At 40.2% G+C, this 72089-nt stretch overlaps 1 protein-coding gene across 2 annotated transcripts; it reads right to left on the reverse strand.

Annotated features, from left to right (window-relative positions):
• Window positions 1–1342: 1342 nt before the first annotated feature.
• LOC309878785 (uncharacterized protein C14orf132) lies at window positions 1343–45172 on the reverse strand. 2 transcript variants are annotated; one of them, XM_082761723.1, is made up of 3 exons: window positions 45100–45172; window positions 8541–8822; window positions 1343–4905 (listed from the first exon to the last, which is right to left on the reverse strand). In XM_082761723.1, exons 1-2 carry the CDS (start codon window positions 45124–45126, stop codon window positions 8598–8600), a joined length of 252 nt encoding a protein of 83 aa, XP_082617849.1. In that variant the 5' UTR covers window positions 45127–45172; the 3' UTR covers window positions 1343–4905; window positions 8541–8597. The 2 variants fall into 2 exon arrangements, with proteins under 2 accessions (XP_082617849.1, XP_082617848.1); XM_082761722.1 differs by having other exon boundaries at window positions 8537–8822.
• Between the last annotated feature and the right edge of the window lie 26917 nt (window positions 45173–72089).

Below are 72089 nucleotides of genomic sequence, written 5' to 3' on the forward strand. Positions count from 1 at the left end.
TAGATGTCACTGTAGCGTAGTAACTGCACTTCTTTGCATTCTGATGGGTAAAGTCTGGAATATGTTATGTGGCTAGATTGATAGACTGGGACTCAGGGAAAAAAAAAGTCTGATTGTTTATGAGTTTTTGTCAGGCTCGCTCTAAGGACTGGCATAGGTAGCTTTGTGATGTTTTAGGTTTGATTCATTTAAAGGTAAGTCAAATTATTTTTCAAAACTGTGCACGAGAGGTCACTTGTTGTCACGTTATTTTGTCATTTCCTCAGTCAATCTGAGTGTACTTGCCTCACTGGTTCCCTTTCAATAATCGTAAGGAAGGTAAGTGTTAATCTACATGTAGTATTGCATTAGCACAACCATGTTTTCCTCTCTTCCTCTTTTCCCTGTTTGTTTTTATGGAACTTGCTGAACAACCTGCAGTGAGGTCTGAGCCCTCCTCCCCCCAGTTCTAATCCCCAAAAGTCTTCTGAATGGCTGCCCTAGGACAGGAGTTTGCAGGAGTATAGGGCCACAATCAGAAAAATGTCCATGCTGCATATTGTGACAATATGGTCGTGCTAAATGGAGTGAGCTGGGACAGTAATGACTTTCACAAGTGTTCATGGTATGAGGGCTTCTGAGGTGAAGTTTGAGGAAGATGAGACTTTTTTTTTTTCTTGTCTTTTCTTTGTGCCATATGTGTAATAGAGATAGTTACCAAAAGCTGACAAATCGTGCAGATTTGTAAATTGCAACAAGTTATTAGTGTCAGTGTATCACTGGAGGTAACAGTAATTAATCTGATGCATTTACAGATTTTTAAATGCTGTCAGCTAAAGAGAATAAAATGAAAAATCACACATTGCCATCAATTTGAAGAACTTTATCCCAAAACACAATTTCCATCTGCTGTTAACAAAAGGTGTCATTTTCATCATAGTAAAAGAACAAACCAGTACCAAGTACATACATAGTGAAAGCAGTCAATAACTGTGTAAGAATATAACAGGAGCAGAAAAGAATACATTTCTGTTAAATAAACTTGCTAATTAGAGAAAACATATTTTTTAAGAAGTTTTTATCTGTAAAGAGAAAGATTCACATTTCAAGAACAACTGTTACTAGAGCAATTTTTTTTTTTCTGTAAACCAACCCATATACTACAAAAACAATACAAAGAAGCCCTGCAAATCTGTTAGTGTACAAAACAGGGTAGCAGAGACAAAGAACAAGAGAGTTAAATTTTCCAGAATTATTATGAAAAAAAATAACAGTGCATTCTAAAGGGCTCCAGTAAACTTGTTTTACATGAGCTGAAGGATGACATTTCCAAATGACTGCAATTTTGTGAGAAGTACAGATGCTTTCAAAGTGTTTCTATTTAGTTTATCATGGGGAAAAACACAAAACACAAACAATTAGGCAATATTTGAGATGAGGTAACAGAAAAGTAAATGTTATAAGCTACCTCACAAAGCTAGCTACCGGATTATTTACATTAGTTTAAAACTTCATTGAGACTTTGCACTCTATTCCTTCCCAACTTTACAACTTCTTAACTGAAAAGGTCTTTATTGGAGAAAGAACATATATTTCTTCAGTTAGGTGTTCATACAATAGAAAAAATAGTGCAACTGTTTGCTACATTAAATATCCTTCTAGCATATCTATCAAAATACTCAGTCTTGTTTTCTTTACCTTCTCTTTTAAAAAAATACAGTGTTCTGCTTTTTTTTTTTTTTTTTGATTAGGGAAGTATGGACATCTTTAGATGTGTTTAAAATAAAAAACCAGCAACCTGGAGCTAGTCCTACAAGATGTTCCACTGAAGCAGATGTTATATACATGTGTTATTAATCCAGTTGTCTCCAGGTGGAGGCAAAGGTCCCTCTGGACAAAGCAGCTTGCAGGCTCCGGAACTTCAACCATCCTTGTGAAGGCAGTAACTGAAAGAGTTCTAGGCCTAAATCTTGTCATAGTTTAATCTTTTTCACTCATTAATAGGACTGAACTCCACAGGAAATGCAACGTAACCTTAATGACTGCTGTTCAGAAGGCTTTTCAAGCAATACCAGAACAAGCATGGACTGATGAGGAGGTTGCTCAACACTTTGAAGTACTTAAGGTACACCTAATTTTGCTCACAAAAAGATCTAGAAATGCTCCATCTGACTATAGCAGCTTTACCATGCATCTGAGAACTATAAGTGTGACTAGATTTGAAATACCCATGGGTCAGCACATTGTGTTTTCTCTTCACTGGATAGAATAGTGGTTCATGGCCATGATGCTACATGGGGTTTTTCTACCTTTTGTGGTGCTTTTCAGTGCCTGTTTTCAGTCCCCTTCCCTTACCCTAAGTACTTTAATGCTGATTATGATTTGCTAAAAAAAGAAAGGGATTTTGGGTGGGGAAAGCTCAATTAATGATGCAGTAATAGTAAAAACAGGAATTTCTAAAATGTATGTTTTGGGTTGTATGGATACTGATGATAGAGTTACAAAGATTAATACTACATCTTTGTGTAGTATTCCTCTGAAGGTCAACAGAGGTGGTTAAGGAGGGCTGAAAAACATTGCTGGCTTCCAATTGCTTGTGTGCTCTGATGCCAGGGAATGAAAAGAAGATGGAGAAGACAAGAAGAGAAATAAAATGAAGGCATGAAGACACATGGTGCCAAGAGATTTTAAAGGGATAGATGAGACTTCACATCAGGGTATTTTGGAGAGGTAAGAGGAATGACACAGTCTGAAGGATCAGGTAGCGACATTTAAGACATTCCTGAAAAATTATTTGTCTCTGTTCTTGACTTTTGTTAATTGTGGTTAATAACAATAAGACATTGTGAGATTTACTGGCATAAAGCTGCAGAAAAAAATGAGGTGATGCTATTGTACAGATGATACTTGACTCTTTAACATGCCTTGTGTAAGAAACCTTGGTGTTTTTTTGTTTTAGCAGGGAGACTAATCAGCACTTTTGGGCATTAATCTTATGTATTCTATCCACATGGAAGCTTCCTCAGTATTTTCTACAACTGAAAAATATCTTCACTAGAAGCCTGCACTGCAAAGATAAGAGTGGGTAGCATAATGATCCAAAGACTTCTGAAGAAGATGGAAACACTGGTTGTGCCTATATAAAAGGGCTTTTACCTTGGTACCAACAGATCAAGCTTTCTGATGACACTCAGGTAAACCTGCCTTTGAAGCAATCCGTTGAGATGATTAGACACGACAGGTTTGTATTACCATTTTGTTTGCATTACCTGTCTGCCTTGCATTAATTCCTAAAACAGGTTACAGCAACTGTAGATCTCGCCATGTTGTCTCAGTGTAAGTACTCTGGTACAGATCAGAATGGGACAAAATTGCAATGCATTTTGTTCTGCAAAGGCACATATTTCCCTGGAGATTTCTCTGTAGTCTGGAGTCTTTCCTATTACTTTGTGCCTGAACAGCCAAAAACTAAAATGCGGTATGTTTCTTCCTAACCTGCTAGGATTTCCCTACATGCCCATAGACAAGGGTAGTGGTGACTTCATTTTCATTGTCTTGAGTTGGAAAGACAAGGTAAAAGGGGTTGTATGAGGAAAGACAAAAATCACATCAAGACCAGTACGAAAGTTTAAGACCTCTGAATATTTTGATTTTTTAAAGTGTTTTCCCAGATTAGGGGCAAAGGGGCTAACTACTTTTTAAACCATTCCTGTCTTGATCTTACCATGACTGACCAATATGCTGTGTAACAAGATACCTAATAGAATATTGATCTCCAGCTCTTCTTCTGCTAGGGGCACAAATGGCCTTGGTCCCCTGAGGATTAGCATGCTGTAAGACAGGAGGGACACGTTGTACCTGATGGTTAGCTCACTCAGACTGTGCATCCAGAAAGCCAGAGGGGCAGAAGAGGAGTTAATGAAGCGCTAAGCTCTGCTTGTCAGAACCCTGATGTCTGACATTACCATCAGAGACCTGACTGCCCTTTTTCTTTCTGAGTGTTAGCCAGATGAAATTCACTTATCCAGAGCTCTAAGTGCTTTAAAAGCACAGAAGCGTTTGGATCTGCGATTTTGATTTTCAGCCTATTTCTCTTAATAATGGAAATCAGCCTCAAAATGAATAATTTTCCAAATTCTGCTCTGTGATTAGCCACAGGAAGCCCAGCAAAATTACCCTGTATAAATGGACAGAGCTACATGAAATTAATAACTCTCAGCAGCCTGCAGAGAAATGTGAAAAGGATATTAAGAACTGGAATAGTTCAATAATAACAAAAAAAAAGCTTCTAATAATAGACAAACTGCATAACTTCCTATAGACTAAAGACTGCTGTTTTAATTTGTGTCCCAGACATAAAGGCAGGTTTTCCCTTTCAGACTACAATAGCTGGCTGCTTCTATTCACTCTTGACTGGGGTCTTGTTATTACAGGCAGTTGGTGGGATGCTGACGACCCTCAAGTCCCATTGTAAACAAGGATTTTGGAGAGTGGATTTCATTACTTCAGAGGTAACTATCAGCTCACTTTCCCATTTAAATGGCTAAATATGTTACTGTAGCTGTTGAATCCCTCTGCTACTGTTGCATCAGTTTCAAAATCTGTTCCTTTTTGCAAATGCATTGACATGATAATACATGCTGCTTCCTCCCTTTATTTTAGGGGGATATTAATATTGTGGACAAGAACAGGTGCCTAGCCTCGGAGCTAAATGTATAGCAGGAGTGGCTCTATGAGTTTCCTCACTCAGTTCTCCCATCTAACATGCCTTTGCACCTACCTCCAGAACTGTTCAGCCTTCAGTCTCACAGAATCACAGTCATAGTGCATCCTGAGTTGGAAGGGACCCACAAGGATCATCGAGGCCAACTCCAAGCTGAGTCTCCTTGCTGTGGTGGCTGCACAGCTGCTGTGTCGAGCTGCTGGCTGCTTAGAGCAAAAAACAAAATTCTTAAGTGACAGTTTGATTATCTGATATGTTGTCGTAGATCCCTAGGGGCCATGGCAAGAAAAGACTTGTAAGGGCATCCAGTCTGTTCCCCTGCTTCCCATGGATCACTCATAATTGCAGAGCACAGGCAGCATGGCTTCTTGTGCTTGCAGGATGATGTTTACAACATAGCTAGGGGTCTAATGCTGCAGGTAGGAAATGTTCTTCTTTTGTCCACTACTGAACAAACTCTGATCAGGATCTTGTAGCTGTTATCTGTGCTAGATGCACATACTTAAAGCATAGATCTACAAGTGGAATCCTGCTCTAATGCTGGTGCATGAAATGCTCAGCAAAGCACAGAAGCCTCTTCAGCTTTTACAGAACAGCTCGGGGGAATGCATTTGGACTTGCTCATCACTCCTCAGTGAGTGACAGCACTTCTCCAGCTGCTTTGCTTCAAGGAAAAGGAGTAGCTACAGTCCTCTAAGTCAAGCTATGCTGACAGTTCAGGCTATAACTTTGACTCACATAATGAAGCAGTGATAACACATTTCACAGGACCACACCTGTGAAACATCTACCATTTTTTCTCCCCTCCCCTCTGTGTTCTCTCTGAACTTAATGATGGATGAGTCTCCTTTTTTCAGTGCTTGAATTTTAGCCTTCCTTAGCCTTTCAGGAGATTTAAGAGGCTGTAGTAGACCCAATCAGAATGCTATATCCAGAAACAGAGTGTTTATCCTGATCAAAGGAGATCATAATTTGAGCCAGCTCTGCTTACTTTAATGTAGGAATCTTTTATCACCTGACAATATATTTCAGCAGCAGAAAACTAACAGGACTGTTAGTTTCTTTAGCTACAAGATAGGAAATGCTTGCGCTTGCTTCCTGCACCCTGTTTTCCATGTCACCCGTCAAGCCAATTACTTTAACTAAGGTTCTGTCTGGCTGCTTTTGACAACTCATTCTCTAATAATGAAAACATGTATGATGATGATCTGGATGAGGGAGGCAGAACTCATTGTCTTCCAACACTCCTGCAATTACTATCAGTTTCAAATGAAAGTAGGACACTTTCTTTGGGAAAAGCAACACAAAAGTGTCACTCAGGTTCATTAGCAGAGTGGTGATTCTTTGCTGTTCCCTCTCTAATATGCTTCTTCATGGGTGAAGAATTTAGTCTAGTGCTTTGAGAAAGAAATGTAAACATTGCTAATTGCACTTAGATTAATATTCTAGGAAATTTAAACAAAGCACTCCACCGGCAAAGTTATTTAGCAGCAGAATAATCCCATTGGGCAAGTACCATAGTGTCAAACTGGTTTTTAATCATGGTGAAAAAAATTTTGCTCTTCATGCACAAATAGTGCTTGCAGGATCTGGCATAACTAATTAGAGAGCCTATTGAAACATTGAAGAGAAAAACAAAAGAAAAGTCCACTGATACAATTAAAAGGCAATAGAATATCATAAAAATATATTTGAAGTAATATTTGCATGGTTCCTAGATGTTTGCATACCAGATCTTGTCCTGCATTATTCCATTTTTGAGACCTTTCTGCAGCCTTCCAGTCTCACTTAACAGTTTACTTTCTGCTCAGAGAGGGTAAAGAGGCATAGAAGAACAGGGGAAGTACACAGTCTATTCAGCTCCTTTGTTGTTGTTGGTTATTATTATTTCTGTTTGCCTATGAAGGGCAAACATCCATTTAGAACTGTGAATAGCATTATTTCTGTATCAAGACTATAGCTATTTTATTAGACAGAACTTGCTTTCTGCACATCTGAGTTTCCAAAAGTGTGCTTCTCAAATTTTTTCTTTCTTTTTTTTTTTTTTTTCCCCAGAACAGATTTCTTCTGTTCTCAAACAAAACACTGCCTCCAAACAGTGAAATACCTAAACATACAGAAGCTCCATTCCTCAGGTGAGTTGTTATTGTTTTTCTCATCCCCAGAATAACTTAGTCCCTTTTCTCCCTCCTGCTAGCTGTTTGTTTGCATCTTTCCAGCTTTAAAAGCAAGTTCATGAAGACATGAAAAAATATACACAGTGACTACTGTACAATTCTAGATACTGGTTTGGGGCATGCTGCTTTGATTCATGTAAATACTCACCAGCCCTGCAGGAAAATGGGTCTAAAGAGAAAAGAAGGAAAATCCAAACCTCCCTTTACATTTGCCAGCTCTTAGCCCAGCCTCAAGCTCAGTGGCAGGCAAGTGTCAAAAATAGTCTCTGTGTCTTCAGAAGAGGCTTTCTGGAATTAGCATACTAGTTGCATGAGGCAGAAAACCAATATACCACATGCATACTTAGAGGAAGAATTGGTCTACTACTATCTCAAAGTTCAGATATTTTGTGTATTTTGTTTTGTTTTAGAGGGAAGACAAAGATTTCCAACAGAGATGATACCCCCTCCCTCCCCCCAGAGGATTCTATAATCTCTGAAACATTGAGGGCTTCAGCATGTTTTGAAAAGATACAGCTCTTAAAAGGAGCTGCTGATGGGAAGAGTGCAGTAGAAATACTGTTCCCCAACAGAACAAATCCAAATGACAATTGGAGTTGTTACTTAACGTAGTCTACGTAAGAACCACTTCCAGGAGCCTCACCACAACGCAGAGACTTACTAAGACTGAAACACAAGTATTTGTATATCTGCCACCTATTACCTTTTTGTGCTATTTCTATGCCAGCACACATAAATGCTTGCATTCACTCTTGAGAGCACAGAAGCGTCATCTTTCCTTCAAATCTATTTTTCTCAGAAACATCACTTACTCTTTGGCTTCACAATGTTCCTTCAATATGACTATATGCTTATAACTATATAAATATATAACTTCTGTGGAAAACCTGGATTAGAAGGAAATAAGTTGGAAAGCATGATATCTGTCCTTTGTTTCCTGGAAGAAAAACTATTGTTGTCATTACAGTCCAGTATCCCTACACAGAAATGGGTTTCACCCTTCTTCTGAGGAGCTGAGGGGCTGCAAACCAGTCACACCTTGCAATAGCTGTGCCTCCTCCAGCAAACAGCAGGCATGCTGAGCATCAATTCCTAGATTACCACATCTAGTAAGGCAAGTGTAAATAGCATGCATCTGCCTGTCATAGCGTTAGACACATTTTGAACACAGCCTAGTGTATGAAAGTGCTCAAGACACACCTGTGATGACTTTGTACTGCATCAGAACTGACCCAATGCCTACCATTTACTCCATCCAGAAAACTAAGATGTCCAGCAAATATAACACAGAACAATTTCATACAACATTATACCACCATAAAAAAAATACACAAAAAAGCTGACAAAACCCAGAAAAGCTGCTAGAAAAATCTAAGCAGTAGAAAATAAGCACTTTCTGTATAAATCTCTGTTTCTTTTGGATTCACTATACCCACACTGGTCTCTCTTTCATTTCCATACTAAACTTGTATTCGCTCAGTTCTCAGTTAAAGCTTTCACCTCCATACAATTTGCAATTGCATCCAAATTTCTGCCATCGGAATTCATGATGATAAACTTGCATTTCACATCCATGACTGTGGTAGCACTTAATCAACAAAGTCCCTACCTATACGTATTTATATAGATATACATGTATATATACACACGTACATACATACACATGACAAATACTGTTGCAGTTATCCTCTCTTCCAGTGTTTGGAGTGACAGGCATCCTAGAAGGTGAAGGCATACACCACTCCCACAACCACAATATTTCCAATTGTTGCTATGATTGCAATCCATAACAATATGGCATCGTTTGAAGACCGGGATGTCTCTTCCGGTGGATTCTGCATGGAAGAAGCTGCGTGGACATTGGCTGAGGAGTTAAACAAGGAGTACTCTGTACTAAAGTCCTCATTTGGTGAGTCCATAAAGGCTCCTCCCATAACAGGAAGCTGTGAAGAAGGATATGGAGAAATGAGATTGAAAGCCAATACTTGTATCTGTTTGGTCTCAAAGTTATTACAAAAGAGTAACCACAAGCCAACCTGCAAAACTACTAAGATTTCATGTACATGGTGCTAAGCCATCAGGAATATCACACACATACTTTACACGATTTTTTCTATTTCTGTTAAAATTGGTATTATTGCAGGAAAACTATGTATATTGCATGTAATATATGTAAGAGCTAACGTGCACACTCCAAGTCAACCTACACAATTATATGAAATTAAAAATAACAAGTAGAGCTATCCACAATGCACTCACATACCAAAGCATAAGTGTAGAGTACTGCGATTGTTTTGTGACTATGAGCAATGGACTCATACTGCTCAAAGGCCTTGAGCAAGCACAATGAGGATTCAATACAAGGAATTTATTCCCTGTTTGTGTTTGGCTCAGAAGTGAACCTTTGATTTATAAACACAAAAATATATGAATTACAAAAGTTGTTGCAGTTAGATAGATGAAGTGTACTTAGTGCTCTAACTTCACTGCAAAACATACCTGCAGTGTATGATTTATAAATAGATAAATTCTAATAATTCTATAAATCTAAAGGATTTATAAATCTATGCAGTGGAAAACTTCAAATTAGATTATGAAAGGCTGCATTGCAATGAAGTGACAGATTTCCAACACTTCTCCCATCTCAGATGTCTACTGGGGAAGAATAAGTTTTCTTTGGTATTCTTAGTGGATTTGTCAATGATACCAGGAAAAGTTCACAGTTCTTCACTTGCAGATGTTTTTTGGCATAATTTTTCTTCACCATTCCCAATAGGTCTCTCTCTCCTCTACAGCTGAAACCAGAGGATTCTCTTGCTCAGTAACAACAAGATAAAAATACTTGCTAGTGCAGTACTAGTAACAGTACTATTACAGCTAGCAGCAGCATAGTGCTGTTGAAGTCACCATGGCCTACGAATAATGGAGGAACCAACCTAGCCTTCCTTCAGCCACATCACAGAAGGCTGCTATACTATGATAAATTACCACGCCCAATGCCCACCAGGCTAGAAAATCAGTGTTTTTCACCACTGTGTCCTTCAGCTCTTGCATTACATTTTGATGCTGCCTTTGGTACCAAACTACACCCCTCCTGGCTGTCTGCAGGTGTGCTATGGAGGCTGCTAAGCAGGAGAGGATTCAGGGATAAGCCACCTCTCTTCTCCCACTGTGGTGGCTGTAATCTACAAATTAGAGCAAAGAATTCCCTAAACTCAACAATAAAGTAGCTTTTTTGTTTGTTTGTTTGTTTGTTTCTTTGATATTCAGATCACTTTACAGCAATGCAAGGCAGTCTCTCTTTCAAAGCTGAGTGCTGAACAGTTTTGTTTGTACTAGAACATATCACGTCACATTCAAAATGAAACATAATGATCAAAGACTACAACGTCATACTGCCCAATCCACATCAAATAAAATTATCTTTGAGAGCACATATGACTACACAAAAACAGTTTGCAAGAAGCCAGACAGGAAATTGCAAAAGTCAAGTGTGAAATATGTCCCAAAGCTTTTTGCTTCCAGCTTCAACACTGTTTTAAAGAGAACAAAAGCTTCCATTTCGCAATGAGCCCAGCCTGATGTTTTGAATTCAATTCCTCCAGCCTCTTTTATGGACTTGATAAAGGAAAACACTTAGTTTAATCAGAATTCCATTTTACATAGACCTTGCCATAAAAGGCAATTCTGACCCCAAACACTTATGACGAGTGTATACATACAGAAGCGCTGCCATTTAACAGCTATGGAGACACAAGTTAAAGATCTACATAGAAAACCATGCGCATAATTTACCACAGTGGCAGCAAAATGCTCGATCTGAGATGCTTGTCTCTTTAGCAAACCATTTTAAGGGCAACAGTCTTTAGGCTGATCAATTCTGCAATGTCTTACAACTGGAGAAACCATCCTGGTGACTGTTTATGAAAGACATACAGGTATATGTGTATGTGCATGTGCCCATGACGTCGGAAAGATCATGAGAACTGTTCTGATGAGTGATAATCTGATTTTTGGGCCACACATTCTCTACCCTCCGTGAGTTATCAGAGCTGACAAGCTTCCACACTGCTAGTCCACATGATGCTGTCAGAGGGGCAGGGAGCACTCGTGTAGCAGCACAGCTACACACCATGCTGCAAGTGATGTCAAATGTGAGTCTCCTCGTACCATGTAAGGCTCAAACAAGCTGTTTTCACCATCTGAGAGGAACACATGGTGAAACAGCTCATCTGAATCTTCTAAAGGCTTGCGGTGACCTGACATAAAGCACTGACGTTCAGCACCTGGCACACACACTTTCTGTGTAACTGACTTCCAGTTTTTCTGTTTGTAGGTCAGTAGCACTTAACCACAGATCTGGAAATAAACCTTATTGCTGATTTTCTGTTGGAAGAAATAGTTTCTTTCTAAATGCACACTCTCTCTTTCTCATTGCTAAAATGACCTCATGTAAGAACCAAGGAATGGCTGTAAAGTGCCTGACAGAAAGCCCATCTCCCTTGTAAGCTCCAACACTGGCCATAAATGCTCAGGAAAAAGTAAGAGCACAACAGGACAAGAATATCTGATACTACATCTTAACGTCTCACAGCCTCCTGCTGTTCTGAGCTGAGGCAGTTCATAAGCCAGATGATAATGCTTTGGATTTAATAACTCAAATAATTCTGCTGCTTTGAACTTGTCAGCTTCCACCCGAGCTCACCTAAAGCTGCGCATCCTTCTCAATCTGGCCTCTTACTGCCACTTAACAGTAAGGGTTGCCCAGTGATTAGCATCACATAAATCAGCCATGAGAGATAAACCCAGCTCTCCACTGGAGAGGGAAGCACAGGGAAAAACATCAACTGGCAATCTATCCTTATGGTATATTAACCTTATGAGATGAATCTCATCCTTAGCTTTGATGTCTTTGTTCTCCCCAACGGTACCATATCTTTCCTCTGCAGTATTATTTGAGGTATTGCATTTAAGATTATGAGATATCCCCTCCCAACACTAATGGGAGTTGTGAAATGCCTGACAAATTGTAAGCTAAGGATAGAAAGCCTGCAATGCTTTCTGTGCTTGCTCTACTTGTCTGTCCATGCCTCCATGAAGCAAATATATGATGATTTACATCAGCCATGAATCTCACCTCTGTCGCTGACATTACAAAGTGACATGCATCTTCTTTTATTCTCAGAGGGTTTTTAAAGTTGGGGCAAAGCTGTGCAGCACCTGTGCCACCCTCCCCAAAATCACTGGACAAGGAGACCAGAGAAAAGGCTTAACTGGGAAACATGGCAGTGTGGGACAAGGCAGAAGAGAGAATGCTGTAGCTTGGCTCTGAAATTAAACTCTTTCCTGAGTGACTATGTCAATAATGCTAAGTAGCGTTCCTACTACTTCTTTTGCTAAATGACTTCTGGGAGTGGTGGGGAAAGGATTCGAATCATTAAATAACAACAGGCAGAGAAACCAAACAGCAAAATGCCAAGTGGTAATGAGAACACCCACTGCGCTGAATGTCTCCTGCTGGCATCCAAGAGGATGTTCTAGGGTCAGGAGGAGCAGAACAAGGCTCTTGAATAGTTAAGTGACACATTTTCTAGTTAGTAGAAAAAACCTATTTTATAACCAAAAGGATTCAAGTGAAGGAAGAAAAAAAAAGTCCCAGTCACCAATACTCCAAAAAGGATAACTTTCTTAAGTAGTATAGTTTAAAATCCATCATTTAGCAATAATACTGCTCTGTTTCTTTGAGAATCAGGGAAAAATAATTTTGGAGTCAGCTAGAAAAGTTCAACATTCTGTTCCTGCTATGTAAGGGGGAAACCAGACTCAGGATAGAGATTTGAAAGCATAGCTAAATCTTCCAGTAGTTATTTTCTACATATTAGGAAACAGCAGCAGAAGCTCTAACAGACATGCTGGAAGTCGACCCTTGCTGTAAACTCTGGGAATGGGACACTGTGTTGTGAAATGTCACCCCAGCTCAGATGTTAGTTTGCAAACTTCCTGTTATTACTTTGGAATATCTAAATTTTCAGTTTCTTTCAGGTTAAATTAGGCAGCATATTTTTACATGATGACATATTCTGAACACATAAAATGAAATGAGTACATCCTTCTGGCCTGGCAATGTGTCATCACTGGAGTGTATATTTGTGTCTGAAAACCTCCTAGCTGCAATCACAAATCAATCTGACTAATGCGGTTGTTGCTGAAGATGGCAGCAATACACAAGTTCACCAAAGAATCATATTTTAATTCTTAAGCCCTTTTTAAACAAATGTTTTGCACTAAAAGGATACCCCATATGAACAATACTCTCCCTGCACTAAGTCTCTTGCCTTTCATAAATTCATGCATATATGTATTTTCCTAATCTAAGACGTATTATTATGCAAATAAAGAAGTCTTTGCTATTATTTATTTACTGGTAACATCTGTAAAAACAATTTCTTCCACCCACCATTTGCCAAAACATGACTCTACTACTTACAACACAAGGACTAGGTACACAGGGACAATCAAAAGAGTTATATGATGTTCTCTGCAAGGGGATTAGTTAAAATGCATGAAACCCCCACATAAATAGAATTTAAGGGCACCTAAGGCTATCTTATTTAACAAAATTACATAGGTCTAATTCTGAAGGGGGAGGACCCATGTAAATGCTTTATGCAGATAACTTCAAATTTGCACTATAATTAATTCAGATCTCTGCTTCACCCTAAAATCAGAGCATGAGGTTGACAAGCCTAGGAAAAACTGCTGCTTATTTTCAAAAATATGGTTGTCAAAATGTTCACCCTGCAATGGAAAACTTTCACTCTAATTTGGAAGCATCAGGATTTCACTTTTTATTTTTAATCCTACTATTCTATTGCAGTCAATCGCTGATTTTCTTCCAATTCAATGTATTCCTAGGACCTGTGTATTTCCCTCCACTGCTTTCCTGACTTCTGCTAGGCTAGATATGTCTTCGTCGTCTTAGATGAGATCACTGTTCAAAGTTGTTCCTTATCAGCAATATCTCATGCCAGAGGTGCAAGTTTCAGCCTCACTGTTGACCAACAGAGAGGCTTGAGTTGACCAACAGTTGTCTAGAGATTCAGAAAGGGACATCCCAACATGACCAGAGCTGCAGCAGGCATTTCAATTCTGAGTTTGCTCTTGGCTGTAGAAACAGCTTTGCCTTAGCTAAGGTAATTGAACCAAGCTCAGCTAAACCTTTGTCTCTAAGCACAGCCACATCTCAAGTACCTTATAAGTGAACATGCCTTGTGCAGACTGGAGCACCTATCTGTGCAAACATATTCTGCTGAACCAGCTGCAAGATACAATGCAAATAACAAGCATGGAAGTATTTTTACCCTGATTATTTTTCACTCTCATATTTCTGCATAAGTATCATCCAAGATACGTTAGTGATAAACAAGTTGCAATTCCATTCCCACAAGTTACACCTGCCTAATGCCTCCTTGAAATAGCTTTTATTATTTCAAAGAACACTATGATTTTTAAACTATTATCAGTGTCAACTGACTGTTGGATCTCATCTTCCAGGTGTAGAAGACTGGAAACAAACAAGAAAGCCTATTACTTCTGACAAATGAGAAGTTTCAAATGGAAAAAGAGGAGGAGTTTCTCACTCTATCTTTGTTTCCAAGAGTTCCTTCTCTTCTTCCAGCCAATGCCAACAATGTTGCATCAAAGAAAAGAGCAAGCTTTGCTCGGGGTTGAACAGAAATCCAAACAACCTTATGAAGAAGCTTCAGGATTTCAATTATATGTGACTTAGATTTGAATCTGTATACTCTAAATTGGAGGTGTTTATGAATACCACAAAAACATATAGAGCAGTCAAGTATGACGTGTTTTAAACTATCTGGATGTGTCAGGAACAGCCATTCACATAGCAATACTTGCTGACCTTCCACATTACCGTAATAAAATAGAGGATAATATTGTAATACAGTAATACAATACATTCTACTGGGGACACTATGCCAGAGAAAAGACCCCGGCTTAGATGCCTGGGTCCTATTTGCATACAATTATAACTTCCATGCATCCAGGCGCATATGCACATAGAAGAAAAAATTTGAACAGAGGGAACCAGAGGAGCAAGTATTTATCAACACAGAAAAACTCAGTAGGAAGCTTTAAAGTGTTATCATGAGTTGAAGCTATTCAAATTTATTCACATTAATGTTATCTTGAGTAGGAGCTATTCAAATTTGTTCACAATTTTCAAGACTGGCAGAACGGATGACCTTTTCACACCTTACGTAGTCATATTAGGGACCTCTAAGAGAACAGGAATTCCTTTAGAGATAAGAGCAAGAGTTGTGTCAGTTTAATACTAAACACAGTTTTGGAAGGACTTCAAACACCAGGCTTCAGAGTTTAATTCTTCTCTAACCATACAGCATTAGAAAGAATATCCCACCTATTAGAGGTTTTCTTTCACTTCCTTCTGATATTTCTGGCAGTGGTCACTTCAAAGCCAAGCTACTGGATTTAACTGAATTTGTATGGTCTCCTGCCCTGATCCAGGCCAGCAATTACTGTCTGGTGAAAAGAAAGGAACACTGCCCATGGCAGAGTGTCTTATGGGATAGCTTTACTATAAAGACACAAGGAGATATTGCTGGCTGGAAGCAAGCACACAGCTACACAGTATCAGTGGAAGTTTCAGCTGTTCTTAAAACAAAAGATGAAGTGGCTGTCTGTATGCTGGAGGGTAAAGAGGAAAAGAAGAGTAACACAAGCTGGTTGTAATGACACTCCATATCTGCGAGAGGAAAAGATATTCCCATCTTAAATAGAAAAGCCAAATGATGAGGTGTAAGCAGAAAACCACATAGCTCTAGAGTGGGAATATAATAAAAACTAAATGACATCTAATGTCATTTCTCAATATGAAAAAGGGTTGCACAAACCTTTCCTCCACTGTGATCTTTGCAGTCATGCTCATCTGTGACCAATTTGTTATTCTGGGCAAGATATCTTAGTAGCAGAGAAAGGGGCTGAACACCATATTTTATTTTATTTTTTATTTTTCCTTCTGCTCCCTCTCCCTTATCCTAACAAGATGCTTAGGCTAATCCCTGGAAAAAAGCCTAGACATAGTGATGGAGGAGGATGGGAATTAGCAGTCACTCACAGCAACAACATAATTTCAGAACTAAAAACTAGTTTCAGATGAAAAATCATTACACTTGAGGCATGGACAAAAGCAGTGAGTTTGTAAATGACTGTATAATTCAGTAATCAGGATGTTTCTCACAAAAAAAAAATAAATTAAATTAAATGAATTTTAAGGGGCAGATGTTTGGGGGGTTAGACCTAGAAGGATGTGGTATTTTGGACATCCTCTTATTCCTCTAGAGAAAAAATAATAACATACAAATTCATCTTTGTTGCATATGCTGACCATTTTCAAACCAAAACCCAGTAGGAATAAAATTCTTGCATGCTAGCTCCAATCCTTGCTACACAGCCCATGAAAAATTAATTGGCTGAGGTTTAGATATACCACACCAACAGGCATAATATAGCTTAGCTCTATTTCATCAGAGAAATTATTTACTGCTCCATGCAGACTCAAAAGCTTTCAAATTATACATCTGATGTGTTTTACACATTAATGGTTGCTCTACAAAGACAGGCTGGGATACATTTGCCTGTTGAGGGAAGTAATCACTACCACTGCAGCTCTGCTGTACCTAATGATAGGATATAAATGCCTCATTTTCAGCACCTTGGAGACAGCCACCTGGAATCTATCCTCAAATATGATAAAATAAGAGGCCAGCGCCCTCATCATAATGCAAACCCACTGGGAAAAAAACATTCTGTGATGACTTCCAGAGATTAATTCACCCATGCAAAATACTTCCAGGCATCCAAGAGAAAGCCTTAAAAGGGAAATTAAAACAGTTTAATAGTCTCAATTTATAACATAATGATTATTTTCCTTAAGCCTATATAAGCTATAAGAGTCCTTCACAAAACAGGGGAGAGATTTTCTGTATTTTCTTTTTTTTCCCTTTCATTTTCATGTTGCATCACTTTTTCAAAAACAAAAAAAGGGGGAGGGCTGAGGTATGCTGCAGTATATTTCTCATGTCTTAAGGCTATTTTCATAAATACTTTTGCTTGCCTACTTGGTACCTAGCTGAACATATACAAAAAAAAAAAAAAACAACAACCCTGAAAGTCAACAAAAATGATGTCTTCCAGTTGAGATGGACAAAAAAAAAAAAAAAAAAAAGAGAGAGAAAGAGAGAAAAAAAAAAACAACTGACAGAATTAGTTATTTTCATGTCTGGAGACCTTATAAGCAGCAGAAGGCCTGAAGGTCAAGTAAAGCATACAGACCAGCTTCTAGGAAGAAAGGAGGACTGCAAAATATTATTTCTATATTCACTTCACTTGATAGAATACCAACATCTGGCAGGCTGCCATACTTCTTGATCCTGTCAGGCATACCAGGCTCAACATATGGCTTGAACAACCTATAGAATGCACATCCCCTGCAACTTATTCTGTAATGCTTCAGGAGTGACTTACACATGAAAAAGAAAGCACACTACTGTGCTTGAAAATTAATCGTGTTATCTTGCATTTTTGTGTCATGAGTGAACCATATGATACACGAGAGAATTAAAATTGGAACGTAAAAGATGTTATCTATTTCCTAGCTTCTGGTATTCGAGGAGGAACTCACAGTGATAAGAAATCTGTCTTCCAAAGGTAACTATTTGTTCCTGTGGTGGTTTTACTCAGCTCAGCAGCTGATCTCCACCACAAGAGCTCTCTCACTCTTATCTTGGGTTAAGATAAGGACAGGGGAGATCACTTAACAACTATCGTCATAGGCAAAAGAGACTCAGCATAGGGAGACTAATAAAATGTATTACCTATTACTTACAAGCTAGAGCAGTGAATAACAAACAAACAAAAAGAGACTAAAGACACCTTCTTCCCATCCACCCTCTTTCACCTCCTCCCCACAAGCACTGCAGGGGAATGGGGGCTGTGGTCAGTCTCTAAGTCTCTGCCACCCCTTCACAGTCCCTCTCTGCCCCTGCTCCATGTTGGGTCCCTCCATGAGTGCTGTCCTTCCCGAACTGCGCCTGTGGGGGCTACCCACAGGCAGCAGCTCTTCAAGCACTGTTCCCACATGGCTCTGTACCATGGGGTCCATCCATCAGGAGCAAATTGCTCCAGCACAGGTCCCCCACGGGCAGCAGCTTCCCCCAGACCCCTTCTCCTGCATGGGCTCCTCTCCACGGGCTGCACCACCGGCTCTCCATGGGCTGTGGCCTCCGTCAGGCCACATCCACCTGCTCCACCAGGGGCCTCTTCACAGGCTGCAGGGGAACTGCTGCTGCATGCCTGGAGCACCTCCTGCCCTCCTATTGCACTGACCTTGGGGTCTGCAGGGCTGGTTCTCACTCCTCGCTCTCCTAGCTGCTGTGGCACAGCAGTTTTTTTCCCTTTCCTAAATCTTCTCTCGCAGAGGTGCAAACAACATGGCTTGTTGGCTTGGCTCTGGGCAGTGGTGGGTCCCTTTTGCAGCCAGCTGAACCTGGCCCTTATCTAACATGGGGCGGTTTCCGGACTCTTCTCACAGAGGCTACCCTTGGAGCCCCCCACTACGAAAACCTTGCTACGTAAACCCAATACAGTTGCATATCACGAAGAGGCTAAAAGTTTAATCACTTGCAAGGCCTGAGTGCTTAAGAACCGTGCAAGTGCCATCAGGCAACCATTTCAACCATCTTCTGGGATTTACTGTTCCCACAGCAGACCCCAAGGAAAAGATCTAATGTGTTTTTCATTCACTTTGGTGCAAAGTCAACAGGCTTGGTTTAAACACATTTTACAAAAGACTTAAAATAAGCTTCAATCACTTTGCTTTCAAGTAGAAGAGAGGCACCCATATGGGACACTTACTGGCTCTTTTGAGGGGCAGAAGCCTTCATCAAAGTGTGTGAACAGCCTTCCTCAGAGCCAAATATTCCATATGTTTTCACAAATCCAGATTCTCACAACTTAGGTTTTGCTCATGTACAAAGACTATCAAGGGATGATTAAGTGTGGCTGAGCTAGACAGCAGTTGATGACATCTTTATCATGCCAAACAAAATAGAACAGCCAAGTCATCTGTGTTATGTTTAAAACTGTTCAAACAGTTCAAAGTACATTACAGAAAAATATAATAAATTATACATTGATTCCTTTTCTCTAGATAAGTGTAAGTCTGTATATGTGTATGCAAAAATGGCACTCCTTAGTGACTGCTTATATACATATGCACAATATGGGCACGAATCAATGTATAATTTATCATACTTCTATTTGCAATTCAATATTTGTTCTTTGAACTGTTGCAGTTGGTGTGGCTGCATGGGATAATTAACAGGCATGAATATGTAACAGCTTTCCTTGCGAATTAATTTTTCCTACCCATAAGTGACTTCTGCAAACTTGCTAAGTTATTTCTGTGTTATAGAATGGTGAGCAGGGAACAGAGAAAATAAAGTTTACAAAATTTATTGGACTTGCATTCCTACCCCCCCCCCCCCTTTTTTTTTTTCTTCTTTTTCTGTGGAGTCTGAACTATGGAAACTCTATTAGCCTGGAGAAGTGGAACAGTTCAGGGAGGTGGAGTGGTTTGGTGGCCTTTCAAGCCTTATAGGAGATACAAGCTTGCACTTCCCTGGCACCTTTGGATTTTTGGACCAATGTTTTCAAAGTGCAAGCACCTTAAGTCACACATAACAGGAGAGAAATGTTATTGTCCATGAGCTTGATGACTGTCCCTGAGTCTGACACAACCCAGGTACAGAATAAATAACCACCACCAAAGCAATGCAACAGTTGAAAAGTCTTTCATGTGAAAGGTGTCAAAAAGCAATCAGAAAATGGACTCGCTCCAAGTTCAAGCAGTGTTTTTTTCTAAAGCCTGTCATGCAAAATAAAAATACATTTTTTTCTTCAAACCTGAAGCTCAGAGTCATTTGAACTTCAGATGACTAAAATAAATAAATAAATAAATAAATAAATAAATAAATAAAAATAGCTAAAGGGATATCAAGTACAGGCACATACCCTTACACTGATACTTGCACATGCAAGCACGTATGTGACCACACACAAATTTTTGCAGTGGTATCTTGCACCTACATGTGCAATTTTAAAATAACCTATCTAGCCAAAAGTAGCCCAAGAGCCCAATAAACTTGAACTACTGGAATGCAAAAAGCTAAAAGACCATCCAGGCAAAAGGAGGCAATGATATTCACCTACCCACACAGGGACTCAGACAATCAGTGCCAAAGTCTTCAGCGTTGCGGCTCAAGCCTTTTTCAGTTTGAGCATCACTTGTCAAAAATACAACATAGGAATATTAATAGGCAGCATGGGAGTCCCTCAGTAACAACAGTGCAAATATCTTGTACTTGTAAAAATGCAAGCATCCCTCCCTCATCTTTAGTCACTGTTATTCTGAAATGATGTACCGAAGGGCTCTAGTTCAAAAATACCTCCAGTACAGTTATGCATCCCATACCACCATTCTGTGGCTTGCATGGACAAATCCATAACATAATGGCATACTGAGAACTCAGGAAGAAAAGTCACAAAGAAAAAGGATTCCAACAGATGACCCAAGAAACAAGCAGAAAACAGGCAGAGGTTCACTCCATCTGGTTCATGCCCACAGAAGCAGTCTCCCTAAAAACATTGTTAAATTTACCACCCATCCAAAAGGAACCAGATTTAGAAATGTAAACTGGGCATCTGGATCTCCCTTTGGAAGACAGTTATTGCTCTTCATTTGCAAAACAGGGGAATCTAAGTACATTGATCTTGAGGGAGTGCACGTGCTGACCATTCATAGAATTATTAAGGTTGGAATAGACCTCCAAGATCATCTGGTCCAACCGTCCCTCAACCACCAATATTACCCAGTAAACCATGCCTTTAAGTATCACATCCAACCTTTCCGTAAATACCCCCAGGGACGGTGACTCCACCACTTCGCATTCAAATGCCTGATCATTTGCAAAATTATAAGAAAAACTTTTATATTGTCAGGTGCTGATAGAAACTTATTTCCTACTTCCATTACTACATTTAAGACTTTAGAGCTGAAATAAAAAGTAGCAGTCACATATACACCTAAAATTATCTACAAAGACCCATCTCAGAGGTAACTGAAACAATAAATTAATAATACAAGGAATAGCAGAGGAAAAGGAAAAGATTTTTCAAATGAAATTGTCATTTCTTTTAATCAATTCTGCTTGTGCTCATTTTGAAAGTGCCTTGAAAATCATGAGTCCTTCTGTAATACGAATGATTATACACTAAAAGCATATTCAAACAGATAAAAACAATTAACAAATATATGACCCAGATAACAAATATGTGACCATAATAAACAGATTAGTGTGTTCACCCAAATTAAAATGAGGTCAATTAGAAAGTTTAAAACATTCCCAAATAAAATAATGTTTTCAACATATTTGTTGGTAGCCCTGTACAAAAGAGAACTTTTTATGCAATTTTTCTGTGAGACCTCTTCTCACTCCTTAAAAGCATGGATGATGTTCAGAGTGCTTTCCTCAGCACATTCATTTCCTGATCCAGTTCTCCCCTGAAGACAAATTGGAAACCATGAAGTAATAACACATGATATGCTCCCTGACTGTAAAGACTGTACAAAATTGATCTCTGCAGTGCATCCTTAAAGGAGAATATAATTTCTTTCATCTGTGGTTTACCATTACTTGAAGTTCCTCTAAGATAAAGAAAGACATTACTTATTTATTGGCAAGTACATAGAATTAATTGCAGAATAAAATCACATTTAAGCCGTCCTCTGTCTAAAACAGCATCATTTTTTATCACTGATAAAAACAGCAATAAGGACCACCCAGCTTAAAAATTTGACACCAGCTACATAAAAATAAGCTTCAGCTCAGTTCAGGGACCAGTGGCCTAGAGAGGCAGGCAAGTAAAATACACACAAACAGCAACAAAACCAACCAACCAACCAATTTCACTGGCTTGTGTGGGAAATTTGCAAGTCTTTCTAAATTATTTTGTTTCTACATTACTATTATGAATTCAAGTCAAACAAACAAACAGAATTTAAAAGATGAATATGATATGGTTTCAGGCCAATTCCAAACCACATCCCAATGCAATATAATCCAGAGGGCTTGCAGAAGCCAGTGGAAAGTCTCTACCAGATTTAAAGCAGAAACAGTAACAGCCATAGACAACCACCCAACAGAAAAAGAATAGTTTGAGACAAACGGGGTGCTCATAGGCTCCTCTCGTGCTCATCAAGAAAATATTGTTTGTGTCCTTACTATTGCTTGAGTCAGTACTTTGGAAACTTATATTTCACTGTCCTTCTTTTATCTCTTTTTCGTTCTCACTTCTTCACGAAAGTTCAGTGTTTGTTGGGGTTTTGCTTGTTTCTTTTGAGAAATAGTTGAGCTCCATTGCATTTTTGCTTAGTTTTAGTTTACACAAAGACTACCACACTGAGGACCCAGTCTTCTCTGGACACTTGACTACAGTATAACTGTATAATTTATTTGCCACTGTAACTACTATAATTAGTAATTGCAACTACCACTGGTTCTTTAAACAAAGATCTAACACAGTATAAGCAAGCATATGCTTCTGGATAGTCTTTATCCATGCAAGGCACATCCATGCCAGCTATAAGCGTGCAAAAATCAAGCTCTTTGCATTAGGTTTATACTATTATTTTTTTTCCCTATAGCAGCAGTTTGGGGGATTTCCCCAAAGCAAAAAATAAAAAATAAAAAAAAAAAAATAAAAATCATCCTTCTAATTTTTTCACCTCATTTATGCTAGGAAACACAAGAGAGAGGGTACAAAACACACTTATATGAAAAACAAAAAAGCTGCAAGTCAAACCTCCTCAGAAGGATTACATGAAATGTGGCTGCAATCCCTAAGAAGGACTGGGTCCCAGTAAAGTAAATAAAAGAGCAAATGCAGCATGGTTAAACTTTAATTATATTTGGCTCTCTCAAAGCAGATGCTCGCAGACAGATTTCTGTTTCACCCACTAATGACTGTCATACACAATCATGTCATCAATTTCAGAGGGCTGCAGGGTTTATACACTTGCAGGCAAAACTGACAAGACACAGCTAAAGAATATTCGCAAAGTCCAACACCCTGCTTAGTCCAACAGGGATATTTAGATACTGCAGTGATGATAAGAGAACCAGATCATGCCATGCAGTTTCAGTAATTCTAACAGGGAGAGGAATAGTCATCAGGTTATGCTGGTACCTGTTATAGCTTCTGCATGTAAAAACAATGGCCTTCCTGACTGTGGCTTGGGCTGTCATAGTGTGGTCCTCCTCTACACTTCCTGGCCTACTTTTCCAGATCATCACATGTAAAGATAACAGGAGGTAGTGACATGAGCAGAGGCAAAGATATGCAAGGGGGCATGAGGAAGAGGTACATTACAAATAAATGCAGGAGAAGACAATCTGTTGTGTGCGTGCTTTGCATTGGCCCAGAGTAAGACCACTCCAAAGAAAGTGAAGTTTACTTCAGGAACAAACCCCATAAGGTTTTATATAATGGGCCTTAGCAACTTCAACTTTTTTTTTTTTTTTTTTTTTTTTTTTTTCCTGCAAGATCTAGAAAGAATGAGATGTGAAATAAATACTCATTCCCTAGTACAAGGCCATGTTTGTAAGATCCAAATTGGGATCTTATCATCTCAGATGAAAACACATCAAAATGGAGCTGGAGTCTGGAAGCAATATGAGACTGAATTATGCAGCACTACTTTCATGAGCCTTGTTTCAACCAATTATACCAAGAGTGTTTTTTTGTTCTTATCACTCAAATATGGAAAAAAAAAGGAAATATTAAAAAAAAAAATCTTCTCTCTCCTTCACTTCTGGGGACTGACAAAACCTCAGCATTAAAAGAGGGAGTAATGCCTCAACACCCACATGCACATAAAGGTGACCACTGATGTTAAACATGTTCATCAAATAACAAAAGTATGGATGTCAGGCTTTATGTTGCAGCTCTGATCACAGCGGCATTTTTCTTCCCACCAGGCAACAAATTACTCTTAGCACAGTTACAAAACCAGTGCCACCATCCCCAAGGTCAAATCAGAGCCTGGATTTTATGTTCTAGCCCCAAAAATAGATGGGGCTAGCACATAAAGAAGATGGGTTTGTTCAATAGCCTGCCGAAGTCATAGGAGAAGGGTTAACTTCTCTTCTTCCATTTCCTGCTGTGCAAGCACCACTTGTGTTTCCACAAAGGAAAAATGCCCAGCTTGGAAAATACCAACAGTACAGCTATCCATAGATAACCACATTCCCCATAAATCTGATTATTATTCATCCCCTCTGTTTCAAGCTATCTACAGTTGTACTGTAAGGAAAAAAAAAAAAAAAAAAAAAAAAAGAAGGATCATTAACAACTCATTCCAGTCTTTCTAACCTCATGAATCAAAATAAAAACTTTCTAGAAACCATGAAAGTGTATGACTCATTGCTTAGAAAATATCATTGGGTCATGTCTGCCTTCAGACTGAATTGGCATCTTTCAATGAAGAGTACAGTGCATCTTGTGCCAAGAAAATCACAGAATCACAGAATTTCTAGGTTGGAAGAGACCTCAAGATCATCGAGTCCAACCTCTGACCTAACGCTAGCAGTCCCCACTAAACCATTTCCCTAAGCTCTACATCTAAACATCTTTTAAAGACTTCCAGGGATGGTGACTCCACCACTTCCCTGGGCAGCCTGTTCCAATGCCTCACAACCCTTTCAGTGAAGAAGTTTTTCCTAACATCTAACCTAAAACTCCCCTGGCTCAACTTAAGCCCATTCCCCCTCGTCCTGTCACCAGGCACGTGGGAGAACAGGCCAACCCCCACCTCGCTACAGCCTCCCTTGAGGTACCTATAAAGAGCAATAAGGTCGCCCCTGAGCCTCCTCTTCTCCAGGCTGAACAAACCCAGCTCCCTCAGCTGCTCCTCGTAGGACTTGTTCTCCAGGCCCCTCACCAGCTTCGTCGCCCTTCTCTGCACCTGCTCAAGCACCTCGATGTCCTTCTTGTAGCGAGGGGCCCAAAACTGAACACAGTACTCGAGGTGCGGCCTCACCAGAGCTGAGTACAGGGGGACGATCACCTCCCTAGCCCTGCTGGTCACACTGTTTCTGATACAAGCCAGGATGCTGTTGGCCTTCTTGGCCACCTGAGCACACTGCTGGCTCATATTCAGCCGACTATCCACCATCACTCTGTCGTGGTTTAACCCGGCTGGCAGCTAAATACCACGCAGCCGTTCGCTCACCCTCCCCCCTCCCTCTCTGGGATGGGGGAGAGAAATGGAAAGTGAAGCCCGTGAGTTGAGATAAAGACAGTTTAATAAGACAGGAAAATAATAATAACAAAATAATAATAACAATAATAATAATAATAATACAATGGTGATAATAGGAAAATAATAATAATATGTACAAACAAGTGATGCACAATGCAATTTCTCACCACCCGCTGACCGATGCCCAGCCTAACCCCGAGCAGTCCAGCCCCCTTCCCCCCGCTAGCCACCCCTATATATTGTTTAGCATGACGTCAGATGGTATGGAATACCCCTTTGGCTAGTTTGGGTCACCTGTCCTGGGTCTGTCCCCTCCCAGCTCTTACTGCACCCCCAGCCTGCCTGTTGGCAGGACAGAGCGAAAGGCTGAGATGTCCTTGGCTTGGTATAAGCACTGCTCTGCAACAATCAAAACATCGGGGTATTATCAGCACTCTTCTCATCCTAAGCCAAAACACAGCATTCCACCAGCTACTAGGAAGAAAATTAATTCTGTTCTAACTGAAACCAGGACACACTCCCAGGTCCTTCTCTGCCTGGCAGCTCTCCAACCATTCCTCTCCCAGCCTGTAGCTCTGCTTGGGGTTATTGTGCCCCAGGTGCAGGACCCGGCACTTGGCCTTGTTGAACTTCATGCAGTTGACCTCAGCCCATCGGTCCAGCCTATCCAGATCCTCCTGCAGAGCTTTCCTACCCTCAAGCAGATCAACACACGCACCTAACTTGGTGTCATCTGCAAACTTACTGAGGGTGCACTCGATGCCCTCATCCAGATCATTGATGAAGATATTAAAGAGGACCGGCCCCAGCACCAAGCCCTGGGGGATACCACTAGTGACTGGCCTCCAACTGGACTTGGCTCCATTCACCACGACTCTTTGGGCCCGGCTATCCAGCCAGTTTCTAACCCAACGAAGCGTGCGCCAGTCCAAGCCAAGAGCAGCCAGTTTCTTGAGGAGAATGCTGTGGGAGACGGTGTCAAAAGCCTTGCTGAAGTCAAGGTAGACCACATCCACAGCCTTTCCCTTGTCCACCCAGCGCGTCACTTTGTCATAGAAGGAGATCAGATTCGTCAAGCAGGATCTGCCTTTCATAAACCCATGCTGACTGGGCCTGATCGCCTGCTTGCCCTGCAAGTGCTGCGTGATGACTCTCAGGAGGATCTGCTCCATGAGTTTCCCTGGTACTGAGGTCAAACTGACAGGCCTGTAGTTTCCCGGGTCTGCCCTCCGGCCCTTCTTGTAGATAGGCGTCACGTTTGCTAGCTGCCAGTCAACTGGAACCTCCCCCGATCGTCAGGACTGCTGATAAATGATGGATAGTGGCTTGGCCAGCTCCTCTGCCAGTTCTCTCAGTACCCTTGGGTGGATCACATCCGGCCCCATCGACTTGTGCACATCCAAGTGCCGTAGCAGGTCACCAACCAGTTCTTCATGGATAGTGAGGGCCGCATCCTGCTCCCCATCCCCTTCCACCAGCTCAGGGTACTGAGTATCCAGAGAACAACCGGTATTGCCGCTAAAGACTGAGGCAAAGAAGGCATTGAGCACCTCCGCCTTTTCCTCATCTCTTGTAACTAAGTTTCCCCCCGCATCCAGTAAAGGATGGAGATTCTCCTTAGTCCTCCTTTTTGTGTTGATGTATTTATAGAAACGTTTTTTGTTATCTTTAACGGCAGTAGCCAGATTGAGCTCCAGATGAGCTTTGGCCTTCCTAATTTTGTCCCTGCACAGCCTCGCTACATCCTTAAAGTCCTCCCTAGTGGCCTGCCCACTTTTCCAAAGATTATAAACCCTCTTTTTTCTCCTAAGATCAAGCCACAATTCTCTATTGAGCCAGGCTGGTCTTCCCCGCCAGCTCGTCTTTGGGCACGTGGGGACAGACCGTTCCTGCGCCATTAGGATTTCCCTCTTGAAGAGCACCCAGCCTTCCTGGACCGCTTCCTGCCCTTCAGAACCGCCTCCCAAGGGACTCCACCAACTAGTGTCCTGAGCAGCTCAAAGTCAGCCCTCCGAAAGTCCAATACAGTGGTTTTACTGGTCCCCTTCCTGGCCTCGCCAAGAATAGATAACTCCACCATTTCATGGTCACTCTGCCCAAGACAGCTCCCGACAATCACATCCTCCACCAGTCCTTCTCTGTTTGTGAAGAGAAGGTCTAGCGGGGCACCACCCCTGGTAGGCTCACTAACCAGCTGCGTCAGGAAGCTATCTTCCACGCTCTCCAGAAACCTCCTAAACTGCTTTCTCAGGGCTATGTTGTGCTTCCAGGATATGTCAGGGAAGTTGAAGTCCCCCACGAGTACAAGAGCTGATGATTTTGCAACTTCTGTCAGCTGCCTGTAGAGTTCCTCATCCGTCTCCTCATCCTGGTTCAGCGGTCTATAGCAGACCCCGACCAGGACACTAGCCTTGTTGTCCCTGCCGATCCTAACCCAAAGGGACTCGACCTTGTCATTCCCAGCCTCGAGTTCTACAACCTGGAAAGACTCTCTAATATAGAGAGCCACACCACCACCCCTTCTGTGCTGCCTGTCCCTTCTAAAGAGCTTACAGCCAGGCATTGCAGCCTTACCTATTACTTGGCACCAAGCTTTGGCTGCCAGTTGATCATGACCTATGAATGATCCAAACAAGATATTTTGTGAGCAAGAATTTGCTCCATGTAGACAGCAAAACCATCCAGTCAGGATTTGTTTCAGCACAAGAAAAGATGTGTTACAAATGATTATTTACACAATGAAGCAGGAGAAAAAGTAAAAGCAGAACTAATTTTCTTTGCAGACCTTAATCTTTGCCTTTGATTCATATGTTAGGTTTCTTCTTGCCTCTTCTTGTTTGCTTTAATATTCATGCTTCAGTGTTCTCTGCATTTGCTCCATGTCTAACACAAGACCAGCTGATGAACTTCAGAAAATCCTCCGAATCATGGATTACCAGTGTTCAGCTCAGCTGTAACTCCAAATCTGACTTGATCTGTAATGAACTGATGATATTCTAATGTTCATTTTTTAATCATTTTTGTCTATAGTTTATGTCTCAGCAGTCCTAATTAACTGGTGGCTTCACAACACTGAGCAAACTCAAAATCCAGCAAGTTATTCCACAACTTCTGTCAGATTATTTTTATTTTTTATTTTATTTTTTTACTTTATATCAGTAAAAGGCTGATGTTGAGCACTTTTCACCAAGAGGCTAAATACAAGGGCATATCTGTTCTCTTCAGAAAACATCATGTCTGGGCTACTGCAGAGGAAAGGTCCTGATTACAAAAGGTAATTACCCCATGTCAGTTCTTTGTAGCATCATCATTTCTTGGCATTAAGCTAGAGAAAAAAGAAAACTTCCATTCCCCAAAAGATTTTTGTCAGAATAAATAGCCTTATGATTAAGCACTACCCGTGGACATAGATAATATTGCCCAAGTTATTTAGGTTGGGTGTGGTAAAGAAGTCAAACCGAGGAAACAGAGCAAAAATTATTTGCATTTTAATCGTATTTTGAATCCTTTTTTGTTTCTCTCCTTCTCTGCTTCCATTACAGTTCTATTTTCCCTCATTTGCTTCATCAAGCTCTGCTCTTAACACTTTAATTCTTCTACTTGGTACCTGTTCTCCTGCCTTTCCTCTGTCTCAACTGCTTAACCCGTGCATAATTTTGGTCAAAGCCTGCCTGGCATCCCCAGGCTGAAAAGTGCACAACTGATCCCTGTTGCTCTCCTGTTTTGACAGTAGAAAAAGCAAGATAAGGTTGCAGCATCTGACAATAGCACTTGAGTATCTATAGATGGAGCAAGATGACTCCAGTACATGTTGACAGACAAACTATTATCTCATACATTTCATTTTCTTTTTAGGACTATACTAATTAATGTGATTTAGATGACGACACTTTTTTTTTTTTCTTGTTGAAATGCAAATGAGATATTTTGTGCATGAAAAGTTTGACATTGGTGGAATGAATTATGGAGATACTGATGTACTCAAAAGGTTAGCATGATCTTTTGTTGATTAAGAGACATGTTACTAAGATGAATGCTTCAGTTGCTATTAACAACAGATCTCAGTGAAAAATCAAACATTTTAACATAGAGCACTGTAATAATATAAGGAAAGAATACTTGTCAGGTCAAAGTAGGAGCTCTGAATGAATAAACATGAAAGCCACGTTTTAGAAAGTGTCTTCCAACTGATACCCTTTACATCTGTTGGCCATCTTAGTCTATCAAGTGAAAAGGGCACGAAGGAAAAGAAGCTACAAGCAAGGGTAAACATAATTTGAATAAAAAACTAGCTGTTAATTTGCATAATGATTTCAGAAGAATTAAACCTCCAGCTTTTAGTCACAGAGACAGTGAAAATAAGTGAATCAAGACCAGAGCAAGACTGGACCTAAAACATTCCCAAAATGTCTGACATTTAAGACAGAGATGTTGACATTAGTTCAAAGCCATAACCATCTCTTCTGAGATACCCTCATTTATATCCTACCTATGCGGGAGTCAGCACAGACATTCAGTTTCTGTCCTCGGGATTGACACCTTTGTTGAAAACATGAGCTAGATAAACCCAGCTTTCACTTGGCCAACTATGAACTCCCACTGGTTAATGTGAGCTTGCTGTTCACTTAGACAACTTGTTTTAAAAGATAGAGCAGAGTGAAAAGAGGCAGAAAAGCTATAACAACTGTGACTTGAGAAGTCCTGGAAAGAGTACAATATTTGTCCCACCTTGACGTACATGTATATAGACAACTGCAATTTAAGTGACAGGGTGAAAAGTATAAACAAAGACTAACAACCTGAAATGGACTATGTGAGTAGAGTGATGAACTGATGCATAAACGCTGCATCTAAACTAATGTTTTTGAAATTCAGATATGAAAACACACACATAAGCTGCAGCATGAGTTTTATTTATTTATTTTTTTTAAACTGAGGTGAAAAAGCAAAAGAGCTTTTGCTTTTCAAGAGCCTGCTCATGATTCCTACATATTTTTCCAATCCTTCTATATGTCTCAGACACATGACAATTTTAATGAATGCATAGCTTTCCCTTGGCCATATGTGCTTAACCCAGATGAAGGTTGTGTGATTCCCACTGATGCTTTATGTCTGACCTAAGCACAGAGTGCTCAATTTGCACATGCAGAGATGTGGACCTGAGAAGTCCCTGGAGCAACATGAGGGAGCAGGTGTATGGGAAACACTCCTTCTCCAGGGTTCCCCTTCTGTTTTATGGATAAAGGTACTTTTGCTCTGAAAGACGCGAACAGCCATGCTGGTGGGCAGCAGCAGATGGAGAGCAGTTGCAACCTCCACCCACTCCTCCTTCCCACATGTTCCTTAGCACTCAAGGGCCACTTCTCTGCCTGTGACATGCAAACGTGGAGCCGTCTGCTTCCGCATGTTGGCAATAAGGCCAGGGCTAATCCTGTCCTTAAACAGCAATAAGGTCAGAAGACATCTTGTCGCTTCTGGGCTTTCCCAGGCAGCAAGGAGAGTGTGCACAGACCCACACTGGTAGGCATTTGGTTTACGTGATGTGAATGCACATATGGCCTTACCTCTGTTTTGCCTCCAGCCTGTAACAGCAATCGTTCCCATCAACCTGTCTCCTTGCAACTTTATCACATTTTCCAAAGAACAGATTTGGAGGCTATTTAGTGACTTCTGTGAAATAGATTTAAAAAAATAAAAAATAAAATCCAACTCAGGAGGAGTCAGGATTTTGCTGACAGTTCCTGCCATAAAAATCCAGTGCTGGATTTGGACAGCATAGCCCACAGTTGAATTTGGACCCAGTAAAATAAATGTAACCGAGATCAAAAATGCTCCTGCAGCAGGAATGGTAGCATATTTGAAAGATGAATGGAAGCTGTGCTGCTTGAAGTGCTGGTTCCAGCAACCCTAGATTTGTAAAAACAAGTCTGCTTTATGATTATTTAGAAAAACAGGAGGAAAAAAATGTGTGGGAAAAAAAAAAAAAAAAAAAAAAAGGCCAATCATACAGAATGCTACATTTTGAGAGCTACAGTTTGGTGACTCTAGGGAAATGCAGAGCTCTGCTACTATGAACCAGTGGAACCACATTAGGAGGTACTGCATCCATGTGCGGGATGATAAAGTTATTGAATAAATACATGTCTAAGTGATTCTGAGAGAAAAGCACCACACACACTTTGGCACTAGCTAACGATGCAGGCAGGAAAGGAATGGCAGCATCACACAGCAAAGGCTGGGCAAAAGAGGATCAAATGGCGACCAAGACACTCAAGCACTGTCACATGCTGCTGTCACCCAGGTGTTGAGTGCAAGGCTGCATCAGGACAGGTGACAGCAGCAGCAGGGATGAAGCCTGCCAAAACAAGGGGAAATAAAGAAGCACAGGAAGTTTCACTGCAGCTCTAAGGTCACATCCCCCCAAAACTCTGTCCATGTATTAGCACCTACTGGGGGGCAGAAATTATAATCACACCATTTCCCACGTACTCCAGAACACTTATAGCTGAGATCCTAAGGGACCAGTAAGTTCCAGTAATGAACACTGACTTCAGGTCAGCCTGCTCACAAAAGCCCTTCATAGCAGCTGCTGAGCTGGAATACATCTCTTAGAGCCAGAGCTGCTAAGGGATGATGACCAAAAATCAGACAGCGTGTTCATGCCATAAAATGTTTCTTGTGTGTGGTCTGCTCCACAGCTAGGAGGAAGAGGAAAGCTGAAACAAGAGGAAAGACATACAGCAACATCCCCATGCCCAAATATTGTCTCTATGTGGGTTATCAGGAGCTGGCTAGCATTCTGTTTATCTGGGACTATCTCACTTCAGCCCCAAAACCAGAGCACACATTTTAATCCTGTCAACTTTTCTGATGTACAGCTTTGATTAGAAATGGTTTATGGTCAGCCACTGTTTGACTTTAATAAATATTTAGAAACTAAATAAGCAATTGCAGTCAGTTTCATGCCGACATATCTGGAGACGCAATATTGAAAGATATGAGCTCGAGCATTTGCTTCTTGGCTATTAAAGAGAAAACATTTATGTTTTCAAATTTTTTGTCAGTGTTTTCAAACAAAACATGAAAGCAATCTCTAATTGTTATTTCTTTAAACATCCACCCAACTACAATTTCACTAAGCTTTTTTACAGTAAATACCAATTGCCTACATGTGAAGTAGTTAGTCATCTCTCCAGAGCTGGTAATAAAACCAGGAAATAAAAATGCAGCAGTAGGCAAGAATCACTGTGTATCTTCATTCGGACAGCCAGATCCCATCTTTGTACAAATCCACTGAGAGGAGAAATATGTACTTCCACCAGGTAAGGATGTGGCCTTTACCTGAACTATCTTAATAAATTAACTGAAAGGGAGACCTCCTTGAAGTCAAGCACTATATAGCAAACTGCACAGAAATTGCTGACAGAACTATTTCATTTGTCCCTTGATATTTCTCAAATGACCGACTTTCAAAATAAATTGCTAATCATGCAATTGCATGCATAACAAATTTGTTTATTCTCACATCAGTGAGCGAGGAGCTGTAAATAGGTGCGATGGCTGCAGCATCTCCTCTGCTGTCACTGCTCTGTTCCTCCTGCGTGACAGGCAGGGAATGGGATGACTACCAGGACTGACAGGAGCATAGTATGATCCTCAGGCAGAGAGCTATACATGAGCTGTAATACTCTTAAACATATCTGTCAAAATTGGCACTTGGAGATGCAGCTTATTTTTGGAGAAGAGTGTGCCCCATTCTGCCAGCTGGCCAGGCTTTTGCTGAAACAGTGCAGTCTGACAAGCCCTCTTTTCCAAGCCTAAGATCACTTGCTAAATTCATTTTGAAGGAAATGACATCATACTTAAAAATAAATAACTAAATTAATAACAAAATAACAGAAGTCGATAGTCATAAGTCCAGTATTGGAAGGCTAGGCTGTAAGCTTCATCTATACCTAGAAGAAATCCAGGGATGATCAGAGCATTACCTTCTGGGACACTAGATTGTATACCTGTGGCAAAAGAAGGAATTAAATTACTACTTCACTCCTGCCACTCACAGACAGTTTAAGCTTTCCCCTTGAGAAAGCTACAAAATGAGTACCAGTTCTCATTAAGATTCTTACTTCCTCTGTGGCATCACTGGGGAACAATGTCTCCCTCTCCATGACCCCTATAAAAAACTTTGAAGCTCACAAAAAACTCTGAAGATCATGTGAATGAAGATCGCATTAGAAGTTGAAGTGAGTAAGTGGTAAGTAACTGCTGCAGACAGCAATTGGACAGCCACCCTGAAATAATGGCTTAGCCTGGAGTCACCCATAGTAGATGGACACATTTTAGTTGCAACCTCTGGCTGTGCATGCCCAGGTGGCTCAGCCTGGCCACGAGCAGTTCACAGTCACTCTCGGTGTTATCCACACAACCCAACACACCAGAAACCCTTCGTGCCTTTCTTTTGCCCCATTTGGGACAGCTTTGTTCAACATTTTGACCCTGCCCAGGTTGTCTGTGCTGCACAGATCCTGTTTACGAGTGGAAAAGGGAGTGGAGGGTGGCATAGTGTGGGACACTGCTGGGACAACACATGAAAGCATGGAGGGACAAGAAGGCTTCAGCTATCTGGATATATACTTTTTGAGACTTGGAGAGAAAGCCACCATAGGCAGGCTACCTCGACCAAAATGGTCACCTCTGGGGACATGATTTTTCATCAAGGCTGGCTTCTCCATGCAATTCTTCTCCTGGCCTGACTGCTGCCCTGACAGTCAGGCCAGAGCACAGGCGCCACAGGTGGTCAGTGTTCAGGTGAGGGTTCTCAGTCATACCTCACCTGAAATGAGGGTACATGACTGATCATCACTTATATTTTACAGCTCTGGAGATCTCTATAAGTATGGAAATGTATTCATACCCTAAATGTTACAAAGTCTGAGGGGAAAAAAAGATTAAAATATATCATGGATGTGGTGAAGTCCAGGTGAATCCTCCATAGTGGTATATAAGGTATGGAATATTTTCTCCTTTAACAAGAACAAATAAGAAAAAGTTATTAAATCTATTTGTATGGATTAAATGATAATCTTGCTTAGACAAAGCTAAAAAAAAGCGTAGAAATGTGTAATTGGTTTTCTAATAGCAAATGTGGCTAGACAAGACAAGCTTTTATTTTAGAAGAGAATCTCCTAAATCCATTTATTCTCATCTAGAGTTGAATTTAAGATTTTTTATAAACTAGATGCCATTTCCTAAGCCAAGACTTTCAGAAATAATAAACAGCCTCCCAGAAGCTGGCCAGCATTCTTTGCATCAATTCAATTCATACCATGCTGCATGCTCAAGAAAGACATCAGAGCTTGGCCAAAACTACCCTTGCTGTCTGTCTTCCATTTCCCTTCACTTTTTCAGTGTTCCCTGTGACATACACTCATACCTGAAGGCTCTGTTGACCAGCAGTAGGTTCCTGTTGCTGCAGCCTAGACAGTAGCTTACATCAGCATGTTGTTTTCTGTCTTCCACGTGCCCTCCTTTTCTGCCTACTATGTACTATGCAGATGGGAGGTCATGAGAGAAATGTTTTAGATGCAGAGCTGTTCATTTAGTCATCCAAATGACTGCTTATCTTTAAAGTGCTGTTAACAGTGTTATGTACACTAAAGTGATAAGCAAGAGATGCACCATGAAAACTACCCATGCTGAAAATTTCAGCTGCCTGAGTAAAGGTTACCTGTGAAAGTAAGAAGCACAGTTATAGAAGTCACAAGTCTCCTGATACTTCATAAGATTATAGGAGAAATGAGTTGCAAAACTACCTTAGAAAACAATGGAGAGCAAGCACAGCAATTCTATTTCATGTCCGTGAGAAGTGCCAGAGAATACATAGGGAATAAAACATCTGCCACCTTAACAGTGACTCAGTTCAGGATCTTGCTGCCTTGCCCATCTGCACAGCTTGCTCAGTCAGATGGTTTGGAGACCAACACTGAATGAACCATTTCACAGCCTAGATCCTGTTACAGAACAGCACCCATTTGCCATGCCTTAATGTTAATAACCACATATTTGAAAGATGTTTTCCTCCAGATCTTTGGGGGAAAGCATATAGGACAGATGAAGAGAGTGTTTGCAAATGCATTTCTCCAATTACTCACTATTTTAGTAACCTACAACCACAGAAAGACTATGCAGACATACCAATGTACATCCATCTTTAGTAAGACAACTGAGAAGGTTTCCGCTATGTTGCTTACACTTTCAGCGATTCTGTAGCAATTTAGTTTGCTTCTGCTCCACTTTCACCTTCAACAAGCAATAACATCACAAACATACTCCTTTTCAATAGTAATTTATTAGCTTGATTCAACTAAAGATCTACAAGTACCTGTTAATATGGAATACAGGCAAGCAGGAGTAGGAGGTTTGCCCAGGATCACACACACAATCATTATTATTGTCAAGACAACAGATTTTGATCTTTAGAACTTGTTTCTCTACATGTATTTTGGAAACATCTTTGCCCAGTTTAAGCTACTTCTTCTGCAGTTCTGTAGACAACAATGTATATTTTGGCCATCTCTTCAAAGAGCTCTAGCAACACATGATGAAACTGTATACACACAACCCTGTGCTAAAGTTTACTTCTTCTCAGAACCACATAAATCTTTGTTAAGGCATGACAATGGTCCCTACACAAGAAAAATATTTAATTTTTGCCCAAAGTTTTCAAGTCTAAGCTTAGATGGGATATGATGGAAGGATAGAGGATATGAGAGTTGTAGAAAGGGGATACCCAAAAGGACAGAAGACCAAATTTGGAAGGAAATTTTTATGCATGCATACTAAAGAAAAAGTGTGATAAAATCCCTGAGTCCAGAAAAACTTAAGCAGGGGAAGACAGACAGAGCAGAAAAGAGCAATCTATCTTACTTTAAGTGGAGCTGAGCTTTAAGAAAAGCTATTATGATTCCTCAGAATGCTTTGACAGTTATTGCACATCATCAAGGCACTTAATTATATACTTAATTTAAACTGAGGTGCATTTCAGAGGGTTACTCACATACTTTAAGCATACACTTAATTGTGGCTGAGAGAATTTAAGCATGAATAGCTGTTTCAAGTCCTTGGGTTCAGCTGTACGTTCCAAAATCCTTTAAAATTTTATATTTTGACATGCTTGTTTCCTTATCTGTTCAGCTGTTATTTTTCCTCTCTGTGTATCTCAACACCTCACACATCAGCCAAAGGGACGTGGCTGTCCCTTCTGCTTCCATGTAGCAACCCTGTGCGGCTTGTAGCTCTTAATCTCTCCCAGCACATCTCAAGGCTCAGCACAATTCCTCATCTTTTGCAAATGCTCATCCAGTTGATCTGACAGGAAAAAAAAAAAATCATAGTGGAAGTCGGAATTTTTTGTTTTAACCACACACAGCTTATCCCTAAACCGTTCCTCTCCTCCTGACATTTGGAAGGTTTACAAGAAGATTGGCAACTAATAGAACTAGCTGAGGTTAAAAGCTTATTTTTATTTAAAAACAAAACAACAAAAAATAAAAACAAAATACCCACAACACATGCTTTCTCACTAGAGATAATCTCTTTGCAAAACAAGAAGAATTGGCCTCATACCCAATTCTGTCTCCCAAAGTCTGCTGCAAAGAGGTGTTGTGCTTTTCTTAAGTGACTGTAATATTAATGATTTCTAATTAGCTGCTGCTTGACAAGCTTGGGTTCTGGCAGCTTCTGTGAGTGTGGAATTGAGAGCTCAGAATAGAAAGACTAAAGATTCAGCCTAAGAGTATGTGTCACTTCAAGCACCTGGTGCTGTGAGACAGACCTGAAAGTGCTGTGCAGGCGTGCGAGCCAGCGAGAGAAAAGGTGGGCAGGGACTGCTGCTAAAAGCATCCGCTTTTACACAGCATGGTTGTATTTGGAGGGAGAGATCTCACACCCAGTGTTGCCTCTTCTCAAACCTTCCAAAGCTGCAAAGAGATCATTTGACAAGCATTTGCTGTGCCTGGCATCACATCTGGCCATGAGGTTTTCTCCCATTTAGACTCTCAGTGTACGGACAAGTATTGCTTACTCCAGTGCTAGGGGGGAGAGAAGAGCACAGCCTGGACAGCACCACCAAAATACATGGCAAGGAGGTCACACACCTCATTCTGACCCTTTTTGTCAACAACTTACATAGGCAGTGTCAGCATCATGTTTGCCAATGGCTTCCACTGAGTGAAACTGCTGCTGCCCCACTGAAATGGAACAATTTTTGACTTATGTACAGGCACAAGAAGTAGTTGAAGCCCCTGATTGGTGAAGTAACAATCCTCAGATAACAACCAAGTTTTCAATGACCTTTCTTCACCTTTGATTATGCAGTTGCTGGGAAAATAAAAAATAAAATAAAAAAATGCTCAAAAGAATGCCAAAAAGCCATCACTATTTCTAGACACAACTGTAAAAATCATCACCGCTGTGAACAGCACATCAACAGTGTTGACATCAACCCTGTTTAGGTTACTACACAGTCATCAAGCCCAGAAGCCTGCCAAAACCACAGAGAGCTCTAACAGGGCTCACTGGGTTAGGGAGATAACACAACTCGTGACAGAAAATACCTTCAAGGAAAGCAGGTCCCAGCAGACAGGTGTAGCAAGTTAATGGAGCTGGTCACTGCTAAATTTACTTGGGTTGCTGTTTAAATTTTCTGCTTTCTACATCACTGCACTCCATTTGAAGACAATAATGTTTTCTTTGAGCAATGATCTAATCTGATGGTGTACCAGCGGTCACCAAAGCGTCACGCTGCTCTACTAAATCCCATGCAACCCTTGGATTCATTTGGAAGTTTTTGGCCTTTGCTTTTGCCTGGTATAAGAACAAGATTAGCAACAGTTAAATGGTGTAACCTCATGGCCAGCATCTGTATCATTTCCAATAACAATTAAAACAAAACCTTCCCAACACTTCATGTTCACAGCTCATCAACAAACTGGGAAATTCAGTGTATATTAGTCAAAAACAAGCTTTAGAATATATATATATATATATATATATATATATATATATCAATATGCAAGCTAGATTTTCCAGTCTATGGACCCAATACCAATGGATTACTCAGTAAACAGCTCTTATCAAGTCTTCCAAAGCACTGCTGCTCAGCATATCACAAGGTTGCATGCTTACTGCTAAATAAATGCCAAGCACCTAAACAAGCAAGATGTGTGATGTGAATGCAGTACTGTTTCAGTCTTTATTGGTCTTACCTGCCATCTGTAGCTATTTTTTGTGTACAATAGGACCCCAGCTGCTGCTGCCACCATCAACTATGCTGTTGATGCTGGTTCATCTTTGTAATGCATGTGAATATGTTCATTTGCAGTCATCTTACAAACCTCTTTTTCACATTCTGCACAGATGAAAATACCTGAGGTCTGCACTCTTTGTGAATTCTTTAGTCTACATCCACTGAAAATTGTGTAAACCAATTAAAAAACAACAAAAAGCACTTCATATAATTAGTCTCATGGTTAATCAGCACACAGAACACAAGTTTATTTTCAATATCTCCTAGCCTTTCCTATGCAAGCATGCACACAGACTGTACAAATACAAGCATGAGCCATTTCCTCCCCCCCCCCAACCCTTTCTGCCACATCTCCTATGAGAAATTGTACCTGCTGTTAATTGATGGAAGTACAGCCATGACAAAATATGTAGCCTAAGCCTTCCCTGAATTAAAAGTATGACCAATAACAGGTTTCTTCTTGCTCTTCAAGAAGCACTTCCTATGAATTGCAAGGCATTGTCACCCCTCCTGTGCCAGGTTTTGAGATATTTCATTTTAAGCAAGAGTACAGTCCTACTGACATTACTGGAACAACTTACACATGCTCCAAGTGCAGTAAGTGCTTAAGTGTTTTGTTGGATGGGAATTACTGTTTTTAACATCTTTGACAGCAATTACAAGCACAAGCCTGAAACAGCACCCTGTCCCAAAGTACGGTATCTACACTTGACAAAACCAGCAAGCCCAAACCTCTGCAGAATTTTCAAAAGCTTTGTTGGCACAGAAATTTCTGCTATAAAAAACTTGGAAATGGAGTGTGCACTGTCACTGCAGTGATAAGAAAGGTGCAGAGAGTTCTTATTTATTCCCCACCCCTCCCCATAAAACTCTAATGTGGTTGCACCAAGCAGCCAGCAGAAAGACTCTTCCAGAAAACAATTCTCACCTCAACTGCTAGCAGCATCCTGGATGAAGATACCACTGATTGCGGCACATAAAATAAAATTTTACAACATCTTGATTATGCAGGTGGTTCCTGAGTCTGGGCCACATCACAGCAAGGCATCAGAACTTTCATTTTGAGGATCTGAGACACCCTCAGTTAAACTCTGACTTGCTCTTTCAGCTTCCAGATGTTTGATTTCTATTTATGACAGGTCAAGACATTCTGGAGGATTAAAGGGTGTCAGAGAAAGTTACCTTGACCTCTGGAAGGAAGCAGAGCTGGGAAAGTAAAAATTAGTGCCCTGTTATTCTGTACATAAGTTGACGCTGAATTGGTCATGTAAGAGAATGCCTACATCCTCCTAGATAAAATTATAAATTATAAATGTCTGGTGTTACAGATCAAAGAGTTTTTGTCTCAAACGTCTAAGATTATAATCAAGTGAGCTTTTGACAAGGAGAGGTTCACAAGTCTTTACATCATGATTCACCAATTCGTCTTGTGGTTTCACTTATTTTTTCTGGAGGGGAGGGGCAAGACAATCACGCTTTTTAAAGTGGCACATATATGAGCACACAGGCAAGCTTGCATTGGGCAAGTAGCCTGGATTCTGCTTTCAGGTGGTGGAAATAACCTACAAAAAACACAAACTGAAACCCTTTTGGTTTTAATACCTTCAGAATACTTTGCTGTAGAAAGAGCACCCAGCAAATAAAGGCTTTCAATACCTCTTGACCCCTTAGATGGAGAATACATTAAGAGAAAAGTGGGAAAACATAGGGTTATGCTGTGCTCTGGTTCCTCTATGCTTGTATAGCAGAGTACAACAGATCCTAGTTGTGCCTCCTCTTCCATCCAGAAATCAAATTAGAAAGGAATTAGAGGAAATTACACCTGCATCTGGGATGTCTGGAAATGTAGCGGTTAAGTTCAGCTTTGGGATGTCCAGGCCAAACACCCCCCCATATACACATCAATTTTGCAGTATAGACATGGACAGCCTGCATCTTCTGGAAAATGTGAATAGCAAATTGAACACATCCTAGGGAAATTTACTGTGTGTATTCCAGTGCTTTCCAGAAGCTTACACAGCTCATAACAATATATTTTGTATATGGAGGAATCCTTATTCTTATGCTGACAAGGTTACAGGTGGCTACAGGGTTTCTTCAAGGTACACCAAGAACCAGTCATCTGTTTTGGGGAAAACAACTGATCTGAACCACTGCCAAAACAATGAAAGACTCAAAGTAACTTGAATGATCATTGTTCAGACCTGAAATCCTGGAAGTGTGATACAGACCACAAAGCCCATGAAGTTTAAATTCTCTATATTAAGTAGTTTTGCTTTTTGTACCAAGCTTATTTGGTTCTTCTACTCCTGAAATATGCCAGAGCCGTGCTTTCTCAAAATGCTTACAGTAAAAAATCCTCAGCACCACAAGAGAAATTAAAGATTACTAAAACTTCACTTTTAATCATTGAAATTAAACACAGAGTTCAATTTACTGCATTTAAAATCCTTGGTTGTTTACAAAGAGCATAGAGAATCAATAGATAAATTGGTGAACTCTGTGTGAATAAGATTAAAAACAGTTCCACAGAAGTGACCATGCTTCCAAAGCTCTTACTAGCTTTTCTCTGTTCTGTATGTAATTGCCAGATAAATTATCTTTTCTTTTACTGTAATATTTTTACTGCATGTACATACACCCAACTGTAAAAATATTACAAGCTAAAGTCCATTCCACATTTGCAATATGAAACAAAAAATTACAGAAATCATTTAAGGGAAAGCTAAATTGCAAACATGAATTCTGAAAAACAGATAATTGTCACTGACTGCATGTGCTGTTCAGCTCGCATCGATTTGTATCATTCTGAAGCCAATGACATCATTTTTTCCTTTGTAGCTTCCCAGTTTTTTTCCTTTGTGTACCTCTATTTTTCATGTTGAATACATGTTTCAGCCCTGCTCATAATGTTATTAACCCAGATGCAATTTTCACTGTTACATTTTTCCAAGCAGAAAAGCTTTAGCCAGTTCTTAGATATAGAAGGATGGAGGGGAACAAGTCGCCACTGAGCATCTGACAGCAAATCCCAGACCCCTGTTTTGCTGTTGAATATTTTGACAGAAGAAGCAATATGCAGCCAGGCTTGAAAAGCACTGAATGCTCTTAGCTTGGACCCAGAGCCTAGAAATCCCCCAAATCAGGCTCCTATGCTGGAAGTTTACATCTCTACCTAAGATAAGAGGCGATTTCTGAGGTTACCTAGACTACAAGAGCGTTCTGAAATCACTGAAATGAGCCACACATACAGCTGCACAGCTCAGCAGCAGCTGAATGTCTTTGGCACAGGGTCTTGATGCACACAGGATTACTCTAATTAAAATCTGGATTTAAATTAAAAAAAAAAAAAAAAAAAAAAACAACTACAAATAGGCTTTCTTTATACACGAGTCATCCTTATTACCACAAGTGACCTTATGGAAATCAATTAAAGCACCTGCAGAACAGAGGACACCAAAAGCCTCCACACCCGAGTACTGATGAACACAGATGCTTATCTTAACAACGGATTTAATTGTTACAGTCAAAAGCCGTTCTTCATGACATGCCTAACAAGTGTATTACAGCTGAGATGTTCAGACACGGGTGCTTAAACTGGGCAGCCAAACCCTTGTGTTATACCCACACTATACAAATCTGTTAGCATTACTACTCTGACAATCTGCTGTTCCACAACAACAATTTTTATCAGCGAAATGTTATCCTTTCTATGGCACCTCATATATCATTTGGAGGGCACTTCATTAATCTTTCTGCTGGCACAAGGAATAGTTTCAGGGCCTCTAAGGCACAAACAGTCTTACAGACAGCTTTTAAAAAAAAATTAAAAAAAAAAAAATGGAGAGAAGGTGCTGAAGATGAAAACTCTGACTCAGCTATCCAGATTTATAAGCTCTTACCACAGAACATTTAACAAACACTCCAAAACTTTACTAAAAGACACTGATAGCTATTGCATTACCTGGCCTTACCTTTACACCCAGTGCACTTTAGCCTCTATAACACACCAAAAAAAGAGTTTACCTAGCTTATATGGTTCTTCTGTCTCTGTGCATACATTAGCGTGGCTCTAAGGTACAGAACATTTGTGGGGTCTCTCAAGATATCTAGCAATGCTGACTTAGGTCCATGATGAGCAGTGTAAAGTTGTGATAAGCATAATGACATAAGTGACTTACAGAAACCTAGCCAATAGTATCCTGTAGGAACTAAATTCACTTGAGAGGTAATCAGCATTTTCATGCCATTAAACATCTCAGATTAGGCACTGTCTATTTTGGCATAAAGTATTAATGTACCTGGCATTCATGAAGCAAAATGCAAGCCTTGCTTAACATCACAAGGATGTTAATGAGAGTGACAGCAGAGCATCTTTAGGAGCAGGGCATGCCATGCAAGTCAGTTCTCCTCTGTTCTCACACATCCTTTGGTAAAGGTCACCTCAGTGGACCACATCACCAGAGATGCCACAAACAATTCAAAAAAAATTAAAAAGTACAGCAAGGAAAAGAAAAGCAATCCAGAACTTAAGGAAATGACACTGCAACGACAGGAAAGGAGAGTGCCACTCAGGTCAGAAAGAAGAGTGCAAAAGGCCTGTGACGGGGGAACAGCAGATGTAAGCATAGCATTAATGGTATGTAGTAACCTAAGAACTTGATTCCTTTCCCTCAGAAATCCACTCATATAACTCTAGAACACAAACTGTCACCCATCAGAGGCCCTGTCTGCAAAAGCAGATTTCCCCAAGTTCACCAAAATAACACTGAAAGGATTATTTTTCATTTGTCAGACACAGGAAAATAAACTAGCCCCACAGGAACAGGAAGAAATGCACATAATTCAGTGCAAATTGCTGCAGTAGTAACCTCAGTAAGCATAGGATGTATTTACACAGGGAACTTCTCTGACAGGAGTAAAGCACGCAGCCTTGAGGCTCTTGGAATACACAGAATTAGGGTAAAATATGTGACAACAAGAATAAGGCAGAAGCTAGAAAGTGCGGTATTAATCCTGGCTTTGGCACAGTCCACTCCCATCACTGGTAAAAGCTGCTGCTGTGCTTTACCTCTGCTTCTGTGGAACAGGGACATGGAACCTTAGGGAACCAAAGGCAGACACAGGAAGCTCACAGGATGTGCTTAGCAGGACCACAGGAAAATGGCCTGACACACACAAAATTTTCTTTGTATACTCCAGTCACTAAGAAGACCTCAAACCACTTGAAGTGCTCCTTTCCTGCTCCCTACTGTGGCTTTTATTGAAAAGAAAAAACAATAATAATAAAAATGCTCTTGGAAATACCTCCAAACAGAGGAGATTCTCAGACAGCTCACTGCTACCTTCAGTGGAGCCTGATGTTCCCTCAGTAGACTTACAAGAGTAAGCAGCCCTTGTATTAATGAAAGAGAACAACACAGCAAGGATCACACTGGGTTTCTCCCAACCACCTCCAGCTGATGTGCTCATGTAGCAACAGCACTGGGAAGCCTGTCTGGCCCCTACTCCACCTCTAAACAGCAGGTGACTTTTTTTTTATTTATTATTTTTTTGCTTAAATTCAAACTTGGATCCAAATAATCATTGAAAAAAATACATACAGTTATTTCCATGCACAAACTTGTGTTTATACGCACACTTTGGTAACCAGTGATAGATCACAAGGGAACATTACGAAGCCGCACCGGGGGACGGTCAGATTGGACATTAGGGAAATGTCTTCACAGTGAGGGTGGTCAAACATAGGGATAGGCTTCCTAGACAGGTGGTTGGTGCCCTGTGCCTGTCAGTGCTCAAGAGGCAAAAGGGCAGTGCCCTCAGTAACTTTTGGTTATCCCTTCAGTGGTCAGGCAGCTGGACCAGATGATCTTTGAAGGCCCCTTCCAACTGAACTGCTCTGTTCCGTTCTAAAGACAATAAGTTATCCCAGAAAAAAAGCAAAATGGATTCTCCCTGTGTATGACTTTTTCCTGTATTACTGTTTGCCTGTTTAAAACCTAATTCACCTGGATTCATATGATGATTTTCATCTTTGGATGATGACTTTAGGTTCTTCTCAGTATATTGAGCATCAACACATTGAACACCAATATCTACAAACATCCCTTGAGCCTCAGCCCAGAACTTGGGTGCAACCTGAGTCAATTTGGTCATGCAGACAGGGGTATTCTTACCTATGCCACACTAGATTAGGCGCACAGAGACAACAACTCACGAACACACAGCTGCATGCATAGGCAGAAGGGAGGAAAAGAACCGAAAAATCCCATCTCCAATTTCTATTTATAGGCGGCATCGTGAGGAAGGACAGATGCCGCTTCCTGGCGTGGGGCGATGCGAGGGCACGGGGGGATGTCCCCCCCCAAGGGACCTCTGCCCGGGCTGCGCTGCTCAGCACCAACAGGTGCAGCGACCTACAACTCCCCCCACCCCGATTTTTAGCGGTATTCCCCCCCGTCACCGCGGCGGATGGGTCGGGAGATGCTCCTACCTGCGCGGCCATGAAGGAGAGGTCCATGGTGCTGGGGCTGGAGCTGCCGGCCGAGCTGCCGGGGGTGCCGAGGCCGCTGCTGCTGCCGCCGGGGACGGGCGGGGCGCGGGGGCGCGGGGCGGGCGCCGCCTCCCCCCCCCCCAGCAGCGGCGGCACCGGGACCGGCACCGGGACCAGCTCCAGCTCCGGCGGCTCCCGGCCCGGCCCCCGCCTGGCTTGTGCCGGCACGCCCCCGCGGGTAGGGGGCCGGGGGGGCTCGGGAGGGCTCCCCACGGTCCCGTCTCGTCGCTTCTCCCGGGATGGAGCTGCCGGGGATGAGCCCCGCGGCTCCTGCCGTCGGCTGGACACGGCGATAGGGATGGGGGAGGCTGGGGAGGGACGGGGAGAGGAGCCCCCAGGGGAGCGGGGTGGAGCGGGGGGATCCCGGTTAGGGCGCTGGGGAGCAGGTGGAGCTCCGCGCCCGCTGCCTGTGCGCGTCCTTCGCCCGCTGCAGCCCGAGGAGGGCAGGCTGCCTGCTGCGCCCAGCGAACCCAGCACCTGGGCTCCCAACTGCTCAGCCAGCTCCTTCAGCGCCACAGCTGAAAGGGATTTCTGACATGTGCTCTTACACGGACCGGGTGATCCTGGAGGTCTTTTCCAGCCTTAACGATTCTCTGATTCTCTTCGTGACTTAGCTGCTACAGCTTCGTTTGTAACCTTTCTGCTTCTTGCTCCCCGTATTTGCCATTTAACAATTCACAATAACGACGTTTTGTCCTTTGTGATATGCTTTCTCTTGTGTCTCATAGACATTTTTCATCACTATGAGTGAAAATTCAGTGAATTCATATATTGGATGGTATTGGGAAACCTTTGACGCCAACTAGAAAAGCAGAATAACAGAAATTTAAGTCCTTATGTGCTGAATGCTCTTGCTGTAAGATTTCTATAGTCCCTCTGCCATGTACCTGTTTCATCTCCAAGACTAAACCATTTCACCATGCATTTATTACTTCAGCTTAACACAGGGGCCTAAACCAGGGCTGGAGGGAATATGACTGTATGCCAGTAGAAGAACTACTTGAAGAATCAGCTTTGCACTTGGCTTTTAAACTCCATAAGAAAAAAATAGTACATACATTCACACTGTGAACTGCATGCTGCTTGGTAAGTATAAAGTTGCATTGTTGCAGCAGGTGGTGGTGAAAAAACACAGCTGTTTTAAATCAGTCCTTTACTTGACTGACTATAAGAGTGCCTGCCAAAAATGCTTTTATGTGAAGAGGCCCATTAACCAAAACAAGTAAAATCCAAAAGAGGCTGTGCCATTTTAAGGTTTAAAAATTCAGTTCTGTAAATAATGGAATTGTCTCTTTGTGGACTGTCTCCAAAGTTTTGAAAGGGTATTGATGCACGTGTCAGAAGCCATAAGGTAAATTCAAAATGATGTTAATCTTTATCAGCCAGATAAATTTTATATGCATTCTGTAGACATCTCTGCCTGATGAATGTGGCGAGGGCTGTCTATGCATTTGCAGCAGCAGCTATAGTGAAGATCATTTCATTAGAAAAACTAAATAACCAAGGCTTTGAATTTTCTGTATTTGATTAATTTTATGGAGCATAGGAATGGTAGGCAAATAGAGCTGGAAAGGACCCCAAGAAATAGTTTAGTCCCCATGTAGATGCCTAAAATAGTACAAGTTACACCTGTGGCCCTTCAAGCAGGGGCTTTACTTCTACCCAATCTCTTCTTGAAAGTATCCAGTGAAGAAAATTTCATCCTTTATTCCACAGCTTTATTCCACTGGCAATTTCCTAAGGCTGTGTCTACTAGGGATGTGGAGAAGAGATTATTTTCTAAGGGACTACCACAAGCCTTCCAAGAGCTATTGATGGATACTGTATTTGTCTTTTTCCAATCTTTTATATCTTGTCTATCCCCTAAAATCAAGGAGGATTTCTAACTGCAAAATAGTATTTCAGTCAGATTTCCAAGTGTTTTACGGTGACATTCAATAAGTTCAGCAAACTAAGTAGTCTCCAAGAGGCTCCTGGCTGACATCTTTCTCACACATAACAGCATGAGATCACAGAATCATTCAGGATGGAAAAGGCCTCCAAGATCATCTAGGCCAACCTTTAACTTAGCACTGAAAGTTCACCATTAAATCATGCTACTAAGTTCTACATCTACAAGTTTCTTGAAGACCTCAATGGAAGGTGACTGAACTTCTCTGGGCAGCCTGTTCCAATGCCACACAACCGCTTCAGTAAAATTTCTCTCAATATCCAACATAAACCTCCCCTGGTGCAACCTAAGGCCATTTCTCCTTGTCTTATCACTTGGTGCCTGGGAGAAGAGCCCAACCCCCACCCCACTACAACCTCCTTTCAGGTAATTGTATAGCATGATAAGGTCTCCCCTGAACTGCCTTTACTCATAGCTGACCTTCTAGTGAGCAATGGCTCATTATCACTTTGGATTTCTTCACTTCAAGATTCATTAATTTTACCTTTCCACTGAAAAAGTGACCAGCACTTTCATTGGTCTTTTAGTATACTTCTGCATGTTTTTCTTTATATCTTTGGTATTTCAAAAAATGATTTTTTTTTTTTTTTTTTGTCTTATGTAGTTGCTCACTTCAGGAATACCTTACAGAACAATTATTGGAGAAAAATAAATGTGAGTTGTTCAGGTTTCAAATTCTTCATTTCTACACTGACTTTTGGAAAACCTTTTTGTCTATTAAAAATTGGATTTAGCAGAAACATACATGTAGTTCAATACCGGGGACAGTAAACTCAGCTACTTTCAGTTCCTATTACAGAAAATTAACTAGTGTCATTCCATTATGAGATTTGAGTGATATGCAAAATCACTGTCTGTTCTTGATATATGAAAATTCCCACTAGGTTAGAGAGAAGAGTTTATTACATACAGTGAGAGCGGAAAGTAGTTCTTATCATTATAGCTTGCCAATGCTATACATTTATTGGTAATATAGAAAGTGATGATATCTGTTAAGCACCTGGAAGTTTAATTGAAATGGCAAACGGTAGAAGAAAAATAAATTAAAGGATTACTGTATATGGCAGCTGTCCTGCTTGTGTGATCTGTGAGTATTCTTAGAGTCCAGTCCTAGGTTCCTTTAGATGCCACTATACTTGACCACAGCTGGGAATTTGGTTAACTTATCATGGGGGATAGTGTCAGTCAAAATCAGCCTTTGTGGAAATACCTGTAAAGAAATTGTCCCTATACCCTGAGGGAAAAAGGAAAAGGAAAAAGTCTGGTGCAGCTTTGTCATCTGCTTCCCTAATTTTAAGAGCATTAGATTAACTGGAGCAGCATCTCTGTTTGCAAGAGTCATCCAAGCTGATATCAAATTTAGTTTTAGAAGGAATTTTTCATTAACAAAAATATTAATTACCACAATGTCCTCAATCTCCAAGCTGTTCAGTTACTTTTTGTATTTCTTAAGCTCAACAAAGGAAAAACAGTCTTCAGTAAGAACACAGTGAGCACAATTCTGTACAGTTTACTCTGCAAATAATTTATGAAACAAATCAAATCATTCGTTGCAAGCTCTAATAATGATTCTACAAAATATAATATTTTGTTTCTCCTTCTTCTTCCCTGAAAATACATTCTGGATGAAAATTGTTTACGATAGCCCTGTAAGCTGTTCTATAAAGCAAGTATTTTAGACCTTCTGTCTTCCAGTAATGCTGATGGAGAGTTTGAATTGAGATCTAATAGCTGTTTTGCTGACCTTTTGTTATAGCTTTCCCATCAAGACTATCTGGACCACTTAAATAGATTATGTCATGATTTGCTATTGCTCTGGACACACACTATAACACCCAGCTGAAACTGCAAACAGCGTTGTATAACATTATTCTTAAAAACAAGCTATGATAACCTGAGATGCTCTTTAATTAGCTTCAAAGCCATTTGCTAAAAAAGACCACATTTTTCAGTACAGCAGAACATAATTCAATTAGAGAATAGTTTGGTTTGTCAGATTTCCTGGGGCATAGTAGGAAATCCTTTGTTGCTCTGAATGTGTGCATACGTTCTGCCTTTGCTTCACAAAACAGACCTAACAAAACTTGACAATCGAGTCTTGCTGCTGAAAAGGATTTTAAATGGGCTTGTATCTGTACAACCTTATTTACCATTACCATATGTTATATTTAGAGACCCAAGGCAAGTCAGGACTAATTTTAATTTTGTATCCTTTAAATCTCATTTAAATATTACAATTATATGGGGGACTGAGTTCCACTTTGGGGAGAGAACATTATGTTGGCTTCTTGATGCATTTTGAATGTACATAAACACTGTTCTGATTGAACTCCAATATTAACCTACTGTTGCCTCATTGCAGCAGGTTGCAGTGACACAGGGAAATTAGCTCTCTTAATGAAGAATCAGCCACCGTGACATGTGGTATCCTGTCTGAAGACAGAATGCATTGTCTCTGACAGACCCCTGCTGTTCAGTGTAACATAAAGGAGGCCAAGGATACTGAATTTTTCAAGTGAAGTCTGCTTGGACTGTATTACTGAAAGGGAACTCCTCCAGAAACATTTGACTTTTTTTTTGTTGTTGTTGTTCTCCTGTTCATTCATTCAGGAATCAAAAGATTAATCAGCAAGTATGTTAATTTTGCTTTCTAACAACATTTTGTCTTTCAGCAACCAAAAAAAAAAAAAGGAGAGAAAAAAGTATCACCTGTGACTTAACGCAGCACAGCCCTCATCTTTCAAGCTGCCAGTTCCCCTGACTGGGATCCAGGACCACACAAATTAATTCAACTGGGCATGGAGCTGCTCTGAATCAGGCACTAATAAAGAGTAATCTCAGATATGTGGTTAAGTGAATACTTTGTTCAGAAACATGAGTGTATGAGTCCATTTTGCAGACTGATGTCTCCTCTGGTTCCAGATCCAATAACCTCTCCTGAGAGGAGAGCCACAGCTTTTCTTTCATGAAGACAATGTGTGAGCATTGTTCCACCTTGTAACCTATTGGAAAGGGCCTGTTATTTAAAATACCAAGATAGGGCATAAAGCCAGAAGAGGGAAACTGCCCATCAAGTGACACTACCAAGCCCATGATGGGCCAAACAGGTCCTGGTTCCCTAGGAGAATGTCTTCTACAATAGTCTGGGAGTGGGAAGACCACCTGCTCTGCAAACCATGCTGAAAGCAGGTGTCTCTGCAGAAGGATGTGTAAGTCACTGGGTGAGGAAGAAAGGACTTGGGGGGGGTCTGCCTGTATCTCAGTGTGTCAGGTACTCCTGTGTGCGCAAAGCAGCCTAGGTCTCAGACCCCATTGGCTGGGCAACTCACCTGACAAATAACCCCGTTTTCTTCCCCACAAATGCTGAAGCATCCCTGCTAACCTCTCACTGTATCCCAGTAATCATAAAGGGGGAGACAATCCCTTTTCATCCCTCTGAATTTCCGGTACCAGCAGATGTTATATACTGAAGGGCTCAGTCATACATAACCACATACAAAATGAATTAGTGCCAAATAATTTAAAGAGAAATTAAGTTTGTAACTTTCTATGTGAGTTCTGAATCCCTACAGTGGCCCACACAAGAATAATAATAGTCAGCTGCTACCCTCAAATTACCTGTGGACACAATATTCCTCCCTAAAGAGTTTTAGATTTAAAACTCCCCTGAAAACAGTATCATTACCACACAGAAGAGCTGTAGTAGTGCTGAAATTCTTAACATTTCAGGCTTTTATCTTAATACAGAACTTAGTTTTAATGGGCAAGAACGTTCCTAAAATCCTAGACTTTCTTTGTACCACTGGCATTGCAGCATTACAAGCTAGCAATTCAAATCACTTTGACACAGGGGAGCAATGCAGAGGAAACTGAGTATAGAGAGAGGCAAGACAAAACAATCCTTTCCATTACACTGTAAGCCCTGGACTCCACAGAGGGATGGACAGGCACTCAGCCCTGCAGGAGCCAGCATTCTCAGGGAACCCCTGCCAGATCCTTGGCTGCTGTCAGTCTTACAGGAATCAACATTTTCTGTCTCATTTATGTGATCTGAAAATGCAATCGAAGCAGCAAAGGCAGACTGAGAAACCCAGCTGCTTAAACTAGCTTAATCTGCCTGGACCCATCCCTGAACCCCACTGGTGACTCTTCCCATAAGAAAGATGGGGCTGCTGTGGGTGTTTGCGGTGTAGTTAGCACCAGGCACTTCCAGCCTAGAAAGAAGGTGGGAGTGAAAAGCTGAGATAGAAGGGATGGAAAAGAAATTGGTAGGGAGTTACTTACCCTCTGTGGAGATACAAATATGTCATAGACATCAAAATCTCTCTTGCAGACCTCGTTCTGAGGCTGCAATGTTAGAATACAGGACAGATAATGTAGTCTCCCTTCCTAATTACAGTCCTAAGCATTTTGCTGTAGAACCATTTTTCTTAGAGATTGCCTGTTCAGGCAATGGCTAAAAATCAGTTTATTGCATGTTAGAGAACAGAGACGTTCATTATGGATCTGGCTGCAGTTTAAAAGGAAAGCAAAACCAGAAAATACGGGTACATTATTAAAAACTCAGGAGAATAATTATCTTGGCTTTTGGAAGCATTTATTCCCATTCTAACTTTACAGTAGCCAATACAAATGAATGAGTAAAAGATCACAAACAGTAAGGCTAGAAAATTTCCCAAGATTCTGCCTGTAGTAGTCTACACTACCCCTAAAGAAAAAGTTCGCCCACCAAGAGAAAATATCTATGAAAAAGCTTCTAACAGTCTAAAACATTTCTAATGGAAATGAAAACTACTTTCTTACTCCAGGCAGATAGACTTTTCACCTGGCCTTAGATAAGCCAATCTGTTACAGGCAAGCAAAGAGCCCAGCAGTGCATCTCCTGTCCTAGCATGTTTGATTTCTTGACATTGACACACTTTGTACATGCTCTGAAACACTATAATCAGCAATCACAATGTGAATTCAGTTCTGAACCTGAAATGTAGGCATGCATTTAAGAACCATAATCATCCTAGAAAACCTGTTGACTTTGCAAAGTTGTTGACATAATTACTAGGATACTGATAAGACGTATTGGAAAAGGGGCATATGTCCTTGAAAAGAGGAATTTTACAGTCCAAGACAGAGGGTATTTTTTTCAGTCTTCTAAGGAATAGAAAATGTAAGAGTTCTGAATGAAGACCGCAAGCATCATAAACACAGAGTTCACCAAATTCAAGAGTCTCTAGGAAGGCTCTGCAGGGAATGTAATCAGAAGGATGAGGGAGTGCAATTTCACTACACTAATGTACAATAAAAAGCTACCCTAAAGAGGAAAAGAAATAGAAGCCACAATAAAGAGTCATAATAATTACACCAGGAACTGAAATTAAAAATAAATAAATAAATAAATAAATAAAATCACTAAATTAAGTGTGAATGCAGAAGTATAATGAAAATACAGAAGAAAAAAAAAAGAACAGAAAGTATAAGTTGCAAAATGCAACACATGGCAAAAGAAAGTAAAAGTAAAAAAAAAAAGTGACAGGACAGCACAAATACAGCAGATGATTCACAGTAGTGTGGAAGCCACTGAGAAGCTGAGAGGGATAATGATTGTGGCAAGAAAACTTAATTCAGAAGAGCTGTAGCAGTTTTGAGGGTGGCAGGAGGGCAAGAACAACAAAAATCTTTGTAGAAAATTGAAAGGAATGGGTTTGTTTAGTCCACAAAAAGGGACAATGAAATGAAACATGAGAACAATAATGGAGAACAACATATATACACACACACACAAAATATAAAAACAAAAACAAGAAACTGAAGGAGGCGATCAGAGAAAGTTAAAACAAAGAAATATAATTTCACGTTAGGATCAGCTTTCTAATTGCCAAAGAAAGGCAACACTGACGAGTAAACCAGAGAGGATGTAGGATTATTTTTTTGGAAGGTTTTTGTTGGTGGTTGGATATGCATCTGTTAGGTTGTCTATGTACATTTCAAAGGGTTAGGATGTAAGTCCCCTTGCATCTATGCTTATCCTGTTAGTTGATACATTAATCTCTCCCATGGTAGGGTGGAATTCAGCCTCTGGCCTTGGAGTAGGAAAAAACAAACAAACAAAATCCATCAATTTGATGGATTTGGGGAAAACGTTAGCTGGCAGTGAGACCTGCCTAATTTGATTCTCCCCCCCCCCCCCCAATTGCTTTTACTTAAGGCATTCTGTTTCCACCCCTCTTTCCTGGGAAAACCCTGGAACCTGTACCAAAGCAGAGTCATGACAGGACTGCCAATGACTGCCTTGCAGTCAGGACTCTGAAGCAAGTTTTCAAGAGCTTCACACTTACTGATTGCCTTCTGACAGCTTTGTTTTGATAAAGCTTAGGGAGAGATAGGAAAAAGCTTCCCAGTCACCTCATACAGAGCAATCCTGTTGTCTCCCTTGCACTGGAATAATACACTCATGAAATACTCAAATTGAATTTCAGTGTTTCTGTCACCTGGTAGTTTTCTAATACAGTGTGAGCTAGTCCCTGATACTCAGAACTGAGCTGAATATGGGTCATCAGCAGCCATTTCATTTTGCTTACCAGTGAGGCAAAGCTAATGAAGACATCTTCCCAAGCAACGTGCTGTGTGTTTAATGTTTCAGCACTTTAGAAATCAGATGTTCCTCTTTAAAAGATGCAGGTAACTTTTAAACGCAGGGGATAGCATAATAAATGAAATGGGGGTGTTGCCATGATGCACTTGGCTGTGACCCACTGAAATGTTCATAGTGCATTCCAAACATTCTGGCACAATACTTTATAATCAAGGGGTATCACAAGAAGATTCATCTTGCTTTTGATATCTGTATGGATATTGCTGAAGTAAAGCTGATAAACTTCAAAACAATTGTAAATTATTTACAGGTTCTGGGACTTCTTCATTAGAAAATACAATTAGGAAAAAATAAGATTTCACTTCTCCAAACATTGAAAGATTAAGAAAAGCTACATCAAAAAATCAGCTTCTTTTATCTTTAACTGGCATAATACAAACAAGAATAAACAATAACTGGAAAAAAAGACACCTAGGGGGCTGCATTAATTCTTAATGTATTCCATAAGTTATCTCCAGCTAATTTTCCTTCTAAATATTCTCTAGGTTACGTTTCTTCTATATACAACAATAAGAGGCTTCCTGAATGCCACCGCCACTCTACCTCAGAAATAAGCACACAAACAAATATAACAGCCTGGTGTCTTGGAGCAGAGGCATCCATGGACCAAACCTAAAGTGCCTGACAGCAGTGAGAGACAGGAATAAGAAAGCTTTGTCACTGCTGATGTTGCAACTGTGCAAGAGGTGTCATGGTTTTAACATCGTAAGGGTTTCAGAAACAATCAGAAATGTTAGTCACTTTTTTCCCTGTTTTAAAATGAAAATAAAGAAATAGAAAGAGTGGCCATCTTGTGTGCAAACTGTGAAAAATGCCTCATTTTCTGCAGATCCAATTAGTATTCCTGATACATCAATACCTCTCACTGCATTTTATGAATGAGACACTTCAGCACTATTGTGCCATTGTGTCTAAATAATGCAAAATAATCAGCTTACAAAAGCAGACATCATTTTTCCTCCCTCCCACTTGCCAATGCTTATCATGTCCAGCTTCATTTATTTTAATTAAAGACTGCAAAAGCATTAAAGGGAAATGCTAATGATCTGCAAGATCCTATAATGGAATCCACAACAAATGCTTCTACAATGGGTGGAAACAAACCAAATTTTCTCTTCCTTGATGAAGAAGAAAGCTACTAATATGATAAGCAAAGATTGCACTTTGCTTGATGAATGAAATGCAGGAGTTTATTGGTGGGTTCCCTTCCCTCTGTTCTCTTAGATGAGAAGCAATTAATGCTGAACAGCCAGTGAAACAAGCCATATATTTCTACAGCAGAGCAACAAAAATCCTACTTAAAACAGGACAGACTAGACAGGGGAGAACCTGGAAAAGCCAAATCTTGCTAACAGCATTGACAAAAATGAAAGGACCAAAAAGTCACATCATTCTGGCTGCTGCCAGCTGCAGAATCCAAGCACAGGCAATGTCTGCTCCTGGGTCCGTTCTTCATCCCATCCCATCTGTGCAAGGAGATGCTCACTGTTTCTGGTCTGTACCTTTCTCTGGAGATAACTTTGCAAGATTGGCAGAAAAGAGTCAATCTCATTTCAGACACCTTGTGAGGATATGTTTTCCCAAGAAACCTCATACTATAAGTTTATTTATACAGTATTTATGCCAGTTAATGAGAGAGAAAAAGATGTCAGGAGCAACATAGATACATAGGCTATGTACTGACATATGATTTTGGGAACAGCAAATGAGAGCAAATGTTCTGAAGGCAGAAAACTGTTTTTCTTCTTCACTTTTCTTTTTCCACTTGCCTGAATATGCCGCTCTTGCACCTTCGAAGCCACACTGAGCACAGACATATTAGATGGAGAAAAACATCTCCAACAGGGGCAAACCCCTCTGTGGTGGCATATCTTGGAGCTTTCTGCATTATAACTGATATTATCTTATTGTTCTCTCTCTCTCTCTCTCTCTCTCTCTCTCCCTCCCTTCTCCTTGCTGTATTTTTCTTTAATAGTATACTGGATTCACCATGAGCACTTAGATTTTGACTGGTTTTGGCAGAAGTGTCCCAACTGACTCACTGCAAACATCTTATGCATCTAAAATGGTACAAGGGTGTCACATTCTAGAATTGTCATTCAGTGACGTAATTATGGCTTAGCATATAATTTCCCCCTCTCTCTTTTTTTGTTTGTTTGTTTTTTCCTAGTCTATGCCTATTTTAGTAACAGCAATTTGATGGCAATACGAGTACTTACTATTTAATATCTTAAAATGCACTTTGCTACTCTGTTTGCTCCATTATTCATTTTTTCACCAACAGATCAGAGCTTATGGTAGACATTCTGTGTTTTCTCAAGGCCTAATCATGGTAGGTAACTAGGGATGTTTGCTTCTGCCCAGAGCTCACTTATGATATTTTCTCTTACCATTTACCTCATACAACAAAAAAGTTGGGTTCTGGTGATCTCTGTTCTTCATATCTCTGCATTCTTATAGGGAAGTTATATGGCTATCTCCTCAGAACTCTTAAACACATGTAGGATTGCAATTACATCATAACACATTAACAGCTCTTAAATTGCATATGCATATAAATGACAACCTTGAGCTTGTATTGGTGCTATGCTACTTGCTAAGTATACACTCACCACAGATAAACGCCCTTCCCTGCTTGTACATTTGCAGGAATTTTTTTTTTTTTTTCTTGGCAGATAAAAGGACAGCACTATGGTTTCAAATACATTAAAATCTTCTTCTTGTATAGTCATACAAAGTGAAGAAATGTGTTTTAAAATTTTCTGTGTCTCAGTAATTTCTATGTACAATTTTGCTGCTAACTTTTTAGCAGCAAACAATTTTGCTGCACCGATGGGCTGAGGTCAACTGCATGAAGTTCAACAAGGCCAAGTGCCGGGTCCTGCACCTGGGGCGCAATAACCCCAAGCAGAGCTACAGGCTAGGAGAGGAATGGTTGGAAAGCTGCCAGGCAGAGAAGGACCTGGGAGTGATGGTGGATAGTCGGCTGAATATGAGCCAGCAGTGTGCTCAGGTGGCCAAGAAGGCCAACGGCATCCTGGCTTGTATCAGAAACAGTGTGACCAGCAGGGCTAGGGAGGTGATCGTCCCCCTGTACTCAGCTCTGGTGAGGCCGCACCTCGAGTACTGTGTTCAGTTTTGGGCCCCTCGCTACAAGAAGGACATCGAGGTGCTTGAGCAGGTGCAGAGAAGGGCGACGAAGCTGGTGAGGGGCCTGGAGAACAAGTCCTACGAGGAGCGGCTGAGGGAGCTGGGCTTGTTCAGCCTGGAGAAGAGGAGGCTCAGGGGCGACCTTATCACTCTTTATAGGTACCTCAAGGGAGGCTGTAGCGAGGTGGGGGTTGGCCTGTTCTCCCACGTGCCTGGTGACAGGACGAGGGGGAATGGGCTTAAGTTGAGCCAGGGGAGTTTTAGGTTAGATGTTAGGAAGAACTTCTTCACTGAAAGGGTTGTGAGGCACTGGAACAGGCTGCCCAGGGAAGTGGTGGAGTCACCATCCCTGGAGGTCTTTAAAAGACGTTTAGATGTAGAGCTTAGGGAAATGGTTTAGTGGGGACTGTTAGCGTTAGGTCAGAGGTTGGACTTGATGACCTTGAGGTCTCTTCCAACCTAGAAAATTCTGTGATTCTGTAACTTACACAAGTCCATGTAGTCTGGAAACCAAGTCAGACTCTTCCTACTGCATGTCCTGTTGCCAGGAGTAAATATCCATCAATAGTTAAGAAATCTGGTGATAAACGCAGCCTAGACAAATATCTGAAAATTAAGCTGTCTCTGTAGTTGTAGCAGGAATAACACAGAACTGTCATCACTGTTAATGTTAATCATTATTAAAGCAAGTCATATTTGAGATATATACAGTGAGTGAGCTTAGCGAGCAAGGAGCCAACAGCAGAGAATGCAATCCAATGTCTTCTGACCATACTCAAATTTACAAGCTCTGTGTTCCTCCCAATGTTAATTGCCTCAAGAATGCCCCAGGTTATTCTGTTTTCTAGTTGAAGGAGAGGCTCTGTCTTAGAATTACATAACTTGGACCCAAACCGGACAGAGTACTAGCCTGTAAGATGCATTCCTACACCAAATTATTGTCTGATTGCCCATGTTTTCAAAGATCTGTGGGTAGCTTAGTCTGTCTCTTAGTCATCTAATTTAAAGAGAATACTTGAATACACAGTGTTCTTTACTTTGAAATGCAAAGCATGCACAGATATCACCAATTTGTTCTTCATCCTTCACAGAGAAAGAAGCAATAGTTTCTAGCTGGCTTTTGTGCCAGGTCTACCACTGTGGCAGCAAAAAGATGCAATGGATTTAGAATCCCACAAGCATCTATCATGGAGAGCAAAAGTACCAGTGACTGTACACAGATGGAGTTAACATGAAAGTAAGACTAAATAGGACCTGAAGAGACAGAGTAAATTCTCCCGCACTGAAGCCAAATCTAGACTATTGCTGATCTTATAAACATCCAGTGGTGAGGTCACGTGGTGAAGAACTGCACACTCCCCAGGCAACCTGTTTCCCTATTAACTACTTTAATTGTTAGCAAGCATTTCCTAATAATTTTCTCTTTTTAAATAATTTTCTCTTTTTAAAGAAGACTACTACTACTATTTAAACCTATTACTTTTCTCTTGTCCTCAGTTGGAGGATGTTTTTGTGCCATATTATTCAAATGCAAACATTCAGAGATAGAGCAACTACTATCATTTCTCCTTTCTGTAGCTAAGCAACTCCAAATGTTTCAGCCTTTCTACACAGCTCATGTTCTCTAGACCTCATGAGATTTTCTTGACCTCTTGTTACTCTCCTCTGTACTTCCTCTAATTAGCCTGCACCACTTTTGTAAATGAGGCCTAGAATAGGATATTATACACCAAGTACATCCTTACAAGTGCTAATCCAATAATTTTCTTTAGCCCTATAACTTACTTTTATATATATACATACACACACACATATATATACATATACATATATGTGTGTGTGTGTGTATTAAAAAAGAGAATATGTCATCTGAACCTACACAGCATTAAGTAAGTGAAGGTTTCTCCTAAGGAGCTTGCAAATAATAAACAAGGTACAACAGCTTCCACAAGAAGCAGGATTAGGAAGGTTTTTGATAACCAAACCATCTACACAGTGTATTCATTCATACTGTATGATCCATATTCCTCTACTCCTGACAATAAACCTAAAACAAAGGTAATGAAGAAGGTGATTTGAGGCTATATATTTCAGTATATGGGGAAAGTGTATGTTTAGTTAAATACTACAAATACAACTTTTACTTATTAAAACACACAGCCCATTAGCAAGCTGTCCTGAACTGTACATTACTACGTGAGATATGAACAACTCTCAGAAGTATCAATGTTTTTCATGGACCTCCAAGCCATGTCACCTGTCATAACTGATGCATCTTTTATGGACCAATACATAACACCTATCAAATCAAATAAATCATGACCTAATCAAACCAGATACATTGACTACGTAGTGAAAGAAATCACCTATCGAATCAGACAAAGAATGAGTTTTAAGTTTTATTCTGTCATTCTAGGAGGGACAGAATATTTTGCTGTGGCATGTGTCCTACTCCAAGGTTTAGGATTTGCTTCTAATCTTAATCAAAGCCTCACCTGCTTTGGTGAAAATGTCTCAAGTTTAGGCTTGACTTGTTAAAACAAACTAACAAACAACTTTTTGTAATCTCTTCTGCAGTGACAAATGCTTTCCTTTCAATTTGAAATAATCTTCCATATTGTAAGATGGTGATGTTTCTAACCAAAAAGTATTTTTTTCCATAGGTAGATGTAGACAGCACTAACATCCTTTTATCTCGTCTTCCCCAGGCTGAACAAATGCATGTCTCTCAAGGTATCCTCATACATCCTGTGTTCCAGCTCTCCTGACACCCTGCAAACTCTCTGCTGCTTTTGCTCTGCTCCAGTGTATCCACACTGGATCTCTAACACTGTGGAACCCCAGATTGGATGCATTACTCTTGAAATGGTCTCTCAAGTGCAGAATAGAGGGGGTGGACCATTTTCTCTAACCTCATTTGGGTGCCTAAGAGAGACATGTTTAAATGTAGGCCTCCTTCTAGAAACTAGTTGATGATAAGCAAGTGGACTTGTGTAACATGTTGATGCACTTATTAAAGTAGGAGTTCTGTTTAAGTCCCAAAGCTGAGAACTTTTTAACTGAAAGTGTCCTGGAGATACAGATGGAGGAACTGTCAGATTTAACAACCCAGCCTTCATCACTTGTCAAATACTGTTGTAGGGAAGCCCATTTAGAAGTGTCACATGATGGAGCAGCTGTGTAGGTGTACACTGTATGTCGGATCTTGTTTCATTTACTGTCTTTTCTCAAAGTACTCTTTAAGTGTCTACAATCACAGTCTTCTAAGAGCATATTTCTGGGTATTAAAAAGCTTTTATGCATCCAAATTAAATATTTATTTATTGTGTCACGTGACAGTATCTTGTACCTTTTACTAACTGCAATTTAAAATAGCACTTACTGCAACTACGTTACTGAAGCCTAAAATGAACCAGTACACCTTGAAAAATCAGTATGCATAAGAAAAAGTGGCGTGACTGTACATTCTTGTCTGACCTGGCATGTCTCAATAGTCATCATTTAGCCAGTCTGATTCAGATTACATTTCATATTTTTCCATGAGACATATAGAAAAATTATCATTTTCAGTACTGTCAGGTACTTAGCCTCACAACTGACTCAATTTCTGGACTTCAGTCAACTCACTTCAACTCATTTCAACTGACTTCATTCCAACTCACGCCATTTCTGCCCTAGATGTTGCCTGCATTCTCCTGGGTATATGGTTTGAATAATAGCATGGCCACATATAAACTCAACTCTTCTACTTCCTCTGATAGTATTAATTAAATTGGAAAGACAGCTTAGTGCCCCATAGCAAGTTATTAGTAGCAGGATTTAAGGCAGCTGCTTCATACTTCCTCATCTCCCTTTCTCAGACAGTTACAAATGTTCACATTTTTGTCACAGTCATTTCAGGTATCCTGTCTAAAATGTAATGGAGAATACTGCCAACATGCTAAGATACTTTGGTGGTCTTAATGTTGATTTTCTTGTATTTCTGCATGCATAGAGCTTAGCAAGCTGCATTTGGGATCAGGAATTGTGGGAGTGCCTAAGGAGTAGGAATTCTTCATTCTTCGGTGACCAAGTCCTGACACATTCTGCTTCCTCCAAAAGAAAAATCAAGTGACAGATGTGTTTAGCTTTCCAAACACCAAAAGTTTGCCAAACAGTATTAAAATTGAAATGTAAAAGACTTCTTAAATTGCCTAAAAGCAGAGAGCCGAGAGTTTTTGCAGAAAATAACTTCTTCCTTCTTATTCCAATAAAGAGGTTTCATTCCCTAATATCAACAAACACATAGATATACAGTGTATTACCTTCTCTTCCTGAACTGATAGGGGTGGTCATTAGTTTACTACAGCTGTTTCCAGTTAACCTTCTACCCCAATAAGGCCAGCTGTGGTTTTATATTGCACCACTTCAGCATAGTAATATTTACTTTCTAAAACCCAGGTTGTTTTCTAAAGCATATCATCATCTTGATTGCATGATAGCGCATTAAGAAGGTTTTGAGTGTTTATGAAAAGGGCAGGAAATGAGAAGTAAAACTGAACTTAGTTCAGAAAAGTTTATAGCTTATCTAAATTTACTGGCCTTGGGGAGTTTAGTGTCTCTAATGCAGGAATGCAATAAAGTTAATTGCCTTAAATATTCTTTTTAATGTGAATGTAATTCCCAGACAAACGTATCTATTAAGGGACCTGTTTACGGCTGGGTTTCTGCATACAACTGTAGCACCTGTGAGTCCTAGTCATGAGCTAGGGCTCCACTGGGCTGTCTGGTTCACACAGGCTGTATATAGATTGCTAGGTTGGTGTTTCCCATATCACATTCAGCATTCCTGTTTTTTCTGGTTGTGCAGGCTGGGAACTCTCCCAGTCCCTGTGCTCAGCATATTTTTCCCTGTGGAAAAAGAGAGAAGAGGGCAGGGAAGGAGGTGGTATCTGGCGGAATGAGGTTTGTCCTATCTTGGAGGTGAGATTCCACAGAGATTCACCAAGTTGCTGGGAACCTGCAGTGCTCCCTTATCTACCATTATAACACGACATGAAGAATAGTTTTCCTTCTCTAATTCGCAAAGCTCACAGTCTGAACATCTTGGGATGAGACTTTAATATTTGCTTGCTATTACTCCATCCACAGAAGACTACTCTTCTCTGGAGAACAGTCAACAAGCCTTTAATGCACTATTCAAGCTCATTAACTGCCTGTGTAGACAGCCCAAAAGAAAGAGGTCAACAGAGAACATTGGAATACATGACTTCTGTACCTGAGGAAAAATGCAGTAGCTAGAAAATAGCCACTCTTAGAAACAGTCTGTTTGTTAACAGAAGCCACGCTGATGGCACAAACAAAACATAAACAAATATGTTCTACATTTTAAAAGGAAATCCCCAAAGCAGAAACTTTAAGCCAGAAAGCAAAAAAAGCAAAACACTTTATGAAGCCTGCTAGAGACTACTATTGCTGTCGATTACATGCTGTAAATACTGAACTGGAATGATACGTGGTTAGTACTATAAAACTTCAAGACATAAAAACAGGTAATGGTTTACAGTATGGGATGATACAACTGCAAAAGCTTAATCTTAAAGTAAGAAATAGACAAAATAAATAAATAATAACTAAGATGCCATCACAAAATACTAAACAAATAAACAAATCAGTCAAGTAAAGTCCCAGGTCAGGGCTTTGCCCCCATAGCAAAGTCACCTTATGTGACACTGGTTAACTAATTCTTTCAGCCTGTCAAGATCACAGAATCAGAACTGGGTCTCAAGAGTCTGTCTCTTCAACCCCTACTCACAACAGGATCACTTTTGTAGGACAGTTGTTCAGGTGCCGTGGGGGAAGTTGCTTTTAGCTTTTACTTTGTTTCTCACTATGTTATTCTCTTTTTAATTGGCAATAAACTAATCTTCCCCAAGTCAAGTCGATTTTGCCTATGATGGTAATTGGTGAGAGATCTCCCTGTCTTTATTTCAATACATAATTTTTTTCATCTTGTTCCCCCTCTCCTCCCCCCACCCCTCCCCCCGTCCTGTTGAGTAGGGGGAACAAGAGAGTGGCATGGTAGGCACCTGACAGCCAGCCAAGGTCAACCCTTCACACTTCCTTTCAGCAATATTTTAAGTATTTAGAGAATAGATACTGTTAAGACAGGTCTACAAAGTGACGTAAAAATAATATTTTTAGTCTGTAAATAAAACAAATTTTAACTGATCAGCTCTAAAAATATAGACAAGTACTTAGAAAACCATAAGCAGTAAGAGCTATAGATCACCTAAGACTTTCCTTAGTATAATTTAACAAAGCAAAGCTAAACAGAAAGATAACATCAGGAAAACAAAACAAAACAAATGAAAACACAAAAACAACAACTTCAGAAGCAAGAGATGACCTGGAACTTTCCAGCAGCACAGTTTATAAAATGAATTTAATTGACAATAACAACATAATTATACCCACTCGTCATACATAAACTAGAGTAGTTTTAAGTCAGTAGTATGGTAAGCAGGAAGAGCTTCACTCTAAAACAGCATTCCTCATGGGCTGAGTTCATATTCACACAGGCCAGCTACAGAAACTGTTATGTCTTCCTAAAAGCTTTAGTTTTTGAACATCAGGGAAGTTAGCAAGATTTTCATCTCTAACGTGCCATTACCTGGTTTCTAAACTACAGTTGAAAGCTTTCTAAGTTGCTAAATTTTAGTTTCTTTCTATCTTCATAATTTACACGCATTTGTTAATTTATTGTATCATATTATTCTTCCCTCTTTCCTGCTAGAGTTTCTGATCTAGATTTTAAGATGAACTTTTTTGTTGTTTTGTTTGTTAAACTCTTACCAGTTGTAAAAGCCCAGATCTGAGACTTGGATTCCTTCTTTTGCTTCTCTCCTTATGCTGAAGAGTCAATATTCTTCATCCTCACTTCTTTAAACTGAGTAGATCCCATTGGTCTATTCCTCATTAGCAATTAAAATTATCTAATGAATTCCAGCTGAAGCTTTACCAAAGAAAGGTACACTGGAATGAATTATTTCATGTATCTTGCAAATTTTACCCTTGGTAATACATCCCAGGATGACTTTAACCATTTGTTCAATGACATGACATGGCTGATGAAAGACTAGTTTATGACCCATACCAGTCCAGATTCTCTTCTTCAGAAATGATTCCCAGTTGTTCCCCATCCTTCATTAAAGGGGATAATTAAACCCACTTACAAATCTTTTCTTTGTCTTCTTTTAATTTTCATTTTGGTTTCTTTTAGATTTCATCCTATTTTAAAGGTCTATAATCAAAGGTCCAATGTGTGGCTTTATCACATCATAGCCTGTGAATGACACCAAACAAGAGGCTTTGGTTGCTGAGTCTATTTTAAATGATTCATTTATCCTTACTTACACTGTTGTCTGTTTCACATATTTTATTATATTATTACTTATGCTATTCCATTCCCCAGTAAATTAAGTTTCCTGTTAATAAATTGATTTGATTTGGTAGGCATGTATTACATTAACCAGAGGATTCAGCTAAGTTCTGTAAGGGTTCTCTCTGTCCTTTTCTTTATGTGATAAATGTATTTGTTTCTAAAAATGATCATTACGTCTGTAATGCATATTTCAGTATTTAAGTTATTCAGCTATGTGTAAAAAAGGAGTGACAGCTCAGAGCTCCAAATTAAACAGTTATCCTTGTCTACTACAGAAGTGCTGGATCAGTTTGGAACTGGTCAGATCCTGCTCTCCACCCAACAGTGCCCATGCTGTCCTGCATTGGCTCCACCAAGCTGCTGGAAGCAGTCAGGGATGCTGTATGCCCATCACATTCAGAGATGGTGGCAGGAAGAAACAGGCTCTGATTTGGATTTTAGCTTTAAAAACATGAATTTATATAATTTAAAGTGAGAAGACCAGTCTCATGCTGCTTCTTTGAGGTCATTTGAAATAGTTTTGGAACTAATTTTTGTGCATGGAGAGATTTCCAGAACTACCACCTGTGTAAGGTCAGGTATTATCTATGCATTAAAAATATTACACTACAGGGACATGAGCCTTGTATGGTTACTGTGGTTTCATGGGAACTAACAAGGATAGGTATATAGTTAAAACTGAATGTATGTAAATGACTTCTCATTGACAGAACCAAAAGATGAACATACAAAGATGGGCTACAGAGAGGCAATCATGTTTTACATGTATTTCACCTGAATAAGTTAGTATATTGTGTTTTTTTGTTTGTTTGTTTGTTTGTTTTTTTTTTTGTTTTTTTCATGTTCTTTTTGCATTTTTTTTCCCCTCAGTAACAGAACTTGTCTTGCAACTAGATTTTAAAGGAGCAATGAAGAGTGATTAAGGACAGTACTAAGCACACAATTGCCAGAGTTCCTTGTTCCCAAGATGTAGCTAATTTCTTTTCCCAATAAAGCTTCATCAAACTTCATCTCTTCATCAAACTATAAACAATCCTCGTTTCAAACATCATTTTTCAAGACTGAGATAACAGCGGAGCTGGCTATAACTATATCAAGTCCTGTGATTACATTTTAGTTCAAAGAGGATTTTACGAGTTTGATCGTAAAAGCAGGAATCCAGGGTAGGGAAAGTTGCAGCAGAGCGGCAGACCTAACCTTGGGCTTCTTCTGCCCCCTTGTGACAACTGCGACGTGCTTTCTGCAGTTTGTGTGTATGTGTGGAAATATATCAAACATATTCTTGTTCGCATCCTCAACCCTTGCAAAACAGGCTCTCAGTGTCCCAGGAGGTGACTGTGGTGGCACAAGCAGGGCCCATTCCCCATGGCTGGGCTCTCTGGCTAGAGGTAGGCATGACATTATGGTCCAGGAGGTTTACTTACGTAGGAAGAGGGGAAAAAAGTACCAAATTACCAACCACACCCCCACCTCACCAAAACCAAACAAAATCAAACAAACAAACAACAAAACACACACACACACACAAAAAAACTATCACATAAAAGAGGTTTCTGATCTAATCTGGAAATTTTCTGTCTCCCCAGCTGCAAAAGGAGGGGGCATTTGCAATATATTATAATAATGTAATATAGTATAATACAAGAAATATATAAATATATTATATTTGCATGTCTGTCTGTACAATATATATAATAAATATATATCATATAATATATAATATAAAATGACTCTTTACACAGACATGGGAACATGAGGCTATGCAGGGTATCCTCACTTTAACTGTAGAATTTATAGTCACAGCAACTTTCAAACACAGTGAGTTTTAACAGATATGCCTCTAAATGCCACAAAGCTCACATAAAAACTGAGCCTAGCTAACCCCCTCTGTTGTGACTCATGCCTCTGAACTTCCATTACCATTTTTGAATATGTGCCTGTGTGTTCTTGTGCATGAGAAAACTGTGGTGAATGAGGGTGAAGAATGGGAAGCAAAAAACTCAGCCACCCCAACCACATAATCAGACATCTTCAGCTATGTGGGAACATTCAAAGGACCATTAAAGAAGCTGTATTTGCAGGAACAGATTAGTTATGTTCATCATGTTACAAACATCTTTCCATTTGGGACTTCGTCAGGTACATGAACAGTAGCCTTGTTTCATTTTTCCCCCTACTGTGATGAATTATTGAAGATATTAATGCAAAGGATTTTGCTTTGAGTTTGAAATCCCAGTGGTATTATATACTGTCCATACATGAGTTGTGTTGTAACTGTTTTATTCGTGTAGCACAATTCAATGCAGCTGGGTAAGCATACAATTTATATTTTCATGGTGCCATAAAAAAAGTAGGATTATATCACATGTAATATTTATATAGGGTCATCTACATAACAAATTGCACTCTAAACGAGCATTATTATGGCTCTTGCAAACAGAGGGTGCAGCTGAGAGTCTGGGTGTCTCTGTCCTGCCTTTTGGGCATGAGCCTCAAATTCAGGCTTAGGAATTATTCACCCATAGCCCATGCCTCATGTTTCAACATCCAAATAATTACCATGCAATTAGATAAGAGGAAAGTGGTTTTTGGTGCTGCTTGTGTGGAAAACAGCAAGGAAATGACCTAAAATTTGTTTCCCCTGAAGTCACTGGTAAAAATTCTGTGGATTTCAAAGGAACATAAGTAAAACAAACCAAACACACTCTGAGATATTTCTAATGAGCACCATGGGGCCATTGGTATGTAAGAAGCTTACAAAACTTGTAGAATGAGGGCTGTCTTTCAAAGAGCTGTAACAACACATATTGCCATCCATATATCAGGCACTATGCAGACCTTAACAAAGTTCACTGGGTGTAGCTACTTTAGGAAGTATTGCAGATGGCAGGACTGTATCTGCGAGTGAAATGGCTAATGGTAAAGACCCCAAATCCATATCATATGTGTTTTGGGACTTTTGTTGTAGACTAACCACAAGTTGGTCCCATCAGGTGCTGGAGTGTTTTAGGTGCACTCCTGTAGCATAACTGTCTAATTTCATTTGAAAAAAAAATAAAAAATAAAAAAATTGTGCAGTCAGAGATGACTCCATGATAGGAATGAAATTGTGGCAATTGGAGACTATTGGACAATCCTGGGTACACCTGAAAAGCTAATGTAAACCCTGCTTCTTTTAGAAGCTCTGTTTTCTTCCATGGGAACTTCTGCATGTCGGAAAAAACAAAAACAAAAACAAAAACAAAAACAAACTTTTTTATTTCTAGTCAATTTTTCATCATGCTTAATCTGCTTTTGAGCCTCTAACTTTAACATGACAGAAACAAGTTAATTCTGTCTGGCACTGAGTAGTTGCACATTCTCCCAACCAGCTGTTTATTGACTTATCTGCTCTCACCTTTCCTTTGGGAAATGTCACAATCTATTGAAGAGTACACCCAGACTTCTTCACCACTCATCTGTGCTGGGCTGATGGGGCTATAATTCATGTTTGGCCTTTGTAAGTGGCAAAAATGGATAAAATCACATAGAGTGGGACCTAGGACTGAATGACACTTCTGCAAAAGCAAGTCCAGCTTTTTTGGATTACCCGCCTAAAAAATATCTCCTCATAGAGCCCAAGGCCCCATTTGGGAAGCTCCAGCTCCAGCATGGGCTCCCACATCCCACTCGACCATGTGCTGGGATGACTGTGAGGTAAGTTGGGTGCTCTGCAGTGTTACTTCAGCACCAGCAGATGTCCCTGCCATGTAAGAAATTGCATCTAGAATACCATACTTTTGTGTTCTGTTTGACCACTGATTCTGGAATGGAAAGTGCATTGTTGCTCCTTCCCCAGGTACAGTCTGTAATGTAATTGAGATGTTTTGTGTGCATGAGCAGACAGGTTATATGCAGCTTTCCAGAATTTACATTATACATCTTACTACTACAGTTTTCATGACGTGTATTTGAACAGAAAATATGGGGAAATATTCTGACAGGATAGTCTCAGGATTATTTTTTTTTTCCCCAAATACCTTCAGAGGTACCCTTTCTGTGCATTTAAATGTGTTTCCATTAGAACAAAATAATAGTGAAATAAAAATGAAACTGTCTTTAACAGACTGTACAGTACCACACCACAGAGAACAACAGGAGCTGCAGCTGAAAAATCTGACTGGTTTCAATGTCAACAGACAATGCTTTGTGAAATAGCCAACGTTTAGCATGGGATGGTTTCATTAGGTTTTCCATTTCTCTGCTTCTCTTTTCTGATCCTTGTGAGAGCACAGTTGCACCAAGTGTATTCAGCAGTTCAGGTGAAGATCTACAGAAGAGAGTGCAAAGAAAAGAATGGGAACAGCCAGGATTTTCTCACCTGGTTCAGCTGCTACATCAAACAGCAGCTCTGTGGCAAGGGTAGATTTTTCCTGCCAGACACCCATCTCCCTGTGTCCATGCTAGGCCCCATCTGCTCATCCCCTCTCCTTGCTGGCTCTGTGGCTCAACTGTTAAAATATCAGCACTCTTAGTAATGGGACAGAAGCATCAGCTTTTTCTAGTACAAAAAAAGACTTAGCAGACTTTTGAAGCACTAAGATGTCTGTGGAATATAATTTCTTCTTCATGTTCCTTCAAAGGTTTATTTTTCTATTGCTGGTTTCATTTAAAATGCTTTTCTAGATGCATATCTCAAACTCCTTTTTCAAAACCATTGATAAAATTAATTCCTAACACAAAGCAAAAACTACTGAGATTCATTTTGAAATTTGGACGTGATTTAGCACCTCTTGTTGTGAGCACAAATCTTGCTATTAAATTGTTTACAATTTTATTAGCAGAGCTTTCTCCAGTGTACATGCCAAAATACTTGTAGTTAGAAAGACCCTGGAGCAGAGTTGCTATATATAGCATTTATAGATGTGAAAGATGCATTAGATCATTGAATCTAGCAGGGGAAAAAAAAAAAAGAAAAAGAAAAAAAAAAAAAAAACAATAAAAAAAAGCTTTACACATATGACACCTTAGAAAGAAAGCAATCCTTTAGTTTAACAGCATACAAGTGAAGCAGAGACATTTAGAATTAAACCATACTAAAAAGTCATATTCTCTGAAATGATCATTTCAACTTCTATATTGTTTTCTGCCTGAGGATCCTGTAGTGAAGGATAGCTTTAGCTCTGTGGAAATTTTGACTGGAGCACAAATAGAGGCAGAACTGGAGGCATGATTTGATGCTACACACTGTTTCCTTTCAGTGACAAACAAGTTAATGGAAAACTAGATGTGCTCAGCCTGTGGATGCACTTATCATAACAAGCCCATCTGGATGTCACCCAGCCACCCTTCATGTTTAAGTGGGCAATAATTCCCTGAGTGAATTAGATGCCCCATTGTGCATCATCGCTTCCCTTGACTAACCCAAAGTCACTCTGAGAAATGAAACTGGGCCAGGGGCTCCTCCACGGCACCTGGTTTTGTTTGCAGCTCTTTGCACAGCTCCAAGAGAATAAGCAGTCAGATGGGTTTGTAATTCATTTGGAACCCATGTCCTGAAGGTGAACATTTCAAGGTTTCAAAAAAGAGGCAGAGAAGAAAGAGAGCATTAGGGATGTTTTCATTATTTCCTTCTTCTTCATGATCTAACATATTTCTTATGTTGTTATGCTTTTAGAAGTGCTTCCAGACCACACTGTTCCTTTGGGTGCTGTAATGGCATTTATAGCAGCCAAAAGGAAGCTACAATGTATAAAACTTTCAGCATGAGTGTTTTAAAACACGGAGAGAATTTGTGCTATTTTAAAAGAGTATCATATGAAAGATCAAGGCATTTTGCTAAAGGCTGCTAAACGTAAATTAGAAAATGCCAGATTTCTTTACAACTATATATTGTGCAAATAGTGCCAGAACCAAAGTGTATGTAAACTGGCTTTTCCAATAATTCCAGGATACAGGTTGCCGTTTAGTATTAATTTTGACATGTAGCAAATCCCCAGACAGATAAAGGCTAAGCAATGAGACACTTTGTAAACGACATCTCTTAAATGTTTTAAGCATGTCCTCAATACCCACTCTATGATGGAATCATACAGACATGTTTGTGCTCTAATAATGCAGCTAAGCTAGTATCCAGATTTTTAAAATATTTATTTATTTATTTGTGTAGGGTACCAAACTGAGGCATCAAAACTGAAAATTAATATAAGGAACAAATTGTTGAAATCATTCTAGAGAAATTTTTCACAGTAGAATTCCCCTGGTAGATGCACAGACAGCAAAATACACACAACAACATGTAAATCACAGAAGCATTGATCAAAGAGCCATATCTGTGAAGGCAAGTCCTAAGCATAAGAAACCTCAACACATATCAAAGGGAATGGAGATCTTGGGAAGTCCTGAGCAAGCAACAGCCCTTTACAGAGTCTTCTGACTTTAGTTAAACTTTGAGTCACAGTGATTTGCACATAAGGGACCAAAACTTGCTATTAATCTCAGGAAGGGCACTTCTATGAAATAATGATCCCTCAAATGCACATTAAAAAAAAAAAAAAAAAAAAAAAAGGAATTACAGTAAAATAGGGTTTACAATAAATATATGTTATTGTATAGCCCCTGATGGCAACTGGCTGACCAAGAGCAATCAAATTTGGCAAATGCAGCAGAGATGATAAAAACATTTTTTTTTTTGCAAAAACATTCTGCCAAGTGAAGGTCCCTATTGCAGCAAGAGCTTAGTCCTAGTAGAAGTCAGGGAATCCATGCGAGAGAGAGGCATTATTAATGCCACAGCTGCAGGCAATGTTTCTGCCAGAGCTGGCATCTTATTAGGTAGCTCTAATCCCATCATGAAATAGGAAACTATAGTGTTCATGCTACTTGTTTTGTGTTGCTGTAGCTAAGGGAAAAGAGAAAGTGTAGGTGGGTTGTCTGGTGGATGCACAGCGCAAGTGAGATAAAAATTCTGATTAAATATTTAGACTTGGGGAAAACAAAGGTGATTTGGGACACAAGCAGAACTGTGTTCATAACAAGACGGTGCTGATACTTCCTTCAGCAAGCAGATGGCAGCAGTACTACTCTCTGCATAAATACTCTGAAGCATGCTTTTGTGATGGGGGGACAGCGAAGTGTGCAGCTCCTGTTCTGGAGAAGGCAGCTGGAGGCAAAGGAGAGAATAAGTGTAGTTCATCTACCAAACTCTGCTCAAGGAATCGGAATATTGCTATTCAGTATTTAATCAAACATCCATAAAAACCCTATTTTGTTCTTCCAGGGCTTCATTATTTTCTGCACATAAAAAGAATGAATTTAGCCTCAGGTCTGCCATATCCTGACCATTCAGAATCTGTACTAAGTCAAGAACACATACAGTGCTTGCTTATAAAGTAGAGACAATAATCAGGCTGCAGTGTATGTGGTCTTTCATTTCCATTATTGTACATAGTTTTGCTTACATCGAGGGTAAGTACAGGGCTAGCAAGCACAAAACTGTGCATTGCCCATCAATATGTATATTTGGCAGGTTTCTGTGGCAGAATATTTATTCAACCAGAGCTGAGAACTTGTCTTGCTCTTCTGTCTCCAAAGGTTGGCACTACTAACTGTGAGAAATCTTTTTCTGCTTTAATAGAGTCAGGAAATTAGAAATTCCCAGTAGCCTGTTGGGGCTGGAAGCCTGACTGCTGTTTCTCTTTCAGTTTGGACAACTAAAGCCCTGACTCTTGTCCCCAGCTGTCAACCTTACTATGTGCAGCAGAGGGGAACAAATGATG

Source organism: Aythya marila (assembly GCF_965140915.1).
Source record: "Aythya marila genome assembly, chromosome: 5".
In the NCBI taxonomy this organism is placed as follows: Eukaryota; Metazoa; Chordata; class Aves; order Anseriformes; family Anatidae; genus Aythya; species Aythya marila.

What these genes read in the sequence shown, in the direction of transcription:
- LOC309878785 (XM_082761723.1), bottom strand. Translation starts at nt 45,126, where the DNA reads ATGGACCTCTCCTTCATGGCCGCGCAG. An exon ending in TCTCCTTCATGGCCGCGCAG is followed by an intron (nt 8,823 to 45,099) that starts GTAGGAGCATCT and finishes CCTTCTTCACAG; the next exon opens with CTTCCTGTTATGGGAGGAGC.